Consider the following 72,089-nt stretch of genomic DNA (forward strand, 5'->3'; position numbering starts at 1 on the left):
AGTTGTAGGTAGAGTTTATCCAGTGTCTAGGTGGGAGGCAGAATGGTTGATCTGCAGAAACCCTTGCCAGCCATAATTTGCTATGATTCAGACAGTTCTGACTGTAAAGATTGCTTCACACTGTGTGTGCATAATAGCCTCTTGATCCTGATAACAGTGCTAGATACAAACCTACTGTGTCACTTACAGCTTCACACTTCATAGAAGTTTATTCAGTGAAAACAGCATCTAAAACCTCCATACTGCAAGGAAGTTAGCCCTGTGTTCTGGCAGTAGATAAGTCACACTGGAAAGAATTGTCATATCTGCTGAGTTCTCAGCAGGCAGTACTCTGTCCATACAGCTTCAAAGCAGCACCCTCCGTGCCCATGTGCTGCTACCTCTAAATCTCTCTGGTTAGGATCATTAATACTCCATTCAGAAAGCCATCTTGCCAAATTCTGCTCAATTTACTCAAAAAGAACTTGCCTCTCTTTCTACACATACATGGATCATAGGCCTTTCTTCCTACTTGCAAGTCTGTACATGGAAGACTTTTGGAGCTGCTTACGCACAAATGCTGTTGTATTTCTGCCAGAAGGATGACTAAGAAAACAAAGCCAAACACTATAGTTATCCTCGTGAGCTGGTTTTATGTATCTCAGAATAAAAGAATATTTTAAACTGGTTTCTGCAGAAGAACCAGCCACAGAGTCATATTGCAGTTTTTTTTGCTGGTCATTACTGAATAGTCTGCTAAGCATTGAAGAAGCAGCAAGTTAGAGAAGCCCATCTTACTGTGTTTGTCAGGAGCAGATCAGAAAAAGGCAAGAGGAAAGATCAGGCACCCAAAAGACTTGGGCTGTGAAGAAGTGAGGTTGTTAAACAAAGATGAGAAAACTGAGGGTATATTTATTATTTATTATTATCTGAAATAATCAGGCAGCTGCTGCAAATAATAAAGAAATTAATATTGAGTGAAGATAGAACAAGAAATCGTAGATTTAAAGTGAGGCAAGAAAGATTAATTCTCATTAGAAAAAAATCTCAGAGAGATTGGGAAATAGCTACTTGCAAGTTGTCAAGAACATCCATCAAACATGTGATGTTAGTGCTCATCCCTTCAGGGTGAATGACTTCTCAAAGTTCTTTCCAGCTATTTGCCTGTACTTCTATGATAAGATACAAAACAGATGCAGATTTGACAGGATACATTAGAAACGGAAAGAAAATCCATCTAAAAACTTGTAAAGGTTCCTCTCCCTTGTTGCTCTGTCTCAGGAGACTGAGAGGTCCCTGGGGTAGTGTCTGAATACAAAAAGCAGAAATCAAAACCTTTGCTTATATGGTAAGTGTAATGATACTTGGAAACAGAATCTACTTGCATTACTCTTGGGCTTGTTACAGAGTTGGAAGATGTACAAATATTTTAATAGTAACAGGTAAAATTAGACTTCTCATTATCTGTGATGGCACCAGGAGAGAATGGAGAGCTTCTTCAATCATCAGTATGCATCACTACAAAAGTCCAACAGTTTTAATGACAGCACCCATCAAGACCTTAGCTATTAATTATGGCATTAGTTAGACCTCTAACAAAATGGTAGAATTGAGGTCACATACAGAAAATCCTGATCTTGAAGAGGTATGTTGCACCAGATGCAGTGGTTTGATTTTTGTCCAGATGAGGGTGGGAAAACTTGTTGTTAAGACATTCATGAAGACAGCCAAAGGTGTCCCATTTGTTTCTCAGGTGAGCTCATCCTGAGCTGTCAGACGTGAGCCACCAAAGAAGAGCATGAAGTTGTTACACCACCCGAGCACTGAAGTTCTTTCTTTGTTGCTGCCTGTACACTCAGCAAAAAGCCTGTAATGAATACACCTGGCTTGTTAAAACAAGACCTGCTGGTTTCTGATCTCAGCTTTTTGGACATTCTCCCTTTACTCTTAGCCACTTTTACAGCAAAATGCAAGTGGCCCAACCCAGACATTTTGTAATGCAACCAAATTCTCTACCTGTTATGCAATGCAATAAAAAGATGCTTTTGTAAAAAAAAAAATAAAATTACAATTTTCTAGAGTCATGCTGATCTAAAAAATTTTGAAACTGGAATTTTACAAGTATTCTGGGGCTGCTGGATTGAACTAAGAGGGCTCACAGGGTCACACTGAGCAAAAGGAGAAATAGGCCCCAAATTGCAAAGCAGGAACTGACAAACACAGAAATGCAAGTGCACACCTTAGCAGGGTCTTGTGGTTTTACCCCAGCCAACAACCAGGCACCACACCGCTCACTCACTCATTTCCCCACCAGTAGGATCAGGGAGAGAATTGGAAGAGTAAAAACCAAAGAACTTGTGGGTTGAGCTAAAGACAGTTTAATAGGGAAAGCAAAAGCCACACACACACGCAAAGAAAAACAGGGAATTAATTCACTGCGTCCCATGGGCAGGGAGGTGTTCAGCCATCTCCGGGAGAGCAGGGCCCCATCATGTATAACAGTTACTTGGGAAGACAAACAGCATCATTCCAATTGTCCCCTCCCACTTCATATACTGAGCCCGATGTCACATGGTATGGAATAGCCTTTTGGTGACCTGGCCCAGCTGTGTCTCCTCCCAGACTCCCATGCACCCCCAACTTCCTTGCTAGTATGGCAGTACAAAAAGCAGAAAAGGCCTCAGCTCTGTATAAGCACTGCTCAGCAATAACAAAAACATCTCTGTATTATCAACTCTGTATGCAGCACAAATCCAAAACAAGAGCCTCGTACCAGCCACTGTGAAGAAAATTAACTCTATCCCAACCAAAACCAGAACACAGAGTGACCAATGTGTGTCCCAGCAGGCTCCAGAGACTCTAATTCCAGCTGCCTGGAGCATGTAGTGTCTTGTCTCAGGTCGCCTTCTTTTACAAGGCAGCTGAGAGTGCTAGGAGCAAAGAACAGGGGGCAAAGGCAGGCTCATAGGAATGGCATCCACAAAAGCCAGCACACAGAGAGAGGAGTAATTGAGTGTGGTTGGAGGCAACTCAAAGTAGGCAAGGAAAGTAGGTCAGGGAAAGGCTCATCCATCCAGTCAAAGATCAGTTCTTTTCCTAGAGTCAGATAATTTCTGGCTCATGCCAGAAAACAAGTAGCAAGGAATCTACAATCTCCATATCTGGCATAGTTTGAAATGGGAAACCCAGGCTAAATTACTTTCTACCCCTAACTTGGCACAACAAGGCCTCCTTTTAAGACTAATGACCTAGTTGAAAAGCTGTAGGGCATTGTGGAAGCCAACTGTCTCAGCCTATCTCCCTGATGATGTTCTGCTGTGTATGAACCATATTTTGGAGCCAAAATGGGGAGTTGAAAATTACTGGTTAAGATTTTGGGGCTTCTGCTATTTTCAGGAAAATGTTTCTTCTTAAAAATGCTGCTGAAATCTGTTGCTCTTAGCTACAAACTGTTTAATTCCAGGTGGGTGATACTGAATGTGATGGATGCTCAGTAGTAGTAGTGTGTAAAATGAAGGCAGAGACAGGTGTTTATAGGAGCTGCTTGAGTTTAGACCCTTCAATTTGCAGGACTTTTAAAACTAACCACATCAATAATTTCCAAAGGAAATCGCACTCAAGTTCACTTTTATATGTGTGTTCTCCACCTGGACTAGGCAGCCCTCACTCAGCATGGTGGCAGTTATTCACACTATTCTTAGAGGCCTTTCCCTGTCCAGGTATTTTATAATTCACCCACAGTGAACCAGACCCTTTCTCTAGTGCCTTTCCTTTGATTTTGCTATGTCAGTTTGACAATAACATACATCTTGTTTACCATGAAAAAGCAAACCCTTCTTTTCCTGCCTAAGTCATCAGTCTGACAGCATCATTGGACTTCCTAAAGATCTGCTGCCTTTTTTTAGTGGCTGCAGTACAGCTAACTGTGAGCTTGTTTCAAGCTGCAGAATGTTTCATAAATTTGTGTATTTTCTTTCTTAGTTTTGAAGATTTCTTTTTTTCCAAAACTCTGTCAGAAGAGATTACACTTATAACTTCTGTCTGAACAGTGTTTTTCACCCTCATAGATGCAGGGAAATTGAGAATACTCTGAAGACCCAGAAATAAATGGAAAGAAACCAAACTATATTACTGAGATTGAATTTATTTTAAAGGTATCTCATTTTAGGGGACAGTGACAGAAGCAAGGAGGCAAGCTACTGGTGAATAGTTCGGGGTTTATTTTTTTCCGTTTTCTAAGTGCTCTGTCACAGTTTGTCTCTGAAATTCAAAAATTCCTCTTCCCTTAGATAAAATTAAAAAACTGTAGCTTGGGCCCCGTAGTTTTAGTTTTCATGTAGGAACAGAAGGCCAAGTTTAAAGGCCAAGTGGGAAGTGTCTTCCAAATAATCCACCCAGCTATTTGTGCATACTTATACATGCACAATGTATGAGGGTGAGAAATCCTTTTGAATCTGTCATTATGATCATATCAGAAAGTATTGCTGTATCACTAGTAACTTTAAGGTTTCTTGGATAATGGGTCCATAAGATTACAGGTCCTGTGGGAAGGTTATCTTGTCTGCTCACCATCTTTCTATTACCTGCTCACTGGTTCTGCCCCTGGATCTGGGACCTGTCCTCAGGAGACCTCATTCTGCAGCAGAGGTTGCAATGCCACAGAGTGATGGGTGATGGGAGTGAGATGCCATGCACGGCTCCACACTGCAAGTGTGATCTGGGAAAGCCAGCAGGGGACAAAAGGCCAGAGTCGTGACTACCATGGCAATAATACAGGTGGCCAGTGCTTCCGGTAGTGCTGGCATCAGAGCTATTCAGGATGACCACATTGCCTATTGCCAGGAACCTATCCAGTTCTGGGAGCTAGCATGTAATTTCCTGTGAATGAGCCATTGCCATGTCCAGCCCTAATGCCTGGTGAGAAGCTCTCCAAGTAGAATTGAGCAATCCAGCTCACCAGGAGCTTGCTACAGCCTGCAGAACTCCTGGACAAACTGACAAAACCACAAGTTTTGGGGCTGCTGTTAGAGTTTGGGTGATTTTCGGCAGGGGGCAACCACATGTGGCTTTTGCCTAATGGGCAGTAGCTCACAGGGCTGATGCACCTGCAGTCCTGTGTACATAAAAGACTGAAAATCAAAGACAACCTTTGGAGAACTGGTGTGCTCAGAAGCTAGTCCATTTTTTTCCAAAGGTTAGCTGGTCTGTAAATACTGCTCTTGTCCTTGCAAACCCTACCGCAGTCTTACATGTCTTCGTGGGTTTGGGTCAGCAGAAATTAACAGTCTCCTGATGGTACAAAGAGACTGGGTCTCCTCTTCAGTGGGAGATATCACACAACTGATATTAGCACAGACGTAGTTAGTCAGCCCATCAACACCAAGATCTGATAAGGCATACAATAAATAAATAAATATATATGAAGAAATTTAGTGTAGTCAATACCCAACATTAAAAAAAACCAACAACCAACCTTGAGCTCATTTAGCTAATTTAATATATATGTACACTGAACCAATAAATTAGGTGTTACTTCTTTTCCATTACACATTTTCAGGTTTTGTCGTTTGGTTGTTTGGTTTTTTCCCTAAGTTAGCAAAGCCATAAAGTCAGATTTTAAATGCAAGATTCTGTCTCCCATGGGACTTGAAGAAATTACTGAATGTTGAAAAATGCAGATAAACCCATCAGCTGGCAATACCGATAGTGGAAATATTCTGTGCAGGTACTATGGGGAATGTCATCAAAACTGATGGAATCAGAAAACAGTCACATTTCTTCCAAAAAACATATTCTAAAGAAAGCTATAAGAAAGGTCAGATTTATTGTAGTACTTTGACTGATTTTGTATGCTTTTCAAAAGCAGTTTACAATAACACAGAATAACCCATATTGAGAGATATAAGCTGAATGGCAGAATGCATCAGCACATGGCAGAATTGCACATCTCCTTCTGTGAAGACAAGAAGTGCTTGCTCCTTTGTTGCACACAGCATGATAAATCCCATTTTGCCAGGGAAGATAAATGGTAAGGTACTTTTTAAAATTTTTTTTCTCTCCTTTTTTTTTTAATTCACAGCTGGTCAATCTTAGCAGTGACAAGGCTTCCAGAGCAGTTACACCCACCAAAGGTGAAGCTATCCAGCTACAAATTAGTTTTCATCATCAATTCATGTCAGGGCTTTGGCACATCTTGAATTGCTTTTCTTAGCAAGGCACTTGCTGCATTTGGAAAAAAAAACGTTTCACTTTCACAGAAAGAAAATGCTGTGGCAGCCATTTGCCAGCCTTCCTGGTACATCTGAGGCTTTTATCAGCCAGCCCTGCCTGCACATGTAAGACTCCCGTCAGATACCGGAAGGTGCACGTATTTTTCCATGTAAGTTCTCAAGGGCAAACAGCACGTGCCTTGTGAAGGTGTGGGAAGAGTATTTGGACTGTTGTGCCCTAAGGATGATAAAACCACTGTTTAAATAGTCTCTCCTTGAATAATAAGTTTTCACCACATCACAAAGCTGTTTCCATCACTGAGCAATATTCAGTGGTTTTTATACACGAGATCTATGAGTCACTTGCTCCCCAGTCAAAGATTTATTTTAAAACTTCAAACTCAGAGTACTATTGCGTTTCTTCAATAGGTTTCTGCAGTTCCCTACATCAGACGATCGTCCAGGGTACTGTGTGGGGAGGAAAGCCTTAGGCGAAACATCAGCAGGTTGTCAAATTCTTTTTAATCCTATTCAGCAGAAGTAAACTAAGCCTTAGTGACTTTCATATTTGTGAGACACCTTCATTTTCCTGAGCCTCAGCTCATTGAGAAGATCGGTATTTAAATCCTGCTTTACCTGGTACCGCTTTCTCTCTTAAGTAGTCGTTTAGAACAGGATTTAGGGAAAAGAAGATTAGGGAATGGTAAGGGCACGGAGAGCTGCACACCAGAAAAAACACACTGGTAGCCTGAATAATTAGACAGCATTAGCTGCAGTGGGATGCATATCATTGGGATTAAGCTTCAGTGTTTTCCAGGTCCTTTCACAGGGAGTCATGAAGCAACACATTTTCAGCAGGAAACATTAATCTTAGTCTTTGTAGCTATGCTTGCTTACATCACTCCCTGTTGCTTATATCACACCCTGTTACTTTGGACACAAGCCCTCTGCAGGTTGCACAGTGGATTGAGTAGAGGGCCACCCACCATCTCTCTCCCCAGACATGAGTCTAACACAGCTCCCTAAACATCCAGGGCGGTGGGCTATGTTCAGACACCACATCATGCCAGATTTTATACAATGACAGATTTGGACTATCTAAAAAAGCCTTCAAGGTGACTCCCAAGCAAGCAGTAGTTTTCATCTGTGCTGTGCAATTATAAACAACTCTGGAGTCTGCATGTAACATGCAGGGGGAAAAAAGTACTTAATAAATACAGCCAACCAGCAGTAAGAAATTCCTTTGAGAAAATCTTTGTGTTTCCATGTCAACCTTAGTTTTCCACACAATTACATCAATTTCAGATCTGCAGAAAAGTCTTATGAAAGTAAAGTGTGTTTGTCTTTGCCCTCAAGGATTTTAGTTGTTTAGATTACCAACTAATAAAGGTATTAAAGATATTACATTCCCAATGGAATAAGCCACTCCAAAGACATGAAGGTTTTTGCCAAATTTTAGAATAATATTTGTTCAGTTCCTTTAGTTTCATCCAGCAGAAGTTAAATGTGAATTTATTTTAGAATGCTATATACCAGATGAACTACAGGAAATGAAATAGTTGGAAAACCAATCATGTGATGATGGTAGAGTCACAGAATGAGCTGCTGCTTCTGACATCAAGGAAGGACCTAAGCAATAGAAAGCACAAATGTGGATTTCAGCATACCCCTCTAACCAAAAAATCTATTTTTCCTTAGATTTCCCTATAGGAATCTTACTTAGAGATTAAATCATTCACCTCCTCACTGGCTATTGCAAAAAAGGCAAAACTAACAAGGACTGTGGTACACAATACATGGTATGGCCAGACAACCTGATAGGACTTGCTGAGGCACTGCAAAGTGCTTTGTGATGTGGCCTTCCTGCTCCACAGAAAACAGTGGCATTCACAGAGTCTCCTCGCTCCAGCCCTTGTGTGCTGTAATGGAGAAGCAGGCTCAAAACCCACATAAAAAAGACTTAGCACCAGCAAAAGACAGGGGCAGTTGTTTGGTTAATATTTAAACTTTTGTACAGCTTTCAGCCCTTGACAACAGTATCTCCACTAACTATGTTCAAGAAGTCCTTGAATCCTGCCTGGATAGCTCCCAACTCCCGTGCCTTCTCTGGATATTTGAAACCATGTTTGGCAGGTTTCCCCCCAACTACTCAGACTGAGTAGAGCTCTTCATATTTGTCTTGTTTTCTGTTTGCTGCCAACAGCCAGAAGTGATCTCATTGTTTCTCCACTTCAGCAGATTCCTGAATCTCCTCACCTCCTTTTCGATGGCAATTGCTTTCTCCCCAGTTCCCCGACATTTCACCTCCACTTTGTCTTTCAAAGGCTCCAGAAAGTCTTTTGTCTTTGTAGAATCAACTTCTCAAAACCACAAATTCTTACCTTCTTAACTCTCATTTCTTCCTCTTCTCTTTGCTTTAGCATCACTGTACACCACCCTTAACCCTTCATCTGCCACATCTTAAACCCAGATTTACTAAGTATCCCTATGTCTCCCAAGATGACCTTCACTCTCTCCCTCTGATGTCTCCTACCTATTGCTGATGCCAAGGACCAGGGTACTGAACATCCATTGCCTCAGGGAAGCCACACCAGCATCATTAGCCTCCCTCCAAACTGCAAAGTCACCTTTCTAGACTTGCCCTCTGACACTTTTGATACCAGAGCAGAGCAGTGGGTTGGTTGAGTCTTGGAGCGGCCAAATCTGGTGGAGGAGTGTTCCAGCCTGTGGTAGGGGGTTGGAACAAGATGATCTTTGAGATCACTTCCAACTCAGGCCATTTTGTGATTCTATGGTTCTATTATTCTGTAATTCTATAATTTCACTGAAAATAGCAACCTATTGCAAAAAGAAAGCAAGTGTTAGTATTTATAACTTGAAAACCACCTCTGATCCTAATAAGCTGATGATAAAGCTGAGTAGGAGCCTCCCTTTGTATATTTGGGCATTCCTCCTTGGCTGTATTGGTGGTTAAGGGCCTGATCTAGCACCTGGTCAAGCCAGCAGCTATCTCCCCTTTGACTTGAGCTGGCCTTCAGTGGTGACCCCAAACTACAGACGTTCATGTGAACCTGCAAGGGGGAAGCTCTGGGCTCTCCTGGGCTAGTACAATTCTCTGTCTTGACATTTATGCTGGACATCAGGAAGAATTTCTTCCCTGAAAGGGTTGTCAGGCATTAGAACAGGCTGCCCAGGGAGGTGCTGGAGTCACCATCCCTGGAAGTGTTCAAGAAACAGCTGGACGTTGCACTTAGTACCCAAAGGTTGGACTCAATGGTCTTGGAAGTCTCTTCCAACCTCAGTGATTTTGTGTGATTGTGTGATTCAGTCCTGCTTGTGTTTGGTTCTAGCTGCTCCTTTTATTCGGGCTCAACTATGCTGTTCTACCCCCCTGAATCATCCCTCCTGGGATGAAAACTGGGGCATGAAAGTACTTGTGGGTTGGCTTCTGGGACACTTTTCCCCATCAGTCTTGGCTAAGTGGCACATGTGGCACCTCTCCTAGAGGTGTAACAGAACATTCTTAGGGGACTGCTAGTAAGATTTTCTTGTGATGGTCCCTCCTTCAGACTTGTCTTTTTAAAGCATGACGTTCAGAGATCATTTTGTCTCAGTTTTTATGAATTTTAAAATCATTGATATTTGCATGAAAAATACTTGCAGAACTGTTCTCTGTAAAACATCTTTATCCAGCACCAAGTGAGACAGACAGATATTCAGATTACGATAGCAATGCTCAGGGAAAGACCTCATCAAATAACAGACATAATGGCACTTGCCATAGTGGGAATTATACATTATACATTTTATTATTGCTCGTCTTCCACTTTTGAAAAGCCAGTGCCAGAAAATATTACAAAGCAGCTGTGGTAGGCCAGTCTCTGGAGTAGGTTCCTAACCTCTTTCCACAGAGGACACAGACATACGAACATTGCAAATATTTCTCGTGAGATTGATCAGGTGGTGTTGTTTCAGCTTGCTCAGTCTACTTAGCAGCTCTGGAAAATCCTGGATTTTTCCTTCAGGTTTGTGGTTCATCCTCAATCAGCTTGGGAGAAGTTTTGATTGTGCAGGTGCATGGCCAGGTAGATACAGTTGTGTACTGTATCTCTTTGCATAATGTAGTGCTGATCAGGAGGGACATCTCTGCAGGTGTGAACACCCTCCAGTCTGCAGCAGAGCTGTCATACACAGCATCCTCATCATTTACATGTCTGTGCCTAGAGCTTGCAGTGCATATGACGACTTTGGTTGTTTTCAGCTTTGAACCACTCAGGAAACTGGGATGCAAGTTCAGGGTAAAATTTCATATTTCTTTTAACATCAGACAACCTGGCAATAACTCAGTCGGTATCACTCCCAGGAATTAGCAAGGCACTGCATTTTGCTCTTTCTCAGCACATTTTGAATTCTACAACCACTGTCCTTCTATTCTGAGCACCAAATCTCTGTGAAACTCTGGCTTCTCTGATACAAGATTGCTGAATGTTCGTGATCCTTTCTCATTTCATTATGAAATGGGATGGGTTGATTATAAGCTGCAGGTGAACGCCATACAGAGATAATATGTTCTGAAGATTCACCTTTTTTTGTAGGCAGCATCTCAGGTAACAAGATTCAAGCAGTTGAACTGTTACATGACCTTCATTCTTCAGTTATCTCCAGACTCTAGAAGAGTACTGCTATAGGAGTGAGTCAGTCTGTCTCTCTCTGGTTTGTTTTCAGGCCTGATGCTGGTGGGGTGTTTGAATCTCCTGTTTCAGCTTCCCTCGTCATGAGCAACTTTGGCAGTAAATGGAGCTGGTGGGCAGAAACCCTATAGCTCTAGGTGTTATTATGCACGTGGTTTTCTTCACAGTCAGTACATGAGCCAAAAACAAATAGCCTTATTGGTGTTCAGCTCCCCATTTAGTGCTCAGTTATTAACAATATTTTATACCACTAGGAAAGCTGGGAAGGGGAATGCACTATTGCCATTAGCAATAATTAACATTATGAAGATGGTTTAATGTAGGCCTTCACCCTCACCTCATGAAGTGCATTTGGATGACAACCGCAGGGTTGCTGTCACAGTTCAACATGTATGTAGAATATTCTACAAAGTATTTCTCAGGCAATTGTAAAAGATTGCAGTGACCTGACAATTGTGGAGGAGCGGGAATCAGAGTGGGAATGGTTCCAGGCGTGGAAAAAGATATACAAGAATTGAAAAAGGACTTTATTATATGGACTTTACAATTCTTATGTGGTTTCAAATTGTATGTTACCCCTACAGTTGTAACTGCCCAGGCATGTCCAGGCCTGCCTCGAGTTGTCTGTTCCCTGCTTTCCCTGCTTCTCCCTCTGATTGCCTGAAAAAGCTGCAGTGAGGAGAGAGCTACCATTGGACCTCTCCTCTCCCAGTTCCTCCCCAGTTCCTCCCTCTTCTCCTGAGTCCCTGTTCCTATTCATTCTCTGGTTGTCTGTCTCATGCTCCACCCCATTTTTTGGCCCTTTCCACGCCAGAGCTTATATAAACCCCACACACACTTTCAATAAACTGCCATTGCACCTCCAACCTCAAATCGGACCCTTCGTGCAGTGCCGCAGTCCCACTTCCCTCCCCCACGGGCCGTGGCAGACAATGATGGAAAATGTCTTTCCTGCTTTGCAAATAAGAGCCACTGACTTTAATAAATGATAAATCACATCCTATCCTCAGCAGGAAATTACATACCGAGATGCTAAGAGCTCTTCAAGACCACATGCTGTGAAATGTTTGCATTTCCCATCAGTGACACTTTTCTCTTTACAAGACATTCAATTCCAGAAGAATTTATTCAGGTTTCTGGCAGAGATTATAAAGTTTCATTTTTTTTTCTTTCTTTCTTTGTTTTATTTTTTGAGTGGTTTTATCCTCAAGGAAACCAGGCAGGCTAGCCAAGCCCAGCATGACAATCAGTGCTGAAAGGCGTGTGTTCACCATCAAAACAAAAAGTGCTTTTAAAGCAACACAATCTCCTTCACACTGGGTGAGAAGTTCAATCAAACCACATCACATGACTGTAAAACTGAGGTAAAATGAAAGGTTTCCACTAGATTGCCCATATTTCCAGTAGAGTGAGAAAAGACATGCAGATTATCAGCAAGAACAGTTGCAAAACCCAACTGTTTTGGAAAAAAATATTGAAATGGAAATAAATATTCTATACCCAGAAATAGAAGTGATCAAGGATTTTAACAAAATCATGAGAGTGTGATTCATAGAAGTTGAGGTACACATTAATCTGGCTACACTTTTGTATTTCCTAAATCATTCAACTTCACACAGCAGAGACTGCAAGTGAAACAGATAACTTTAATTTGACTAAAAAATATCTTCTGGAGACATGATGATGATGAAAATAACTGGTACTGACTTGTAAACAAGATACAGAGAAATTCTGTTAGCTTTTATTAATCTCAGTTGCTTAGGGAGTGTATCTAAATTCCATTTTCAGTTTGTCCAGTTTCCGCTTTGAGACACAGGCTGTTGTTATGCTTTAGAATAAGGAGCTATATCAACAAAGCAGTAACTTTTTGCTGTGTGTTTGCAGAGAAGGCAAGATGATTATACTGCATTCAGCTTCTTTCTCAGTCTTTGTTTCTATGAAACTCAAGCTATGTAAGGCCCTTCACTGAGAAAGACACTTTCTATCCCTCATAAAATTTGAGCAGCCTTCTCAATTAATCCAGCAGTCTCAATATCATAAAAGTATCCTACTTTTCTTAACATCCACTAGAACCACATTAACCCTGTTTGTCACACTGTTAGAGTGGTGTTAACATGTGGTGGTCTGGTCAAAATCCTTTACAAATGTATGATTTTCCAGTATCCCATTTTATATACGTACTGCAGCACATTTTGTTTGTTACCAAGTCCAGCTCATGTTGCATTACCAGCCCTTCATCCGTCATAATTTATCATTCTTCCAGGATTTGTGTCTTCCACAGGGTTTATTGGCAAGGATTTTATATCTATTTCCATCTTTAATAAAGGTATTAGATCCAGCCAGTACTGACTGGCGCCCAGCAGTTTTACACAAAACCAGTTAGGTGAATGATCTGCAGCATGAAACCCCGGGATAGCATACAGGCATTTCTGAGTTTTGGATAATCACTCCTTGATTCTGCAAAACCAAAATCTGTGCAGGCAGGAAGTTTAATTTTAAGATATTCATTTATGTTCCCTCTGTAGCGAATGGAAAGATAGATTTAATTCCACATGCATCCTGCCATAAAACATACCCCGTTAATACGTGGTCTGGATCTGCCTCTCTCACTGAACCTTGTCTGTAGCTGGAGCTTAGTGGACTAATTTAGCTGAGTTGACTGATTGTGGAATAGCTGAAATTAAGTGACATTAACCCAAAGTTCTATTCTTCTGTAACTGAAATATCACTTTAATCTCAAGTGGTATCAACAGGAGGCTTGTGGTTATCTTCACACTTCCTCAGAGCATTTTGGCTGTGGAGAGTAGGTCACCAAACAAGGTCCTGAAACGGGACAGCACAAAGTATATAATCAAGAGACAAACAACAGAGGGGGAAATGGTGGCAGAAGCCTATTCTCGGTCTCCAGTCCACTGAGAGAGTGGCTCAGTGTATGCCTTGACATGATCCATCTTCTCTGCATAGTCAGGTCACACTCTGGGAACAAGATCCACTGAAGGGCAAGTTCGAAGTAGATTAACATGATGGACTCTATGAAAATTAGGTGTACATTATGAACAACAGCTTCTGACCTATAGCCAAGTTTAAAATAACTGAAATAATCTTCACTGGAGCTGTTGTGTATCTGTAGTGCTACATCCGCTCTCTCACTCCCCTCTGCAACTGGACAGAGGGGAGAGAAAAAAAAACAGCTAAGGATTCGTGAGTTGAGATAACAGCTGGGAGAGGTCACCTACTGGTTACCGTCATGGGCAAAACAGACTCAAAGTGGGGATGCACTTAAATTTATTACTAACAGGATCAGAGCACCCCTCCTTCCTTCCATGTTCTCCCTCCTCCCCCTCAGCAGTGCAGGGAGATGGGGAATGGGGGTTAGAGTCAGTTGTTGTTTCTGCCACTGCTCAGAGAGAGGAGTCCTTCCCACAGGCAACAGCTCTTCCCAAACTGCTGTCCCATGGGTCGCTTCTCCATGGGGTGCAGTCCTTCATGAATCAGCTTTACTGATGTGGATCACCCACAGGGAAAAACTTGCTCCAGCAAGGGCTCCTCTCTCCACAGGCTGCAGGTCCCCAGCAGGACCCTGCTCCATCTTGGTCCTCCCACAGGGCCACAGCCTCCTTCATGTATCTACCTGCTCCAGCATGGGCTCCTCCATGGGCTGCAGATGGGTCTCTGCACCCCGATGGTCCTCCATGGGCTGCAAGGGCACAGATGCTCCACCATGGTCTGCACCACGGGGTGCAGGGGAACCTCAGCTCCAGCACCTGGAGCACCTCCTGCCCCTCCTTCTGCAGTGACCTTGGTGTCTGCATTGTTGTTCCCATGTTCTCACTCCACTCTTCCCTGTCTGGAATTCTTCCCACACAATACCTTTCTGTTCTTAAATATGTTATCCCAGAGTCATTACAATTACTCCTAATTGGCTCAGCTTTGGCCAGCAGCAGGAAGTCCGTCCTGTAGCCGGCTGGCATTGATTCCACAGGACAGAGGAAGCTTCTAGCAGCTTCTAACAGAAGCCACCCCTGTAGCCCCCCCCCCCCCATTAAAACCCAGTCACAGAAAACCACCACAATATCCTTCCCTTTTGGGTGAAGAAAATTCAAAGGAAACCACAGGTAGTGTATCAATCCCATCAATGTCTGCAGTAGGAGGAGAGTAATTGAGTTCTTGGAACAGACACTGCCCGGAAATCTAGAAGAATCAGGGTGGTTGTTCTGACTGCTTTCCACCTCTTTGACTGCCTGTACAGCTGACTGGGTGGCTGAAGACTGGGGTGCTGTCTTGTTCAGTCATTAGACACTAAGTTTCTTAAATATTGCAGCACTTGCCCAAAACTGTGGAGATGATGTGCTATATTAAACTTCTACTTTCACCAAAGGAAGCAGAAGCATATTTGTTGCCAATTTGAAGCCTATTTTTCAACTCAATAGAAGCACATTATCAGCTTTCGTTAAGAAATAAAAAATAAAGGCAGGAGAGTTTTAAAAACATTCTTCTATGTAGGAATACTTCTTCTTTCCCAAAATTATATAAAATTATTACAATCAGAATTTACAGTCTTTGCAACATAGTTATTATTCAAATTGTTAACCTAAATATTACATTGTTGAGATTATTTCATTCACTGTGCTTTATTAGCTTCCCAATAATTACAAAGAAACAAAGCAGTGGTTACTCAGGGTCAAGATGTCATCTGAATATTAGAATTACAAAGACAAAGAGATGACATTGAAGATCAAGGAAATGATTCATGGCTTTATACATAGAAGACTAAACAGTGACCAGTGTTTCAAGGTATTATTGGACAATTACAATTGATGGTCTACCACTGCTTGGTGGTCATCTAGATTCTAATTCAAGAGAAAAACTCTAGTTACTCAATTGTTCAAGTTCAGTTAATGTAAATGAATAAAAACCTTGAGTGCATCCTACCCTCATCATAGTTGTCATCATGCAGAATGTACTTCATCTTCAGTTTTGACATGAAGATACAGAGCTTCACATAGGAGCACTCTTGCTTATTTTTACAAGATATTAACACAGCTGACAAAAGTATTCCTCTAGCACAGGCAATGACCTTAAAATGAGTGCATTTGTACCCTCTAATTCACCATTGGACCTCTGCCGAGTATAAAGAGGAATCCAAGATGATTTGCTTTGATATAGATACCCATTTTCTAGACATCCACATTTATTCGGGACAGTTTCATCCAAGGTGTCAGCCAAACCACAATAGTCAGAAAATATAAAATAATTTAGCTTGCCTTTACCGACAAAAAAACCCTGTGTTTGACATAGGGTGGGGACACAAGGACATAGTCCAAGTACAGATCGCTTGCTTGGTGGCCACAGAACAGCTGGTGAATTGCCCATACTGCAGCTCAGCAAATTACAACCATATGACTGAATTAAGGTTATCTGCCTTTAGTTGTCACAACTGAGGCTGAAGATCCAACTTCTTGCAAACCAACAACTCCTGGTTTGCAAGTACATGCTACTACTCTGAGACTGGGTCGTGTGGAAACAGATGACTTACAGTGACTTTATTTCAGTGTTTCGAATTACTATCTCAGTGTTTTGAGAAAGGATTACGTGAAGGTCCAAACACTCTTAGGGATTGAGGTTGGAGTTTAATTTGTGATGATGAGAATCTTTCATACATGCTATTTTATTGCAGCAGTATCACAACACAGATCTTCCAGTAAGAATGTTAGACACAAGCAAATAGCTCACTTTTCCCAGACGCCAGAAACTCAACACTGCTTTGAAGTAAATCCCTAGTTAATCCCCAAAAATTGTAGCATTATAAAATGTAAGGAGTAAAGTGTTTTAGAAATAGTTCTTCTGGGGAATGGAAAAATGTGCGATCAATTTGCTTGGTTCCTATACCTGGAAACACTTACCTTCCACCACATACTTGTTTCATTCCTTGGGCCCCAGGAATGTGATTTTCAGGTTTTTCCTGAGAAGGGAAGTTGCTGCTTCCTCACCTACACTAAAAGAATTCTACAGAGTCAGAAAAAGGAATAAAGCTATTTCATTTTAAAGGATATGTTTTACCAAGTTAATAAAAGGCTTAATTTCACCATTCTGTTAAGAAAAATATAAAAATGTCCATGAGCCTTGCCTTGCTCTTTTCCACGTTTATGCGTTCACCAAAGTAGATTCCCCATTTGATGGGCACACAGAGGGAGAAAAAAATACACCAGTACTTGAAAAAGAGATGAGAATAGCTGGGCATGAGGAGAGGCAGCAAAGACAATGGCTCTCAAAATTCAAGGGCTTGAGTTTGGAGAGAAGGAAGTGTAAGCAACTTTAAGAACTATAAGCAACTTTATAGCATTCAAAGTTACTAATATACACAGAGATGAATAAATAGAGCAATGATTGTCTTCTGTTTTGCCTTTGCCTTTTCATAAGCTTGAATGAGAGAAGATTTAGCTCAGTTTTCATCAGCTCCATCGTCTGGAGTCAGTGCCTGCCTTTCCACTCATCTTAATGGCATTAACAAGCCCTAATTTAAGAGAAAGAGAAACACTTTCCTCTCTGAGCAACAGTATTCTTGACAGCACTGGCCCCCTTGTTCACATCATAAAACGGGTCACAGAAGAGCACAGACAGATGTATCTCAAGCTCACGAATGCTCTTTTTTTCCTAAAGAGAAAGGTTTTGTCTGTCTGCTTTGTGGAAAAGAAGCAAGAAAAGGAGAAGAGAGAGAATGTTCTGTACTTTCTGTTCTCCAAAGAGGCTCATTAGTAGTGTAGCTTGACATGCAGCAGAAACTAGGCAAGTTTCGAAGTGTGAGGGACATGCTTTCTGCAGAAACTGTGTTAGGTATTAATTTAACCCAAGTTGCCCGAACACAGACCACTCTCTTGCCTAAAAATAGACTGAGAATTCGGCCATTACGCTAAAACCACAGTCACTGTGACTTTGAATAGTAGTAATCCAAATAGCTCAAACAGATTTAGTTCAAGCTTCAGAATTAATGATTTCTATCATTGTGCAAAATAGCTTTTTGTTTTCAGAGCTATTACTTTTAACAATAGAATCAAATTTGAAGATAAAAGGAAAGGTGAGGCAGAAGGCAGATCAGCTTGCTTCTGAAATGCACAACAGAGAAATCTGAGATCAAAGTATTCTGGTTGCACTTGATGCTCTCCCAGAATGAATAAGAAAGGTGACATTTCAGTATGAAGACTAAATTATGTAGTTGGTAACAGCTCTTGATGGTTATTGCACAAGAGCACTCAGTAAGGTGTTTCCACAGATTATTTGGATCATTCTAGCAATATTCTAATTTGAGACTTTAGCTGGCTGACATCACTGCAGACTCAAGTAACTAAAAGTCATTGTCTCTTCTTAGATGTAAAGCAGATCTTTAACTGAGAATTATCCTGTTGTGTGTGCTTGCAGTCCTGAACTTCATTTATCTCCAAGATATTAAGTTAATTGACCTTTTTAGAATTAAATTATTCTTTTAATATGGAATGTTAATAACTTTGCATTTATCTTAAGAATAGAAATATGGTACAAGTAAAATCATAGAATCATAGAATGGTTAAGGTTGGAAAAGACCTGTAGGATCATCAAGTCCAACCATTAACTCAGCACCACCATGTTAACCACCAAATAATATCCTCAAGTGCCACATCCACACGTTTTTGAACACTTAAGTAGAAAGTAATCAAGATGGTGTTAAATAATTAACTTTAAAATAACATTCTCTTAACCTACAGTATTGATATATTTAGCACACTCTTTTTTTGTCATGTACATCAGAAGGTGAGGGATCTTCCACATTTCATCTTAAGCAGATGTGAATCCTTCTCTTCTAACTTATTCAGATTGATTGTGAATGTAGGCATTTTAATCTAGATTTCACACTAGCCCAATTGTATATGAAAGATTAGACTTATCTTTCAGCCTCAGTCCAATAACTTTGAAACATGATAGGTGCAACTTCCAAAGAACAGTGAACAGCACTTTCAAGCGCCAGTGACAATAGTGGGTTAGGTCTGTCTGCTTTGATCCTAGAACTGACTGCCAGACAGAAAGATTTTTTTGAAAACGGTTACCATGCTCAGGTTCTGTACCAACAAATGTTCAGGAAACACATGGATAATTTGCTGTACCAGTTAGAAAGCAGCCTCCAACATTTTCTGCTTCACAGAGCAGAAGATGTTATGCAGCTAGATTAGATCATATTAGGCACATAGTGTTTTTGCCGTGCCAACAGACTTCGTGAGTTGTTTGGTTATAGAAAGCCCTGCTCACCCAAGGACAGTCAATTTGTTGACCTGGACTATTCAGTCTTAGACTACCTCTATACCATTATATGAAACAACCTCAGCATTGCTCAAACTAGTTCCTTTGGCAGCAAATTCAGCAAATTAATTTCTTTGTATGTTTGTAAGTTTTAACTAGCAACATAACTGGCAGATTAGTTGCAGGGATGCTTTCAATACGCTTGTGTCGTGGTTTAGGAATAGCGTTCCTCAATTCGGTGTTCCCACTGAAACACTCCAAACCATGGGCTACTCCCTCCCCCCCTCCTTCCCCCTCCTGATCGTGGGTTGAGGCAAGAACAAGTTATTGGAAACAGCAGTGAAATAAGAAAACAAATGGTAACAACAACAATATTAATAAAAGGGTGTACAAGAAAGGCCAGCGATTCACACAAGAAATGCTCACCAAGCAGAAATTGGCAATACACAAACCACCACCACACTTCCAGGACATGGAAGGGACCCTTTTCCCCATTCCTGGAAAATGACATAAGGTGGTATAGAATAACCCCTGGGTCCTAGCCATGCCCCTTCCTGGCTACTACAAAAAATAACCCTGTCCTTGCAGGAACCAGGACAATTGTAAGACTTTTTATTATTGCTTTTATAAATTTCTGATTGTACATCTCAAGTGTAATCAAAACAGTTCACATGCAAGTTCTCATATTACATGGAGGAATTTCTCATCAGTGCTCACGTCGATAATTTTATACTATATTTTTAATGGGATGTAGAAGGACACTGTGAAACTCATGAAAAACTATCATGATTTAGGATAAGTGAACAAGACCACTCTTTCCTGCAAATCCACGTAGAATTGTGCCTGTGTGAACTGAATTTCCAAGCACTTTCCTTGATGACTTACAAGATCTGGAAGGATCTTGGCCACGTTAGCAATTACATTTGGCCCATTGGATTAGAGCTCTGTGCTCATCTAGTGGTTCTGTAGATTTAAAAGAACTGGCAGTGAGACTTGAAAACCTTTTCTGCATCGTGTATCGTATTAAAAGCACATGCAACTATTAATAGCAATTCAGCAACATTTGATGACATTCTGTTACTGTTTCAGGGATCAGGAATGGCTTTAACACACCACATTCACCACAGTGAGACTCCTTTCTACAGGCTTGGTTTCACAGCATCTACATCTGCCATCACAGTTACTCATACTGCATTTTTCACTGCTGCAACGTATGGAATTTGCCTGTGTGGAATCTGCCCAGAGATGCAAGCAGCTCTTTCAAGGCACAGAGGTCCACTGTGGCATCAAATGATAACCAAGTGCCATGGATAATGCCACTTTCTCTTTAGATGGTGAGTTCTCACAGACGCCTTGCTCCGTGTGGCCAAGATTTTGTACTTTCCCATGACAGAGTCCAAAAATATCTTGATGATCTGTAACTCTCAAAATCTACCTGAACAGGTACTAAGGTGATCACAGTGATCATTTGAGCCCTTCCCTCCACACAAGAGAACCCAGGTAACAGCAGTTGGAGATTTGAACCAGAACTAATTACCACTCCTTTTTGTCTTGGTATTAACTACCTTGCTAGTTAATGAAGGTGCATTCAGGGGCTTTCAACTGCCCAGTGTCTTTCACAAGCCCATCTTCCCATAGGAAGGAATGTGAATAGGCTGGTATTTTTCACTCAATGACCACCTTGAATATCGCTCTAAAGGTGGCTTGTTTTGAACTAACTTTGAAGACTTCATGTATGTATGAATTCATCATCTTTTCTCCAATCAAGTACTCCCTGCTCATAAATGTCAATCTATGACAGGGATGTCAACAAATGAGATTGAGACATAGTACCAGAAGAATACAGATTTATGCTGTTGCACTGTGTAATAAGGTGTTAGCTGGAACAGTAAATGATAGATAAAAAAAAAAACAAAAACAAAACCAACCAACAGATGCTTAATACTTAAACTGAAGTCTGAGAGGAAGAATTACCAATGCCAAGGTAAATGGGAAACTCTTCATATTCAAAATATGAAGAAGTGTAGGTCCTAAAGAGAAGGATCTCCACTACTGACCATGCTATGGGAAGAAATACCCACGCCAGCTCAGTGAAGGAGAAGAAGGAGCATTCTCTGAAGCCCTCGCCATATGTGGGAACCTCCATGAAGCTTTACCAGCTGTGAACATACCTTTGATCCATGCAGATGCAGACAACTGTCTTATTAATAAAATGTAACCAAAACAGCTGAATGAAACTTCTCTATCTCCCATTCTCTGAATATCAGGAGATGTAGCTACAACAGCCACTTCAGCCTGAGGGAATTTAGGCCTGCCATACACCACCTCCTGCTAGCACACTCAAAAGTATCAGCTTTCCTGCAGAGGAGGCATTTTACTCCTCCCATTGAAGAGGAGGTCTGCCAGCCCTGGAGAAAAGCTGAATATATAACTATCAGACTAATTCCAGGAAAAAGGGATGTGGTTTGTCATAGGCAATAACTGGAAACTGGATGAACAACAGTGCAACACAAATAGTAAATTTTCCTTCTACCAAGCTCATTTCTGTAAAACAGACCTGTGCCAGATGTTCATGAACCAACCAATATCCTTGGCTCAGGCTCTGTGGCCCAGGGATTTGTCCTCAACAGTCGAAAGCAGCACTTCTCCCACTCAGTTCTTCTGCTCTTGATGCTGATTATTGTGCTCATGCCACTTACGTTCATGTCACAGGTCACCTTGAGAGCAATCATACAGCACATACAGGATAACCAGGGGATCATGTCCAGCCGGCATAGGTTTAGAAAAGGCAGGTCCTGCATAACCAATCTGATCTTCTTTTATGACCAAGTGACCCACCTAGTGGACGAGGGAAAGCCTGTGGATGCTGTCTACCTGGATTTCGGTAAAACTTTTGATACTGTCTCCCTGGCACTCTCCTGGAAAAGTTGTCAGCCCACAGTTTGGACAGGTGCACTCATCACTGTGTTAAGAACTGGCTAGATGGCAGGTCCAGAGAGTGGTGGTGATCCAGTTGGTGGAAAATCACTAGTGGCATTCCCCCAGGTTCAGTATTGGGCCTAGTCCTGTTTAATATCTTTATTAATGATCTGGACAGAGGGATCAAGTGCACCCTCAGTAGGTTCACTGATGACACTAAGTTGGATGGGAGTGTTGATCTGCTGGAGGGTTGGGAGGCTCTGCAAAGGGATCTGGACAGGTTGGATCGATGGGCCAAGGCCAAAGCTTTGAGGTTCAACAAGCTGAAGTACTGGTGCCTGCACTTGGAACAAAAGAACCCCATGCAGTGCTACAGGCTTCAGAAAGAGTGGTTGGAAAGTGGTCCAGTAGAAAAGGACTTGAGGGTGCTGTTTGAGAGTTGGCTGAACATGAGCCAGCAGTGTGCCCAGGTGGGCAAGAAGGCCAATGGCATCCTGGCTTGTATCAGGAATAGTGGGGCCAGCAGGACCAGGGCAATGATTCTTCCACTGTACTCAGCACTGGTGAAGCCACACCTCAAGTGCTGTGTCCAGTTCTGGGCACTGAGAGGCTGGACTGTGTACGGAGAAGGGCAATGAGGCTGGTGAAGAGGCTGGAACAAGTCATATGAGAAGCAACTGAGGGAACTTGGGTTGTTTAGCCTGATGAAAATGAGACTCAAGGGAAATTCTCTACAACTACCTGACAGGAGGTTGTAGCCCCAGGGGGAGTGGGGGGGTGGGTGTTGACCTCTTTTCCCAGGCAGCAAGTGACAGGACAAGAGGAAGTGGCCTCAAGGTGCACCAGGGAAGGTTCAGGTTGGACATCAGGAAGAATTTCTTCATGGAAAAGGTTGTTAAACATTGGAATGGACCACCCAGAGAGGTGGTAGAATCATCATCCCTGAAAGTGTTCAAGAAACGACTGGACGTGGCACTTAGTGCTGTGGTCTAGGTGGTGTTTGGTCAAAGGCTGAAGTTAAATGTCTTTTCCAACCTAAATGATTCTGTTCTCTGCTATACAGGCAGGGGAAGAACCTGAGGTGCTACAGCTGCAGGGGTTTTCTTCAAGACTTGGTGGCTGTGCCCAAGGTGTCACAGTCATGTCTTAAATGTAGTGAGCAGTTTGAAGGAGCAATAAGCCAGTCAGTAAATTAAAAATGACAGAAGAGATTTTAAAATACCTCAATACAATTTCAGCAAGTTAGTATTGGCTTACTAGAAGTTCACATTAACAAAACTAATGCAGAAAGTAGTGTTAGAACAATGATATGTACAACCTAAAACCATATCAGATCATAAAAACAATTAAGTTATGTTCCTCTGAAATAATCTGACAATAAGACTAGAATGATATCAGAGAACAAGGAAACCATACCTGCAGGGGTGGAGGAAGAAACTGTCTTAAAAAAAGAGTATGTGTCTAGCCTCATGCCACGCATCTCCAAGAGAGGTCGACAATTTCCCATGCCTGCCAGATGTGATGAGGTCCTCCAGAAGGGAAAGTAAAGGGCATAGAGCATTTTAAATTATTTTTTGGGCTGCATGTCCATTTTAAGATTCAGCTGGATGCTGTTATTGTCACTAGCAGCTTTAGAGACCTTGTGTATGCCAAAACTAAGGTTTGGCTATGGTTAGGGATTTGGTCACCAAGAGCCATAAGGTTGTATGCTGCTACATCTGTTGAATATGCCTGCTGGGAGGGATGGAGCACATATGGTGGCAAACTCCATCCTCCCTGTGCTTTCATCCTGCCCTGTGCTTTCAGTCCCTCCAGAGCATCCTGAGTGGGATCTGGTTTACTACCTGACATTAAGTAACATATTTTATAGGCACTCCCTCATTGGAGATGTGAGTTTTTACATGCCAGACATAAGCAATGTTGGCTAGTTCCTAGCAAGACAACTGTCCAGAGCAGGAAGGGCAGGAGTAATGGACTGCTTTAGAAAACCCTTGCATTTCTTTCCTCGGAGATCCTTTTGATTCCCAACCTACTTTATCTGGTACAAGATGAGGTGAAATGAGATTGGCAGTGACAGTGGAATTCAGTGGCAAGGCTGCAGTGGAGGTAGCTGTAAGAAGCCACTGGACCAGGCAAGGTGAGTGGCTGGGAGGCAGCTGCTGGCTTCTTCTCCCTCCCTCCAGCTGGCAGTGCCCAGGGGCAGCAGTCAGCTGCAGAGCACTGCAGAGAGCCAGAGAGCTACCAGCCTTCACACCCACCAGCTCCTCAGCCACAGATAGAGGGAGAGGGCTGTTTTTGGTTAGGCTTCCAGTCTGAACTCAGGGCATTTCATACTTGGATTTTTTTACTTTCCTCTACCTAGAGCACTTGGTCTTTGATTGTGGTCCAAATGCACCTGTAATAAGAGATAGCTTTCTGGCAAATACAAGATCTCTGAAAAATTTCAGAGCAAGCTGTCAGATTAAAAGCATAGCTAGTTTTAACTGCACAATGAAGAATGAAGACGTGCAGAAACAAGGCTGCAAAAAACATGTATATTTACTCAGAGTGCAGGTTCAGTAGACCTTAAATGCTTTCTATAGGATTCTTTTAGTCCTGTTGAAATATTGTTCTTACACTTTCTTCTTTCTTTTGCTGCCTTAGACACAAGCGAAATCCTGGAAATGTTCTTGCTTCACAAGAGGGCAACTGTTAAGAGAAGGACAACTACTGTTAGGAATAGTTTAAATTTACAAAACATTATATGTTACCAAAGTGCACTAGTCTGTCATTTTTATTTGAAGATTTTTTCCTCAGCTTGCTAAAAGATGTTTAACAAGAAACAAACAAACAGTGGAAGAATTCTAGATGCAGAACCACATGGAAATAGGACAGGCAGTATCATATGAACTACAGTAACAAGGCGGAGTCAGGATGAAGTCCTCTTGGGCAGTCCCAAAGCAGATGTAACCAACAGTCTTAATGCTTTGTTCAGATGGATTCTTCAAGAGATGGTTTCAGCATAATGATCTGGAATAATTCAGAAGAGCATCTGGAGAAGGACTACAAAGGAGTTTTCAGAACATTATAAGCAAGTCTTCAAATTGCTAGAAGAAATCCAAAAGTGCTTTGAGAAATGGATTGCTTTCTTCATTTGCAAGTCTGCTGCAATAATTAAATTTAGAGAAAAGTTAAGAAAGAAAGAAATAAGAAAAGAAAAGCACCTTTTCTTTTTGTGGGGGGGAAGAGGAGGAAAATGTGGGGAAGGAAGAAAAGCAGTATTTATGTACTCTGAGGCAAGTCCAGGGAAATGAAGCCCAAGGACAAGATAAAGTGGGACTCGGAAAAAAGGCTGACTTTCATTCTGTAGTCTTAAGAGGAAAAGTTTTGATGCTAGATGCAAGACTTGTACCATACTTAAAAAAGAGTTGGACAGATTTGAGCATCAGAAACTTCAGACAACAACCTTAAACTTGTTCTTTAGGCAAAGGAAATCAGTAGGTAGTTAGAAACATTAAACATCTGCAGTAACTACTTTATAGCCAGCAAACCAAGAACTTCTCTCATACAAACCTTTATAAGTCATGAAGTTAGATTTATCACTGATCTCCCTGTGACAGTTCCTGAACACAGTATATATGAGGTGGAGTTATGATATTTTGAATATTCTTATACAGAAATGCCCATGTTAATGTTCTGGAAACCTATCACCTGCAAGCCTGTAGGAGCTAGTGTACCTGCATTTCTTCTCATTGGAGTGTAAAAAACCAACAAACCCAATATGCAAATACTCCTCCTTTCTTACTTTTCTGATATTCCTTTGAAGTCACTCTGTGCAATTCATAGCATTGCTTGATGGCATTCACACTACCAATGGCCTTGCTCCAGAATTCAGGGTTTTCCTCAGGAATAGCAGTCCCCTGGCATGAGCCACAGATGTTTGAGAGCATATATTTTTGCCATGCCATCTGCTGAGAAAAGTCAGAATCTCAGCTGTCAACACTACTCTCATGTGAAGGCAGGGGTCCAGAGGCTTACCATTCCCTCCAGGCATATCTGCATTTTTTCTTCCTCTTTAAAGCAAGTTCAGAAAACATAATTATGCATATTTTAATTGCAAGATGATGGTGTCAACCAGCAGGTTTTGTTTTGGGCTTGATCTCACTATGCCTCAGAGTTATGAGATTTTATTTCTGTTCTTAGCATTATCACAAACTTAGCTTAGTGTTTAAGAAACACCTTTTAGATGTTTCAATTTTCACAGTCCTACTTTCAGATATTGGAAATATATTTAAGCACATGGAGACTCACTGGTTGGGTTAAGTTCAGGAGGAAATACAAGAATGTAGAATCACTAAAAGTAAAAAATCAAGTGCTGGGGTGCACCAGCCTAAGGTGTACAAATGTCACAGCTCAGCAGTATAATGGGTTAACAAGTGGTTTGTTGTTGCTGGCAAATCTGACTCCTTCAACAAAGTGACCATCTGCAATAGTACCCTCAGTCCTGACTGAGGTCTGAAGCCACAATCATGAGTGGGGGAGCATCAGTGTGGTGCTGGGACTGAGCACAGGAAAAAGGACCTGCTGTTTTTCCTACTCACCTCCTTCCCCACCACTGAAATACAACTGAAAATCAATTGGCCTTTTGAACTTTCAAACCAACTGAAGTCAGTACTTTGTAAAGTCAGTGCCTCACATCATGGGTACTGAAGCTCTAGTTATACCTTTTCCTGGTGAAGCAGAAGTCTAAGGCAATTCACCTGTCTCAAACAATCAGAAATGAAAGTAGCAAGTGGGTGAGCAGAGATGGGCATTATTTAACCTGCTCCTGTCTGCTCTTCAGCATTAGATTCCCTTTCTTGATGTTACCCTGGGGCCTTAGAAGAGACTCCCACTCAGGTATCCAGCCAGACAAGTATTAAGAAAACTTTTTACTTTGGTCTAAGTTGCAGCAGTACCAGATATTCTGACAGGGTCCCTCCCTCCTGACATGAGGCCTGCTGTGATAGGTATTACTGCATCAAATAATAGGTATTACTGCATCAAGGAAGCTTGCATCAAAGCTGCAGTTCCTTCCCTGCTTAAAGAAAAATCCTCATTTTTAATAGCTTTGGCAAGAATATGTATTTTTTTCTTACTATGAATATTGCCACAGGTGCCACTAATAACCCCACAAAGAGGCTACATTTCTTTTAAGGAAGTTTTCAACAGAAGTCATTCTTAACAAGCTGATAGTCTGCTACGGCATCTGGTGTGGAACTGAGCGTGGATGCATTTTCATCTCTGTCTTTGATTCAAAGAGTAGCAGAACTATGGAGACAAGTGTGTCTCCACTGCTTCTCATTGGTAGCCACCAGTTCAATACCCACAGCAATCAAAGGACTTGTACATTGTTGCCCTTCTGGAACAAGAAGGAACTAAAGAAAGAACTCTTCTTTTAAACAGCATTGCTAATAGTGAAAATTGTTTATGTTTTCACACTGCAGAGTCAGTTGTATTTTTACTTTGATAATTCCATACTTACATAAAGTACCAGGGAAGCTTTCGCACAGCCCTCAGTTAAAAACTGTCCTAAGTGATAGATCTTCACTACAGGAATCTTCTTTCTCACATACTGTAGTGGAAGCAGCGTCATTCCTCCTGCAAGCCCGAAAGAGCCAAAGGGAGGTTACTATTGTGCTTATTTTTGCAAAAAGAAGTTTATCTCAAGTAGATCTCCGCCATGGTCTGACTCACAGAATAAGAGTTAACCCGTAATCACCACCTTCCCATCCACTGGTTTCCCCTGCAAAGCTGCTCCTTTGCTATTCCACTTCACAGAATCACAGAATTCTGTGATCTGTGATCACTTCTACATTTCCTACATTTCCTACATCAGAAATTATCTTCAAAGGTCACAGCACCTCGAAACCACATTGCAGACAGTGTATCGTTGTTTGTAGACTTGAACTGGATCAGTTCGTATCTGGATTAAGAGACAAATTTCCTTTACAGCATTTCCTCACTGTGCTGGACCCTCACCAACTTCTTTTTCTTGGTTTACCTCTTACCTGCTGTGGTGTCTCCAAAATTTCTGCTTAATTTGAAGGAAGTTTCTACTCTTTTGAGGATGCCCTTTCTTTTGGTGGTATTAGATTTCATCAGTGCTGATGACCACAGGGCTGTTTAGCCAGATTGCCCAGCTCTTGCTGGTAAGACACTTCTGCAAGTGACATGAATCACAGGTTTGCTTAAACTTCCAGGCCCAGAAGTCATACTAATTTTTTCGTGACCATTAAAAACTTCAGCCTTTATCAGCAGGGCTGATCTGGGGCCTTTGCCCCAGAGAGCAGGCATGATTTGTATTAGATGACATCATTGCCACAATTTTATCTCTTGTCATTGGAAGTCTTTCCTGAAGGAAAGGAGACTGCTGGTAAGATACTTTCCAAGTGAGAGTCATAAGCCTGCTCCCACGTAGCTGCTTACTTTGAAGTAAACAAGCAAGTCAACCCACAAGCTGGCTTTCTTCTTGCATTTTTTGGTTATAATGTTTGCAAAATATCTACAATTAGCTCAGATTCACCTTAAATATGTGCAAGTAATTGACTGCATACAGAGAGTGCACTTGTCTGCTCCAGACTGATTTGCATGGAAAGGTGCTTCGACCTTCCCAAAAAAGTCTTTCTTCCAACAGCACAAGCATTGCAGAGAGCGGTTAACACCAAAGGAAGGCCAATTCCCCCTGCCAGGCTGTAGTTTTGAACATAAAAGCCCTATTTCCCCTCCAAAGAAATGAATGCTAATTGTAGTAAGCCACACACACAGCAGCTCCCAAAAGGCAGGAAAAGTACGAACAGGAACTGAGTTCTTCCAGATCGCATCCTTTCCATCCAGGGCATTGCAGCAATCCTCACCTGGTACTTTCAGTTCTCATTATTTAATTGCTGGATTTGAGTTTTCATGTCCCTACAAACTGCTCACACACAGTGCAGTGTTTCCCAAGCCAACAGTGCCAAGTAAAAATACCTCAAGATAATGACACAAACTTGAAGGTCCCTCAGAGTTTCCTTTTAAAGAGGACCTGAGCATGTGATACTATGAGAAAAACAACCAGAAAAGGCATCAGTGGCTTCAATAATTAGAATATTGTTTTATTAATTTTGAGATTAGCCCAAAGTCGGTGAATATGCAAAAAAAAAAAAAAATCAAAACCAAATAGGCCAAATCTAAGATTAGCTATTCTAGGAAAAAAAAATAAAAAAGGTAAAAAAGAATAAGTTTTGCCATAGACTGCCATCTTAAAGGCACAAGAGGATAACTAATTATGTACAAACATACTCAGTTCTCACAGCAATCCAGGCTGGGTGGACACTGACCAGGGAGAAGCCCTGCAGAAAAAGTTCTCAGGGTCCTGATGGTCAGTGAGCTGAGCCCTGCCAGCAGAAGGGCCAAAAACATCCTAGGCTGTATGAACAGAAGTACAGCCACTAGGCTGATGGACATGATTATTCCCATCATCTCAGTACTCAATAGATTGTATCCAGAGTACTGCATCAATTTTGGTGTGAGTTCAGCAGAGGGTCTGGAGGATGCTCAGGGCTCTGGAGCACTTGTCCTGTGAAAAGAAACTGTGACACTGAGGTGGTTCATCCTGGTTAAACTTTGGGAGTGCTTACAACAGCTCTCAACACCTGTGGGAAAGAGACCAAGGAGCTGAGTGGGGCTTTTCACAGCAATGAATGGTGGGAGGATGAGAAACTATGAACAAAAGCTGAAAGCAGAGGGGTTCAGAGAGAAGATAAGGAGATCCTCTCCCCCTGAGGACAGATGGTCAGGGGTGCAGGTTGCCCAGGGAAGTTGTACTGTCTCCATCCTTGGAGTTTTCCAAGCCTCAAAAGGGCACAGCCCTGAGCAGCCTGGTGTGAGCTCAGAGGTGACTGTACCTGAGCGGGAGGGTGCACTGCAGTCCTCCTGACCTTCCTTCCCCTCCAAATAAGCCTATGATCTTGCAACCCTTTATAAATAATTTTTATATAACATTATTACTTACAAAGACACCAAGTACACAAATATGTGGACCGCAATATTTGATGCCTAGCAACCAGCAGAGTAATTCCTGGAAATCCACATAAAGAGAATTGCAGGGGCTGGACTCTGCACTTATTAAATGCTTTTTGCCATTGGAATAGCACATTACAGCCAAAGGAAAGTATAAGAAATTGTTTGACTGCTTTCTGATACAGATGAGACAGGGCTTTGGGGATTAGTCAAGATGAACCTCATTATGTCAGGCCTGTACACACTTTGCCTCAAACAGATTTTTACCTGATCAGCACAAACAGAAAACAAATGAAGTGTCCTGGGACTTTTGTAGGTCAATACTGGAGTCTATCTTTATGCCATAACTACTCATAATGCTAGTCATTGGGACATAGGTCTTCAGAAAGCACAGGAGTAAAAGGGAGAGAAATCCTCTGTGTTGTTACTTTTTTTCTCACAGAGCCCCATATCCTCTCTCCATCACATAAACACAGACTAAAGACCTATTGTTCAATTGATTCAGGTGGTGCAATGATAAGGATATCCCAATCAAGGAAGAAATTTTATTGCCTTACCTTCTACAGCCACGAGCACTCTCTGCTCCAAATCCACTTCTTCCTGTAATTCTGTCCTTCTCTGGAGAAAATTTCTGACTGCAGGTGTGCAGAAAGCAAACTAAATTACCCCTACAAGCCTTTTGGATCTTACAGTCTAGGAATTGAGCTGTGTCCATTTGATATAGTAGACTGAAACGAAAGAAAAGAGTATGGGAGAGAACATAACCCTCTGTGGGCTGTGCCTACCTTTTCATTCTGAAAGCCTGTTTAATTATTTGCCCTTATGGTGAAGTGTTCTTAAATGACAAAAATAATTAAATAAAAACAAGAAAGTGATCTTTGTGCTAGTAAGGGCATATGAATAATAACACTATGACCTACTGGCAAAGGAGGGGTAGGGGAGGAAGAAAAACACTGGGTAATGGGACTCCCACTTCATTGGTCATCCCAGAGCATCATGTGGCCACGGCTCCTTTTTAAACATAAGTCCTCATCTCCTGGAGCTCATAATATCCTCCCGCCCTGCATTTCTGTTTGAACTGTGGAAGACATCTTTCTAGCCCGACAAGATGTGCGACCAGTTTGTGGGCACCTGGAAGTTCCTTTCTAGTGAAAACTTTGAGGACTATATGAAAGAACTGGGTGAGAATTGTTATTTTGAATTGTTGTATCTGGGACAGGGAAAGAATATCGATTTTGAACTTTATTCTTTATTTGCTTTTTCTGGCTATGTTGTTTGTCAAGGGAGCTATAGTCTGACTATTTTGATTAGATGGTCTTTAACTGGAGAACTCAGCTGTTGAATTAGTGGTATTAAATTGCTATAAAGTAGAAAAACCTTGATTGAGAGGAATAATTTCAGGTAAACCAAGTCTATGTATGCATGAATTAGCTTTTATCCTTGGACATGCAAATTGGTGTGATGCTGGAAAGCAGCAAGCTTCTCTATGTCTAAAAGCAACACACCCAAACAACTTTACATTGTTACTGGACTGAGACACCAATTAATTGCCATGGCTATTATAGGGAATGAAACTCTGCAGCTGCCTCCGGTGAATATTAACAAAGAAAATTGCATGGATTCATGCAGATACTTGCAAAGATTTGATGTCTAACACTTTCTTTAAAGGTGTAAGCTTCTTGCTTAAATTTAAAATTGGGCTTTAAAAGTCTTTGACATTCTGTTAGTGTGGAAGAAGCATGGGGTAACCTGCACTGATTCAATTAGTACATGGTAAAAAGCTGGGAGTTTTTTGCAGATTAGGGGTAAAATACTCACTGTGACTTATGCAGCACCCAAAAGCTTTCAGAGAGTGAGACTCTTGCACTCTTAATCTTTACTCCAGATTTTACTCAGGACGTAACCATTGCCAGCTATTTCTTAATCATTTCCTTATATTCAGCCTAACCACTGATAAATCTAAACAGTGCTTGCGTTTTTTCCCCCTTGTTTGTTTCATTGCTTTCGAGGCTTAGAAACTGTGGTCTATTTCTACTTATTTATGTTTAGATACATTTAGCATACAAGTTAGAGTACAAGCTATCTCAGTTGTTCTGAACAAGTCCATGTGCAAAAATCCAACATTTAAATCTTTTCTCGGTGTTCACACTATTTTCACAATGACAGAGTAGAGAATTTCCTTACATCAACCCACCAAACTTGGTCTATAGTAGTTCCAAGCTATTGAGGTGTTACAAAGGAACATCTGCAACACAGAATTATTAAAATTCAGAAAGCAATAAGGGGAAAACAGCACTGAAGGTTTTTGATTTATTTATTTTTTTTTTGCAACACATAAGAGAAAAACATTGAGCAGAGATAAAAATTTCTGTCTTATTTATAGGTGTGGGGTTTGCTACCAGGAAGATGGCTGGTGTGGCCAAGCCCAATGTAACTATCAGCATCAGTGGTGATATGATAACCATCAAAACAGAAAGTACTTTCAAAAATACAGAGGTCTCTTTCAAGCTGGGTGAAGAGTTTGATGAGACCACAGCAGATGACAGAAAAACAAAGGTGAGTTCAAAAATGCCACTTTGCAAATACATCTCTGAAATGGGATGTGGGTGCAGGAGGGCAGAGCTGTGATTTTGACATCCAGTGTAGAAATGCTGCCTTCATAGGTAAGATTGTTATGAATGCTTGTACTCAGTGCCATTTGGACATGGAGATAGTCTTCTCTTCAGCCCAGAGCAACCTGATGAAACAGCCACACTTTGTTTTTTTCCTTTGGCAGAATGTCGTAACCCTAGACAATGGCGTACTGAAGCAGGTGCAGAAGTGGGATGGAAAAGAGACCATCATAAAGAGAAAAGTGGTGGATGGAAACCTGGTGGTGGTGCGTTCATTTTTTTTACTTAATCACTGAATTCAGCATGCAGAATTCATGTTTGGCTGATGCATGACTTTGCATTCAAAAGGAAAGGGAAAAGAATCATAAAGGGCTCCGTGCACTTGGTGAGAAGTCTCTCTGAATGAGTCTGTAGTGTGGGTTAGAACTGAAATGCTGTTAAACTTATGGAAAGGTATGGAGTTGCCTGTCTCCATTCATAGCAAGACATAGTTAGGAAAGTGTAGGGAGAAAAAAACCAACATCCCTATGAGGGAAATTTTTATTTTCATATATCAGAATCTCTAAGTCCTGGACAGTATAGAGGAAGCATTAGCAACATCCATGTTAAGTGCATCCACTGTAAGAACTCTCCAGTTCATCTTCAGCAGAGGCTGAACAGCTATCTGTGGGAACCATCTCATGCATCATCAACAACTGTGTCAATAATATGATGTTTGAGCTAAAAAGGAAACCTGTGTCCAAGCTCTGTTGGTTGGTTTTATCTGGTCAGAGACTGTTGTGCTTGACTTGGTGCCAATAAGGCCCACCTACAGTCCAGGGCTTCCCAGCACAGCTCTCCAGTTTTAGGAAATACACTTTGAAGAATCTGGGAGAGGACTAAAACTGTGTTCATTTTTGGCAGCTGAGATTCCTACATGCTGCAAAATGATACACATACATGAAATTCCCAAAGAGTTCTGCCCTTCCCTAGGGAAAAATAATATGTTCATAAATTTAATATTTAAATTTCTTTGGATAGAGACCAGAGGAGAAGAAACAGAAATAGTTTTTAATAACAACTTTATTAAGAAAGACTGAATAAAACAGAGTTTGATCTAACAGAAAAACAGATGAAGACAGAGCCTAACATGCAGAGGCTGACACCAACAGCTGCAAGTCTGAAAGCTCTGTGTGTGTGCATGCATTATGCACACGTGTGAAGAAGACAAGCCACAGCTGCAAAAGATGAAAGGAAAAAAGGCTAATTCCCAGCTCCAGAGTCCAGTCACCCTCCATAGAAACCCTAGGAGCCTTCTTTAGAGATTTTTAAAAGACTAGAACTCTCCTGGAGGTCGCTGAAGTAGTCCTTTAATGTTCTTTCAGTCTTGTGCTTGTATTTAGACTTCTGTTTCTGAAGATCTCAAAATTGAGTTTCACTGTTTTGACAATTGGTATTAGAGGAGGAGAAAAGAAAATTTTTCTTACGCTGATTCCCAATGACAAGTACTTCTCTACCTTCTGACTAACAAACATTTAGTGAGAATTAAAAGCTAATTGAATTTACCTTTCTTTCCAGGAATGCACCATGAATAATGTTTCCTGCAAAAGAGTTTATGAAAAAGCATGAAGAAGTCACCTTCACACAGGATTAATGCTTGAAGCTGGAGAAAAACAACTTAACCAAAGGAGAAAAACTCCACAAATCTGTTTTAAAGAGAACTGTACTTTTTTCAGATGTATCCCAAAGCAGTTACATGCAGCTAGTCTAATTTGTTGTGCCTATTCAATAAAATATTCTGCTTTCTACAACCTGTGCTTGTGCTGGCGTTTGTCAGAAAGGGGCTTTGGGGGGGGGTGGGGGGGTGTAATATGGGAAAGGGTACTGTGCAGGAAAGAATCGTGTGAAAGGCAGTACCACACAGTAAATGTGACCCATCTCACCACAGAAAGAAGATTAGAGTCAATCTAGTGAGTGGCACTTGTGTGACAGTGACAGATGTAGACCTGGACACAGAAACATCTTCTGGTGAGTGCTGCATGTAGGCTACCCACTGCAAGGAGTCTGTGCACAGCCAGGAGAATAAAGTGGCTGCTCTTGGTTTCAAGTAAAAGTTGTTGTTCCTGGGGCAGGGAGAAGGACAACCTATGGATGCTTGTGGATGCTGTGGATGACCAGTGTTGGCTTCCTCTGTGTAGAAATGCAGAAAATTTTAAACCTGGGGACAATCTGAAGTGGCTTGATCTTGTCTTTTCCCCCCTCAAGAGTGAAATTATAGCTGCTGTAGATTTCATCTGTGATTATTTTTTTAATGTGCTTTTCTTTAACATCTCATTTTGTCCTATATTAGACAAAAAGCCTCGAATTAAGAACCATACCTTAAAAAGTACTCCCAGGTTTACTAAAAGCCTTTACAAGTTTGCTAGTGCTACAACCTCCTTTTTTACCTACATGCATTTTCTACTAGCTCATTAGGTTTGATCAGTCTTGGGAACATGAGCCTCTCTAGATGTAAAGCCCTTTGGACACCATGTTTTCAACTCTGCTTATTTTCAAACTACCTTCTTCTAATGCTCATAGGCCTGGTCTCCTATTTCAAAACTTTGCATCCACAGAAGCTATGATTTCTACACCTGGGAGGACTCAAACTGAGAACAAAAAAAAATGAGAGTTCTAGGGAAAACCTGGACAATAAATCTCAAAATATGTGCATTAACCACTAAATAGGGAAATGACCGTATCTCAAGCTTTGCGATTAGGATCTGTGAACTAAATTCCTCATATTCCTGACGTTCCTGAGGTCAGCTCTCAGAGGCCACCATACAGCAGAGACTTCACATACACTTGAACTTTCCTCTGCATGACTCAAACTGTTCCTGAGTTTTTACACTGCTTATACAACTAAAGAGGGAAAAGGGACTTCTATACTCTGCATGAGCTGAGGAGTAGTTTAAGAGCAGTTCCAAAAAGCTATCAGTAAATCCTGAAGGAAATGTTGAAAGAACCATGAACAAACAACTCCTCTGTTTTAACTTTGGTTTCATTGCTCGTGAAGCCTCATCAACCTAAAGAACAGCAGTTGCAGATTAGTCGTAGAAAATCTGCATGGGAGAGATGATTATAAGCAGAAACATTGACTTAAATAGGCTACATATAGACATTAAAAAACAACCCACAACTAAATAAATCCCATTGCCCACAGATTTGGAAATACTGTATTTCAGAGGTCAAATTTCCAGTATTCATATAGCAGCCTTTATTTTCTAGAAATCTTACATTCTCAATACAGCCAACAGTTACAAGTGGAACATTCACAACTTAATATTTCAGAGGTAGGTAATCTCTTCTGAAAGCATCACCATTTATTTTTGTACCTGGTAAGTGAATTCAAACTTTGTGAACGAATCAAGCCACTTAAAACTTCAATTCTTGGAAATTTCAATAAAGTGGCATTCTGTTCATAAATTTTAACAGGGACAGAGGAGGAGATCTTTGCCCCTAAGCATATTTAATCACTACTACAGGTTACTGAGATGACAAGAGAGAAAGGGAACTCACACCCACAGATTTTTAGCAGCTCATGAGAAAGAGCAAGCAAGGCTTATTCTGAGCATTGACCTTTCTGTCACTTTTATGTTTTTCTTTTAACTCTTTGTTTCCACTGGAAAGAACTTGAAGGACTTTTACATCCTGGCCAGTGAAGCACCATATCCACAATGCAGCCTGGACTCATTCCCTTGGCCCCAGATGTCCTGGTCTTGTAGGATGCTCCAGCTAAGGAAACAAGAAACTATTTGCACTCTCCAATGCAGCTTTTGGGAAGAGGCAGGCACCATGTTCGGACTTGATACTTCAGCTCCATAGAGTCAGTGTTAAAACATCCTTGGTGCCCTCACAGCAAGTCCTTCTTTGACCTCTGTTCTTTCCTTTTATTTTGGTTTTCTTCATTGCTGTCCTGGGAATTTAATTTAGACTATTTTTGGCACTGACTTTGCCCAGATCATATTTCCTTTAAAGAAATTGAGATAAATTTACTTTCTATATTTCTTTAAAAAGTACCTTTATTTCTAAGTAATCTCTGAATTTTTAGTTCACTATTTTTATCAAGCTTTACCTTCGTCTCTAGTGCTGCTTCACAATCTCCAAGTTCAATTATTTCAAATCCTGTTTTACTCCAACTGTGAGCAAAAAATGGAATCAAAGTTCCACCTTATCGTATGTACTTACAATTCTTGACACTTTTTTCCCTTTAAACTTGAAGAAAAGGTTGGTTTCCACAACTGTTTCTACTGAGCTAGAATTCCCTACTCTTGTTCTTTCCAAACTGCAAGTCCTTTAAATGAAAGTACTGATTTTTCTTAGTGACAAAGAGATAGATGGTAGCGATGTCAACATTGTTTGAGACTGCTTAAGACTGGGGTTTTGTCTGCATAAATAATTCTCTGTCACTTTTGTTCTTAAGATTACTGGTACTGTAGTGTAACTGTTCTATTCCGACTAATTTGCTCTTATTGAATTTCTTTGGGCCTGATTTTACAACATCCCAATCATCTTTTATTTCCCAAAGGCATCAGCCTTGTCTTGTAAAGTGTCTTTATGTGGGTAAAACAATTAAATGAAAGAACAAAGAATGCCTGAGGAGCAATGGTAGAATATTTTCATATTATTTCTTGAGAAATAATAGATAGTTTCACTTAGGAGGAGCTTTCTCATTTCCAGAGACTGGATAAAAGAGCTAACTATTCTTAACACAAAATGTGATATAATGCAACTCTGTTTTAGAACAGGTCTGTGTGGACAACACCTTCAAATTTACATATTACATTTATTTATGTAGTATAGATATAACATCTGCTTCCTACTTTTTTACCTTGTTTTCGTTTTCAATCGCTCTAGACATTCTCTCACTGCACTGCAGTTTCATTAGACCTGTGCAGCAATGGGAAGTTTTGCTCAGCTTACCCTATTGATGTTATGATTGATGGGATAAAACCGTTTTGCATATACGACCAAAATTTGTGGCTTAAGACCATCTTATTTCCCCATAACCACAATATAATCCAAAGACTACAATAGTTTCATTTCTCAGACCGTATTATTTATCTGTTTCAGTGTGTTCCCTTTCTTGCTTATGATGGCTTTCAAGACAAGACCCAGACCTCATCCTCCTTGGCCCACCAGTAACTCCATTTCACTCTTTCAACCCTAAATACAAGAAATTTGGTCCCACAACCTATAATCCCAGTGTCGCTCCATCCTTACAATGTAGAGCTGAAGAGTGGCCATAATCCAGAAAGAGTAATCATACAAAAAAAGACAAATAGTTAAGTATTGTTTACCCAAGTCAGAAGGAAATCTCTAATCTTTACATGCACCAAGTAATAATTTTCTCCAGGAAGGTGGTTTAGGAAGAGGAAGGACAGAATTACATCTGATGTGGTCTTGCACTAAGTAGTTTCAGATAGTTTGAGGTTTCTTGGATTACAATGCTTTAAATTCCTGACTGTCAAATATACATATGTTTTATGGATTTATTCTTTGTGTTTGATTTTTACTAACCTCAAGACAATAGTTCTAAATGTGGATAAAAAAAAAAAGGTTTCGAATGCTCAAAACTCAGATTATTCAATCTTTCAGTTTTGGCTTGGCAGAAAAGGTTCTGGGGGTCCTAGTGGACCAAGCTGAATATGAACCAGGAACAAGCCCTGGCAGCAATGACAGTGAGCAATATCCTGGGCTGCATTAGGAGTGTTGCAGGTTGAGGGAGATAATCCTTCCCCTCTACTCAGCACTGATTAGGCCACAGCTGGAATGCTGTGTCCAGTTCAGGGCTCCCCAGTACGAGGAAGACATGGACCCAAGAAGCCTGTGGAGTCTCTTCATGGCAGTAGGGAACATTGGGGAAATCTGACAATAGCAGGACACACTTGAATGCAATGCCTTATATGACTGTGCTGACTTAAATCTTCCCTTAACTCTGTGACAGACCAACTATCCATGTGCATAAAGACAAAAAGAGAGCAGTATATTCCCTCCTCCCAGGTCAGCAAATCTGCTTGCCTCTCACCAAAGGACCTTTGAACTAGGAATAAGCACTTTAAAGACCTAGCCCTTTTTCATACATCCATCTGTGAAGTACAAGAGCTGATGTCCACCGATACACTGATCTTCTGGATATGCCCAGCTGCAGAAGAAGGGAGCCAGTGAAGATTGGCTGCCTCTTCTTTTTGTGATGCTGCCTGGGATATGTGTAGGGAAGAACCCACAACTTCGGATCATTTATCTGATGAAGAAAAGTAGTATAATTTAGTTCTGCCTTTAAACAGTAAAACCCACAGACCCTTTCCAGGATGGATCATGAAAGTCAAAGAACCCCATAAAACACTTTGTACATCAACTTCTTAACAGTTCCTTCCCAAAATCCACATGGATTGATTTATCTTACTAGCACAGAAGTGACAATAGTGGTACTAACTCTCTCTACAGCTTCCTGAGGAGGGGAAGTGAAGTGTGAGGTGCTGATCTCTTCTCCCTGATATCCAGTGATAGGATGAATGGGAATAGTTCAAACCTGTGTCAATTGTGGTTCAGATTTGTCATTAGGAAGCATTTCTTTAGTGAGAGAGTAGTCAAACACTGAACAGACTTTCTAGAGAGGTGGTCAAACTCCAGGCCTGTCTGTGTGTAAGAGGCATTTGGACAATATCCTTAACAAAACGCTTTAACTTTTGGTCAGCCCTTGATTGGTTGGGCAGTTGGATGAGATGATCATTACAGATTTCTATCCTATATGGTGATAGCAGGGCAATAATATTGGGAGAACAGTCAGAGCTGGATGTCATAAGGATGCAGTGTTCCTGTACTTGTACTTGCTGCTGGTACCCCTACTGCAGCGTTCCCTGACTGCTCTGTGGGTGCAGTGGTAACGTCCCATCCCCATCCCCACGTGCCTTCAGTGCCTTCAGTGTCCTGATGTATTCAGTGCAGGAAACAGAGGCAGACGTCACCCGGAGCCTTGGTACTGGCACGACTGCCTTAGACAAGGTGCACATTGTCTTGCCTGGGCACTGCCTCTCCTATTGGCCCCTCCTGACTTCCACAGGGACTGGACCTCTTTAAAAGGAGGCCAGCGAGATCTGAGTTGGGCACACAATCTCTCTGGCTCCCACCAAGAGCTGTTGTGGCCACTGCCTCTCTCTGCAGGACCAACACCTCACAAAGGCTGTACAATGTGTAACCGATTTGTGGGAACCTGGAAACTTGTTTCCAGTGAGAATTTTGATGACTATATGAAAGAATTGGGTAAGAAATGTTCTTTCTTTTTTTTTTTTTCTCAGTAGGTTTCCTTTGGGAGTGCTTTGCCCATAGATGTGCCTTCTTCCTGGTCACAAAAACACTTTAATTACTTTTCTAGTGTAATTTAATTTTTCCTTTAGCATCTAAAATGGAAAAGGTAGGTGATGAATTACTGTAATAAATTGACTTCTATTTAACTGAACTGAACTGATATAATTTGTTTTTCTGTCATGAGATGCAGATTTTTTTATGCTCCTCTTGATTGCACTGTTAAACTCGTGCCTTGTGATAATTTACAACATATAATGGAGCTGATATCTCATGACACTTCAGTTTCAGACATCTAAATCCTATGAATGAATCTATCTGTTACTGAAGAACGCCAGGAATGCAATAAATTAGGCATTGTTTTTCATTTTAATGCTGGCTTCATTCCTATATAGCAAGTACACAGACAGTTAGCTATTGCATTGCTATTACTATATAAATGATTCACTAAGACACTGATTCCCTTTATTTGAAATGTTAGACTGAATAACAAAAGAATTACAGTTAATTAGTTAACCAGAGTGAATGTGGGATGAAAGTCTAGCTACAGATATTTTTTCTGAACAATGGAATCGTTTAGTACAGAATAATTACTGCAAATAGTGTTACACTTTGAGGATAACTTTATACCCTTTTATGCAGATCTTTTTTTTTTGAGCACAGCATAGCATTAACAAAGGCACTAACTACAGCTATCCTCCTTCTGCTTTTATAAAACAGTGATACACTGCCAGTGGCCTTCATTCCTACTTGCCTCAGACTTCACAACATGTAGACAATGAACTGGGCTGGAAAGCACTAGGCAATACAAATGGCTTCTGACATGGGATTTCCCTGAAGCTCTTTGCAGCTCTTCACTCTTATACCTTGACATTTTTTTATATTTCATACTTGTACTTCTCACTGAGGTTTAGATGTAAGGATCCTTAAGGGGTGTTAATAGCAACCTAGGAATTGCCCAGTCTTCAGTATGTTTTACTGAACGAGCACCAGTGTATTGACAGTTCAGTGTCCAGTTTCTTCCATGCAGCTGTCAACAAAAGCACAAATTCTTAGGTTTATCAAAAAAATTTTTTGAAAGGATTCTTACAAGATTTTATGAGAAACAGACCAATCGAGAAACAGACCATTCCTCTGAATTTTTCTATCTATTCTGTCTTTACACAAATTCATACAGATTTGTAAACAACTATGTTTCTTCTTAGTTAAATGTGCCCAGGTGTATAACCACATATATCTTGACTTCTTGCTGAAGGTGCACTCTATCAGCTGGGGCTGCCTCAGCCTCTGAACACTGAGGTTCCCATTCCTACTTCCACATTTGAAGAATTAGCGTCTCGTCTAAATCAGGCATTAAAGTATTCAAAAAGAAACTGTTTCTTATTCTTCCACTGAAGATTCATGAGAGGATACTGAATTTCTTGCTTTCTAGAATGTAATAGTTTTGTTTCTGATTTCTAGGAGTGGGCTTGGCTACCCGGAAACTAGGTGGCCTGGCAAGGCCTGATGTGATCATCAGTATGAAAGGAGACATAGTAACCATCAGAACTGAAAGCACATTTAAAAATACAACAATCTCTTTCAAATTGGGCCAGCAGTTTGATGAAACAACAGCAGATGACCGGAAAGTCAAGGTAAGGGGGCTGATGATCTCTGAGTGGTCTGGACATCTCCTAGAAAAACACCAAGAGGAACTTTTCTTACCTCCTTAAAGCACTATAAGTTTTCCAAACTATTCCCAGAAGGCGCTGCAAGAAGAAACAGTATGGTGCTGAATCTAATGTTACTGTGTCATTAGTCATTACCAAGAGAGCATATCTTGCCAAATCTGAAGTGAATTGCTACTCTAACCTGCAGAGCTCAGACTATAGTTTGAAACTCTTCTCTTGGCCTTTGCAGAGTGTCGTAAACTTGGAGAAAGGTTCATTGGTGCAAGTGCAGAAGTGGAATGGCAAAGAGACCACGATAAAGAGAAGACTGGTTGATGGGAAAATGGTAGTGGTAAGTTCATGTTCCCTGTGTGCTGATAAAGGTCAGAAGGATGCAGCCTTCAGGTTGTTTCTGTCTAAAAAGAGTATCAATTTAGGCTTATCAAGAAAGCAGAAAGAGTGAGCCAAGCTTAGAAAACAAGCTGGAAGGAAATAAATGTTGTTCCATACAGCAAGTTGTCTTTAAAGTGACTATAGTTGCAAAGCTGACATAAATTGACGGCATTCTTACTACTCTCAATATTATTATTCTTAAAACAAATGAGGTTTTGAAATAGCAGAAACTTGTGAAATATGAAAAACAGTTTACAAGTTTACTGCTGTCCCTGGAATGGCTCTTTTCCCTAAAATTGGAACAGAGCCTGTCCAACCTTAGAAAACTGTTTTTACACCTTTTCACACATCTATTTCCACTAAAGCCCATCAATTCACACACTTTTGTTTGCTGTTGAACATGAGCATGCTGAGTGAACTAAGCAGGTTCTTGAGGTGTAGCGTGTGAAAGCCATCAGCTCTGTGTCCCTGCAGCAGGGATTGGCAGATCTCGGTAGCCACTCTGAAATACCAACTGCTGTGAGGGAACCATGTCTTTCCCTGGGAAGGGTAATGCTGGCTGTTTCTCATCCTGCATTACATGCTCCTTTCTCTAGCAGCCATGTGGAAGCCATGGATTGGCCAAGCCAGGGTGATAAAACATTTTAGGGACCCTAGTTGTCAGAGTGACTAGTAAAATTAATATTTCATTTTTGAATGAAATAAAGTACTTTGTTCATTAAAGTTTTTAAACAGTGGAGTCGAACTAATTTTCGAGATCTGTTTGAAGTCAGCAGTGTTACACCTTTATATCTTAGCTTGTTCTGACTATGTTTTTTCATAAGCTCTCTTACTTAGAATCATATCATGGTTTGGGTTGGAAGGAACTTTAGAGATCCTCTAGTTCCAACCCACTACCATGAACAGGGACACCTTCCACCAGACCAGGTTGCTCAGACTCCTGTCCAACCTGGCCTTGAACACTTCCAGAGATGGGGCATCCAGAACTTCTCTGAGTAACCTCTTCCAGTGCCTCACCATCCTTCCAAAAAAGAATTTCTTCCTTATATTCAATCTAATCCTACCCTCTTCCATTTTAGGGCCATTCCCCCTTGTCCTGTCACTAATGCCCCTATAAAAAGTCCGTCTCTACCTCTGTTGTAGCCTCCCTTTAGGTAGGGTGATTTGCTTTTGCATCTCGTCATGGCTGCATTTCTGTGCAAGTTTGTTCTAATCATTAAACCATCTTCATAGACCAGAGAGGTAGGGTTCCTCTTCTGTCAGTGTCCTGCTGTCTACCCCTCACCTCATCAGGTTTGTGGAGGAGGCTTCATCATTTGCAGACCAATGAGGTATTTTTTCAACATCCCGTTGCCTTTGTCACAGGCATCCTGTGGCTGTGAGTCACCAGCAGCCACTGAAGGCCATGGGGTGAGAGGGTCAAGAGAAATATTTTGTGACTCAGAAGGCAAAGTTTTTTAGGCCAGAAGCCTGACCTCTGAAATACCCAGGCTACTTCTGCTTCCACACACAAAAGAACCCCCAGCTTTGTAAATTTGAAAGTGTTCGTGGGCCATGCTATAATCATCAGGTGGGGCTAATATTTCTGTCAAGCCAGCAATAATACCAAAGAAGATAAATTTGTTTGTGGAAGATGACCCTAATTTTGCAATCTTTTTGTCATTATATGACGCTTAATGAAGTCTAAAGCTGTTAAAATAGAAACAACTCCATTTGCAATATAGCTTTACTGTTTGCTCTGAAATTCTGTAAATATGTAAAGATGTAAAATGTGGCATCTGGATTTTCGTTGACTTCAGATGTTACTGCACCAGGCATACCTGGTGTCAGTAAAAGCCTTATATTAATCTTTTCCTTTGTGCCTTAGGAATGTGCCATGAAAGGAGTTGTCTGCACTAGAGTCTATGAAAGAGTGTGAAGAAGTTCTTTCTCTGCACTGGACTGGGACTGGCTCTTAAAATTCAGCTTAGTTCGGTGACCGAAACCTCATACACTGTGCTTCTTTATTTTCTTATTTCCTTATTTCCTTGTATTGGGAAAATGTCTACACTATAATTTGATATTTCAGAGCCATAGTGTAACTAATGCAAAATATTGTGGTGATCCAATAAAAGCTTCTCAACACAGAAAATAGAGTGTTTGGCTCCAGATGAATGATTTAACTTTTCTTTCTTGAATGGTACTGTCTTTTCTGTTGATCCTTTCTGTATAAATGGTCAGATGATTTCTGAGTAAAATAATGAAACACAAGTAATCCATAACTGAGAGAGAGCTAACACTGTTTCCTTGATATGTGTAAAAAATATCATCTCATGGGCTCAATATTCCTTTCCTGCAAAGGATTTTATTGCTGAATATCTCCAATAGGGAAATTATCTTCACCAGCAGAATTTTTGACATTTTGTATGATTTATTGTTTTAGCCTTATGATTTTAGCATATCATTGTTTCATACTTATCCCAAAAAGTTTATACTTCTTTCAGTACCATTTTTTTGTATCCTGATATTTATTTGGAAGAAAACAGCTACTAGACGAAAAAAAAATTGGAATATATTCCACTTTTGTCTACCAAAAGAGTAAATAAACCTGTGAAACGGTGTGGAGCAGGTGTGAATGGACTCCAGAAGTCTTAAGGCTAGAGGGCTTCATTTTGAAAAGTGTTCAGCAAACCAGGCTATTTTCAATACATCACTTAAGTGTATGCTTAATATTAAGCACACTCAAATGTTGCATTGGGTAGAGGTTGCTATCAAGCCTGCTGAGTAGCTAAGCTGTTCTTTCCTCCCATTGCACTTACTCTGCCTTTATCTAAGGAAAAGACAATAAAAAACAAAGCTAGGCTTCTGGAAATCTATTTAACAAAAAAAGCACTGTAGGAGCTTATTAATTTTTGCTTCCATTAGCCAGTGTTCACCACAACACTCACGCTAACCACGCAGAGTATTTCATTCCCTGTCATTGCCTCCATGCCATCACACAGGGCTGTCCCTGCCTCCTCTGTGAGGTTAAAGCAACTGTGAGAGGTGTGTGTGTTTGTTTTGGCTCATTAGAAGCTGCAGATCTGATATGAACCTTTGCCTACTGGGTTTACAGGCAGGAACACAAATTCTCAAAGTCAAGACAGATCCTGAACGTCAGAATCTAAATTGGTTTGGCCAAGTAGAGAGTGAAGAGATGGATATCATATGTGAATGTGAGATATAAAGGTCACCTTTCTTCTCTACCCACTACTGGAAAAGCTAGAGCCTGGGCCCAGCTTTGGATACATTTTTATTTAGATGCAAACTAATTGCAGGCAGCTGCCAGAAGGCAAATGGATGAATCCTAGAAAAAAATGAGCTATGAGAGAAGGCTGTGAGATTTCTCGACAGTAGTTTTAAAGAAGAGTTTATCTTGGTCTCTAACGTAGATGGAGGGATAAATCCCCCATATTGAGCCTTACCATTAAAACTCACCTCTGTGACTGTTGGAGTTTCAGTGACTCCAAGTCCTCAGTGATTGTAACAAGGAATGGAGGCAGAATGATACTCCTTGTATCATCTTTTCAAACAGATTTAATAATGTATTTTAAGTGAAGATCATCCACCAGACTTTCATAACAACATACAGTGTGAACTCTTTTACATGTGACCCTCCAGATTATTCTCCTAGTCTTTTAACAGAGAATCAAAGACACGTTTCTTACAGCTCAGAATCTGCCTGAAACTGACTTGTGAATCTGGATTTTTGCTCTGCACCTCCTTCATTCCCTCCCCTTTAAGTGCAACAAGGTCCCAGAGAGGCTGTTGGAGCTGCTTGCCTCAGCCTGGCTCTGGGAAGGTGGAACTTGTCCAGAACCTTTTGAGCAGAGCTTGTCTCCCACCCCTGAGTCATAGGCAAAGGAGAAGCTATAGTTCTGTAAACAAGATCTGTATTTCCTTTGCTTTTGCTGATGTAACTTGTAAATGCTTCTTTGAGCTTAAATGAAAATTTTCCTCTCCAATAAAATATTAGTTTTCAGCTTTTTATTTCCTTGAGCAAAGGAAATAAATATTCATTTCAGTACAAACTGTAGTTTTTCCAGATCTGGAAATGGCAACAGAATAAAAGCAAAGGACTGCTCACCTAGCCTTCATTTATTTAGTTGCTGTCATTTCCTTTCCTGTGACATAACCCACCTCCCTCTTCTTTTCCTTAAGAAAATTTTAGTTGCATTTATTTTTCCAGAGATTTGGCATTAAAATAACGATAGCTTTGGGTTTTTAAGTTCCTAAATAAATGTGGATACGCTGTTAAGGAGCCTAGTATTTGGCACTTTCACTCTATACAAAGGTCACTTAAAAATGTCATGAGAGCTGGAGACTTTCCAAAACAGGAAAAGTACAACAGAACTGATAGTGTTGAAGGCAAAAACAATAAGGCAGGTGGTACAAATCAGAACAGAAATGGAGAGCTTTGCGGTACTGCTGTCTGTAAAGCAATATTAGGGATCTCCGGGAGAATTTGGGGGGAATACAAATTTTGCAGTCTCAAGGTCTTTTTTACGTCTTATTGTAAATGATTTTTCTTTTTTCCCAAACTTTTTACGTGGGTCAGATACTTCTGGAATGAATATCTAGGTTGAGGTACAATGTCTGTGTCTTGAATTGTGCTTTGAAATTGACAAACAAGTCCATTTGCCATTTCCCTGACTTGAGTACTCACTTAACCTAGAAATATCAGTAACCTGACGCTGATGTGTAAACAGCATTATTTAAGGCAATCAACTTGATCTAGCACCCACCCCAAGCAGTGAAATCCTAGCTGATTTCAGAGTACCCCAGTCACACTCCTCTCCCACCAGCCACTCTTTCTACAAGTGCTGTAAGGCTCTGTCACTCCTCATTTCACCTGCATCTCCCAAGGCAGTGGGAAATGCCTGCAGGGGTATTTCTCCTCCAATTGCTACAGCCCAGACATCATTGTCTGCATCTGCCCTCTCTGACATCTGCCAGGGAAGGAGAAACAAGCTACATTCTACATTGGCAAGAGTCTGCCTCAGCCCCAGTGCTCTCATGAGGAGCACTGAAATCAAATAAAAGCTGCATCTGGACTCCATGTACCAAAGCCATTTCTTTGGACTGGGCAAAGTATGCCAAAGCATCTCCTGGTACTGTATAGCTAAACTTGGGATATCATACCCCATACCCAAGTCTTTTCCACATGGAAAGGAGCTGAAAGTAAAGGCAACACCACTGTCTCTCTTTGGGGAAATGGACCAGGGAAGTTCAAAGTTCAGAGTTCATTTGGGGGACAACGGTATTCCTGTAAAGTGAATTCACACACATCCAGGTGTCCAGCATACAGATTTGCTGGTTTTTTTACACAGTAACCTGTTGGGACAGTTTGACTAGACAGCAAACACATGGCTGAGCAGTTCTTGAAATGGCAAAGATTGGGGGCGGGGATTAGGCTGTGTTATTAAAACAATTGTGCTTCATAAAACGTCCTCACCACTTATCACATTTTTTCCAAGAGGCAACTAATTATGCTGATAAACAGTGTGCTGTTTAGAAATTGCTCAACTGTGCCTTTTAAGACATTGCTACCTTCCCTCATTTTCATTTTGGATTAAAGAAGTTCTGTTGTTGTCCAGAATACAAAGGAGTGAAAGGTTAGTACTGAAAGGGTAATCAGTCAGAAACAAATAGGCTGATGCCATGAAAAAATCGCCTTCAGAAATCCTGGAATTTAGATGTAATCAAGGTCTTTGTTAGTGAGGCAATTAGAGCATATCCTCACCATTTCAATGCAAAACATTGTGGTTGGCTATTGGCCATCGTGCTGCAGATGGGAAACACAATAAAATGATATTATTTGGACTAAAGGGCACAACAGCATTGGGAATAATGCAATGCTTAGACACTACAGAGAGGGAAAGCTGTGTTAGACAGCATTCATACAGTACAGTTCATCCAGTCCTTTTTATCTTTCAAGCAGCAAACCAATATTTAAACATACTTTCCTCAAATGTTACTAAAAAATTTTAAAACTAAAATCAGAAGGAATGTAATCATTCAAGGATTAGGAAGGGTAGGGTGAATGGATTACAGCTGAATTTATTTTCAAGTTCTCAATGGAGTATTAATTGAAAGTAATTAAGACTTTTTTGTATTTGCTATAATATGATCACCAGTACCAATCATATTATTTGTGAGGAGTGTAACAGAGGGAAAAGGATTTTCTATTGAATTCCAAAACACACTCCCTGGCACACTCCCTGGTGGATAAGACTTCCTTAGAAGAGGTACCTCTGGCAATAATGGGTCAAAAACACTGCAAGAATTCATCTTGTCTTTCAAGCTTATACACACAATGTCACAGTTAAAATGACATCAGGAGACACCTGTAGTGGAGCTGTGGGACATGCCAGATAATGTACAGCCTATTTCAAATTTGACAGAGCTTGGGGTTGCTTTGGGAAATCCGTGGATATAATTATCAGAAAGGGGATATATTCAGTGTCTCTAGCTATGGTACAGTACTTACACACGCCAATAATAATCTCATTTATCTCTCAGATCCTAGTATGAATTTTCAGAGTTGAAATCTAAAATACATATGCATGTTTTACTTGGAAGCTCTGCACATCTGATACGAAAAAAATCTGCAAGACGGTGAAGGTGGAGCTCTCAGTCCCTGTATATAATCTCCTAGCAGAGGTTCACAGCTTTGTAGGGCATCCTGCCACCTTCTTGTATTTGTGCCATATAGTGTTCAGAGTTTTATAGCCTAGTGACTCCTACAGATTTGTATAGGTAAATCCACTTAAAAGAAATATTAATCCCTTCACAAACCTCCTCTCCTTCTGAACAGTGGAAAAAAAAGGCTACAAAGCAATTTGACACTATAAGACATAACATTCAAGGTCCCTAATTACCTAGTCAACACAAATGTTTTCATTTAACTTAACAAGAGATAGAGTAGTCAGATTATGAAAGGTCAGGTGCCTAAAGATCTGTGCTTTCCAGATAGGATCTGAGCCCTCTGGCGAGGAGCACAGGAACCAAGATTAAGGCTCTCCCTGATTCTTCCTCTTTCTGCGGATTTTGGTGTAATCAAGAAGCATCATAACAGTTTATTCTGGCTCTATTTCCAGTTGGGCAGAGAGCATGTTGTGAAATACAGAGGCAATCACTATGGACTAGGTTAACGACTTTGGAAAAAGTGGAAGGTGTCCCTGCCCATGGCAGGGTGGTTGCAACCAGATGATCTTCAGGGTCCTCTAAAAACCAAACCATTCTATGATTCTATGTTCATAAACATGCCATACATTTAGGCTGGATTAAGCTGCTGCTACAGAGAAGGGGTACAAACTGATGCAAAAACCATACTTCTCCGGTCAATGGTTCAAAGTGGAAGGATGTATCATACGAACTTATGCTGATCCAGTCCTGTTCAATGTCCTCAGTAATAACCACATCGTTATTTATAGAGTGTACAGAGATGAGAGGAAATGCAAGCAATACCAGAGGGCAGGGTTCAAATTCAAATGATCTCAACAAACCCAGGAAATAGTTTGAAGCAGCCAGGGGGACATTTAAGAGGGAAAAAATGAACTAGACAATACTAACAGGAGCACAAATAACAGATGGAGAAGAAGCAAAAACTAGTGCAAACACTGGGACTTCATAGTGGATCACAGCCTGAGTATAAGTGGCAAACATGACCTTACTGAAAAAAAGGCAAACCTCCTATTAGGATGCACAGTCTGGAGGATAGTCAGCAAGCTGTGGTCACCCACATTCTCTGCTTGTCACTAGCAAAACCCCCAGGATTCATTCTCAGTCCTGAATAATGCAGTGCAAAATAAATGGATCAATGGAGAGAGTTCGGAGAAAAGCAATGAGACCTGAAACACATGCCCTAAATGGAAGTGTGAAATTACTAGAGTGAAGGGATTCAGGGAAGGGAGACTGGTCAAGGACACAGAAGACCTGTGTTGACACATCAAATTCTTTGGATAGGTAAGATGTGAAATATATATAGATCTACACACACAGAGACATGCACGCACAGAGAACTATCTATTCATACACATGGCTTTGGTCACATCCAGGACCAGGCTCCTGCTCTCCACCACTGAAACTGTTATGGAGCCGATGCTGCAGAGCATTAATATTCACCTCTTCAGTACCTGCTGTGAGAGTCACTTCTTAGTTTGTCCCTCCTCAGCTTCACAAGTACACGCTCTCCTGGGGCAACAGCTCAGGACACAAAGAGCCAATTCGAACAAGCGTTACAGATTACTCAGAGCACAAACAACACTCCTGATTTTCTTCTACTACTTACGTTTTCTACCAGATTTAGCATATAAAAAAGGAGATTAAGGTTGCTTGTACCTGAAATATATTGACACAAGATACTCCTTTGTCCAAGGTATATAAAAATATGGATGTTAAATAGTTTGAGAGAAAAAAAAAAGGCGACGACACAGAGAGAGATAGAAAATCTGAAATGAGTAAAAAAAAACTTAAATTTCTCATTGTTTTAAAAATGTTGAGGTGCTTGTAAAGTAGAAGACACTCTACCTCCTGAAAAAGCTATGCGTGTCACTCTGTCACTTTTAAGGATCATATGTTGATTAAGCATCATTTTAACAAAGCTTTTCTAGGATCAGTGAAGAATTGCTGTATTGTTCTTTGATACAAGTTTCAGAGTATTCATAGGGGCCTGTGAAAACAGTTGAAGAATGTACCTTTTGATTTAATATAACTGTATTCAAGTTCTTCCCTGAAAACCATATAATAGCACCAGCTCTGAATTCTCAAAGCAGAAATTGCCTGCATGATGCCTCTGAGCACTTTGAGGTAGAAGACATATGTTGGACTAAAGATATTCTCAAGCTCCATGTTAACAACAGCTCTTCCATCTTGGAACCCCCCCGATAGTTACTAGTGGTCAGCATAGGGACATCAATATGATTTATATTTTTTATGCAAGGCTATATTATCAGAATTAATATCTTAAAAAATAGTTAAAGTGAGCAGGAAAATGGCCAAGATTAGTTCTTGCTCCTTAGAAAAATTAAGTTACCTATGCTGTTGTCAAACACGGCTGGATATCTACTGGGAACCCACTGAAGGCAGAGTTCATCTGAACAGTCTGATGGGGGACTATCCCCACCCACTGGGAGAATACATCACTCCTGAAAAATACCCTGCATAGAAGATGGCAATTAGCCCAGCCAAATATGACACTCTGAAAAAAACCCTGCAGTGCTGAAGCTGGGCTGAGTGGCTTGATACCCCCAGTCATGATGTGCACTGTGCCAGGTAGCAGTCACAGACTGTTTGCTTTCTCTGTGTGAGATCCTGCTCAGTACACTGCAGAACTCCACCTCTGATGGCTGTTTTCCAGGTGGTTTCCCTATCCTAACTCAAAAGTAGCTTAATTTTGTTTGCAATTGTAGTGTTTGGAAAATGTGTAGGAATCTGGGGAACTAAAAGGTCCTTGTCTATACGAAACAATATGCTGTTGTACTGTCATAACCTAGCTTGGGCTCCCAAGAGACTGTCATGAATCTGACAAACACTCAAAATACTGGAAGCAAAACTAACTTTGAATCTTTGTTCCTCATTTGTTTCTAAAAATACTGCAATTTTTCTACTTGCAAAAATAGCAACACAAAATGGAAACGAGATTCTCAAGCTTCATTTCAGGTCTTTCATCAGGAAACTACTCAGTACTCCCCCAAACAGTCTTCATTTGAGTTCTCCTTCACTTGGTAAGTCTGTGGAGAGTACTTTCAGTTGATGGGGAAAGGGTGAAATACAGAAATTATGTTAGAGTTGAACAACAGCATGATGTTTATGTCCCAGAGGAAAGGGAGACTTCAGGGACTTGAGTTGAGCATCCCTGTTGTGATCACATCGTGGAACATTCAGATCCAAAGCCGGGCAATGGGAATGTGACCAGCATCACTCCCAGGTGTGGTGCAAGGATGTACCACAGCCAAGAGGAAGGGAATGTTTTTTTCAGTAGCAGAAAATTCTCCAAGCACCATCTGGATTTGAATAGAAGTACTCATTAAAGGAAATAACTTATAAACGATGACACTATCCTTTATAATTTGCATGCCTTTCCACACACATCCTTTTCATAACACATAAACACACTCCTGCAGTTGATGTGCTCCTACTGCTTATGAATCCATTCATAGGCTATAATGTTTTTTAATCTTGCAAATTTTTGAGAAGTCTCTCAAACTGGGAGGAAGAGAGGACATGGTCAAAAGACAGAAAACCTGAGGTATCTCTTTGTCATCTAAATGTAAGGTAGGAAGAGAGCATAAGTTTGCTTTCCTTAGTTAACCCAAGAAATTCTAAATTTTTCCTTAGTTAACCCAAGCAATCCACTAGTTTTCCTCAGTTAACCTAAGAAAACCATCAGCTTAAAATGCAGTAATTAGTGTGATTGACTTCCTGTGAAATGATTGATGGGGAAGAGGTGACCCTGAAGGCATAGCAAGGCTATATAGTTACACATTTTCAGACTTTCCTTCTGGTGCTTCTGTATGACATCTGCCTAGTCGTTGGCCTTACAAAAAGCCTATAAAGTCTCATAAATGTAAACTCAGTAAGAGTTTTGGAAAAGTAAAAAGCCTTAACGGCATATATTGTTAATTTTTATAACCTACAATATTAATTGAAAAAAACTTCCTTTTTAAATTTTTTTTCCTTTTGATATCAGTCCACAAAGCGTAAAACCGTTCTTCACCCCTTCAAGAACTTCACCTACAACTTCTATAGAAAAAATAAACACAGGATGATAATTTAAAAAAACTTTCCTGAAAAGGATGCTTTATCTGACAGGATTATCTTGTTTGCTAGCAATATGAAAGCAGAACCATTTGTTATCGGATCCTCTGTCTTGAAGTGAACTATATTTGTAATCCAACTGCAACAATACAATGAAGCCATGACTAGCGCCCTTTGTGCTATCCTGTACCGACACAGAGAACAGTTTCTGTTCCAAGGAACTTATGGTACAAGGAGATCAAATATGCCTCTAAGAAGGTAGATTTACTGCTGTGTGGCAGCCAAATAGTAATGGAGAAAAAGTTGCTCCTTTTGGAATCAATTTTCATGGGCTGGAGAATATTCACAAAGATCAGCTTGCACACTTGTCTTTGCAAAATTAGTTCTTTCATATTATCAGAACTTATTCCACTGGGGTTTATGTCCACCCCTTGGCTGGCACAAACAAACTACATCATCTAAGTGAGTGAATATCCAAAGAAGTAAAAAGCAAGCACTGGCAGATGCTAATCACAGCACCTGGGAAGTGATGCTCATTTTGAAAAAAAAAAAAAAGCAGAGTAGATTTGGAAGACAACCTGTCCTCTCTCCCACCATCAGCACAACATTTGCTGTTCTGTCATCTTCTCGAGCAAATCTGATCTGATTTCATGCACTCACAGCAAGGCAAACCACTTTTCACTGTGTCATTTTCACAACCAAAGATTCACTTAGGACAGTCTAGTCACATTTGTGCTGGAAACTAGAACAGGACAATTTTTGGTCACCACAAGTAGCTCTGGCAGACAGGTGAAAAGGACCACGTGTCACAATGTAGAGGGGAAAATTGTTTTGTACATCATTTTTAAAGAACCCAGGACCAGAGTACCTTGCACTGACTTGTTTGTAGCTTCAACACACAAAAAGCTCACAGTTTTCCTTTTAGACCTCAGTCAGCATGACAATCTGTCTCTCAAGACACTTAAGGAATTCGCTCTTAATCACGTAAAAATGTTGACATTGATTTCAAAGGGAAGGAAGAAAAGTCTTTCTATGAAAACAAAAGAGTATTTTCTGGTTTTCCATTATTAACCCAAAAAAAGGATGTACTCTGGAGTCTGGCTCTGTAGGTACTGAGCCAAAAAGCACCTCAGAAATCATCGGCCTTCAGTGTGGTCATTGAGTATATATAGTTACCTGTGGCAAACAATAGCAGGAAATCCAGCCCTTGGGCAACGGAAAGCTCTGACATATGAAATCCAACACATGTATCATTTATTTCCATATTAAGCATGAAACCCAAGATGGATGAATGATGGAAGAGTAACTCCATGCAATGTTTATAGCCAGGAAATAAAAGCTGTTAAAGCTGTTTATAAATGTTAAATAAAAACACTTATTTTTTTTGTTCAACATTAAAAGTTTCTTTATAAAAGCTGGTGAAATACATCATGCTGTTTCTATCCTGTGAATGTTCTCCAGACAGAAAAAGAAAAATAATAATGAAAAGTATAATCACATTTGTTTGAAAGTATTACTGTTTAGACTGAAAACTCTCAGAGGAAAAAATCACTAATCAGTCATTTAAAAATTTTCCTACTGAACAACTAAAGACAGAAGAGAATTCTTACAAAGATCCCACTTACGTTCAGCACTAGTTTTACACTTACCAACATACCTCACCTTAAAGTTTCATGCCAAAGTCTCTCCTCTGTCCCAGTAGTAATGTAACCAAGCCCTTTTACTTACTTTTGCACTGTCTTACTGACTATAGGTTATTCCTTGTCTCAGGTTTCTGCAGATGACAAATTTGTGCATCTTTTGCTAAGGAAATCCTTGGGCTAAGGATTTCAGGGATTTCACTTGGATAGTACTTGGTAATTTACATTGTACCTTTTTATGAATTTTCCCCACGTAGCTCTCGGGTAGCAGTTAAAAATATGATCCAACAGATGGGATCGCTTCCTCTGTATATAGACTTGCCTTCATTTTTGTGCAGGGTTCTTTGAGAGTGTGAGTTTTCTAATGGGGTAGCTTAAACATATGGATATATAACAAAGTCCTGTCAGCTTGGGAGGTAATAGAGCAAATAAGGCGATTCCTTATTACCAAATTTTCCTGGAAGAAAGTAGATTTGAATAAAATTGGAGAGGCCACAAACTCCTGATTGTAGCAGACTTGAAGATAAATTTCAGTGGAAGAATGAAAGAAACTTACACTACTAATAATTGAAAAGGTCAAGATGCTTTGATGAAAATAAAAACAACACTTGTAAAAAATCCATTTTCTGTTCCACAACACTCACGTAAGTCTACTGATAGCAGAAGCCACTGCAGGAGTACATATTTTAATGTGTATGGGTAATTATAGGAGGCAGAACAGTTAATAACAGAGCTAAAAAAGTAATATTAGATTTCTGTGTTAGAGACTTTAAAGTTTTTCTTAAAACTGTGTTTTCTCTTTCAAAGACTAGGAGGAGATTTAGAATCATAGAATCACAGAATGGTCTGCATTGGAAGGGGCCTTCAAAGATCACCTGATTTCACTACACTGCCTTGGTCAGGAACACCTTCCACTAGACCAGGTTGCTCAGAGCCCCATCCAACCTGGCCTTGAACACTTCCAGGGATGAGCATCCACAACTTCTCTGGGCAACCTGTTCCAGAGTCTCAACATGCTCATTACCACCCCAGAGGTTGATGCAGCACTCCAGGTGGGGTCTCACCAGAGTGGTGCAGAGGGGCAGAATCCTCCACCTCGACCTGCTGCCCACCCTGCTTTTGATGCAGCCCAGGATACAATTGGCTTTCTGGGCTGGAAGCACACATTGTTGGCTCATGTCCAACCTCTCATCCACCAAGTCCCTCTCAGCAGGGCTGTTCTTGATCAGTTCATATCCCAGCCTATTGATACCAGGAGTGGCCCTAACCCACATGCAATCCTTTGCATTTGGCTTTGTCAAACCTCATGAGTTTCATATGAACTCACTCCTGAACCCTGTCCAGGTTCCTCTGGATTGTATCCCTTTCTTCTAGTCTATCCAGTGTAAAATCCAGACTGTGCTGCAATGAATCTCGAGTAAGATGTCCCACCTGTGTTATTTAGTGGTCTCTTGAACATGGCTACCTGCTGTTAAAATGTCTCTGAATGCTGCCATGTCAGTACAGGAACAAGGGGAATACTTTGTACAAAATTATCAATGGACAAAGACCATTAAAATGTATTAAGGATGAGGTGAGGGTAAAATTCTGTTATATCAGAATTTAATCATCCGTGAACTTTTGACAAGCATTTGCTATCACTTGTAGAGGAGAAAAAGACAATGTGTATGACACATCAATTGGTGGACATGGAGTTGCCACTTGCTATTACTAAAAGCAGGCAATGACGGTGGTAACTTGACAGAGTCCCTGCATAGCTCCACCTTATCCAACTACGGAATATTTTCATCCTCTTTACATGAAAAAATGCACAGTCAGTCTTCATTCATACCCCAACCTTTTCTAAAAACTTAATTTCCTAGTTTGCTTTTGATGATTTTCTTAAGTTATCAACTTATTGTTTTGTTGTGTCTATTGAAAGTTTTATAAACTATTTTAAAAGAGTTCTGAGATGACATGTTGTTGGAGGAAACTGGAATATTGTTCTCCAGCCGGATGTTTTAACACAGCTAGCTGCCTTTTATGTAGTAGAGAGGCAGAAGAGGTTAACTACAGACGTGATGCCACCTTAGCGGAAGAAAGATTTCCTAAAGTGCAAATCTAGCACAGGAATCTCAACTCTCAGAAGTGCTTAACTAGGCCTTATGATTTCATTGTCATCAACCCCAAACATGTGGAGCCCTCTTATTGTTCAAAAACCACAGTACTTCACAGCCCTTTCATTAGAACTTCTGGCCAGCAATAACATTTTCAAGCTTTCTTTTCTAATAGATTACTGGTTATTTTGAGGTTGATTTGGGTTTTTTATGAAATGAGGCTCTCAGGTACTAACATTACACTGGGAGAAGCATTTTTCAAAATAGAGGAACAAAATAATAAACATGGTTAAATTTAATTTAAAAAATAGGTGCAAAGAATGCTGATTGACTCCACAAACACAAAAACTAGGTAAAAGTTACTTTTGCATATATATAAGTACAGGGTTATGTGGCAGCACTGATGGACCATATCAGTCTCACTGAACTGGAAGCTCTATTAAAAAAAGAACTATGAAAGTTAATATTTTGTCTGTTATTTCTAGCCAAGTCTTTCCCAGGCTCCACAGTGTGTATTGAAAGACCACCTATGCATACCAGTATGACAAATCTAGGGGAATTCGCCTTTCTCTGTTTCTCTGTTTCTATTTACTGTGTGTGTTTGTGCATTTTGAAACAATGTGCACTGAGAATGTATTTGAAAGGTCCAGCGATACGCGATTTAGATTCACAAATTCTCACTGAAACAGAACGGTTGGGAAAGGAAGTGAAAGAATTAGATTAAATCACAGAAATCAATAATAGCTTTTGGTTGCAGAAGAACATCTAAAAAGCCATGAGCAAGGTCAGCCTACATGTCTTTTGAACATACTCCACGCATAGTGCTTGTTCCCAAACTCTTTTGCGGCAACAAGACTGAACAACACTGAGGTGTTTGCTATGAAAAGACAAGAATTTGCAAAGTCAGGTGTCCAATAGACATGCCTATGTCACTATTCCTTATCACACCTGCCTGGGATAAAGATTTCCTCAGTGCAGACCCAGGTGAATAGTGACATTGACACACTGATCCTAAAAACAGTCTTTAGAGGCTGCATTAACCTTTTCTGTCAGCATAGGAATTTGGTCTGTATTGCAAGGCGACTCTTGCATTTACGCATGATTTGTTTGTGTGCAATTCTCTTTCTCCAGGTGCCCAGAGAGATGTCACCTGCAGCTAGCAAGGCTGTCTGCAGGACCTCCTGGTTGTATAGTGTCACTGCCCTTTCATTGTGTGGAAGCCATTGGTACCTCCCTTCATCTTCTTTACTATCCCTTTAAGTACCTGGGTCTGTGAACAGAAGCACATCACAAAGCATATTAAAAATCCTCAGAGTGATTCATGTGCTAGTGCAGACCAGCATGTTAAATATTGTGTCTCCATATATTTATTATTTTATAGCTGGTTCTCTGGGAAAGCTCTGAGCTAATTTGCACTCTACAGTGTAATGTATGCTTGAAGGAGAGGTATTGGGTGAAATCAGAAAAAAACCCTTTGGCAGAAAATAAATCTCAAATTATACAATTCATTTCCTATCCAGCAGAGAATAATGTCCCAGAAGATCAAGCAAAACAACTGCATGTATAAGGTGCTGGTTTTCCATTTGTACATGAGAGGAAAATAGTAAATCAGCGATTAAAAAGTCATGTACTTTTCTTGGTATTTCTTGGTATTTTAAATATGTATTAAATAATCATGTGAATGCTTCGGTACTCAGGATTAAGGTTTATGGTAAAAAGTCACATGCATCCTAAGCCAGGGACCTCTGTTGATCATACTTATTCTTTTATTTTAAAGCTGGTTTAGGGAAGACGCAGTTAACTGAGCATGACTTACAAAGCCTTTGAAGTAAATAAAATGTATTACAGCAGATTTCTATTGAATTTGTTTTGGTGATTTTCTACTGAATTTGTTGGTGGCTGATTAGAGAAACTTATATTCATTAAGAACTAGTGCTTTCCAACACTAATGACATGACTCATTACAAGGCAGAAAACTCGGCATGCTGCTGAGAAACGGAAGAAATTTTAATATTCTGAGGAAGTTTATAGCTCAGCATCCCCAGTTACCACCTGTAATCAGAGACGGACACTTCAAGACACTGACCATCAAATGACATCTAAAACATTTGCTTTTCAGCCTCCACTCTGAAGGTACCTGGAACCTGCAATGTACTATCTGCTTTTCACCCTGCCTGTTGCAATAGGGGCAAACAAAATACCTGTAACGTGAAAAAGGTAGTTTGATGGGGGAGGAAGTGGTAGTATTTTGTTTATATATTCTTGAAAGTTTGAAACTACATAGGTGGTCTATAAAAATACTAATGCATAGTTTTATTTTTTCCTTCATGTCTTTTGATGTTGAATGATTGTCAAGGGCAAGAATTTGCTTCTAAAAACAATTGCATGGTAGATGAGCATGAAGAAATGTGTAAGTTGACTAATTAAAAGAACAGCCAAAAGGCCTAATTTCAGTGCTATGTTCCTCATGCATCTATAATCGTCAGTGACAACTCTGAGGAATTTTTTTGAGCTTAAAAACCACTTTCTGAGTCATCACTCTCACTGACTGCATGCCACTGCTATTCTTAGTCATCCGTGCAACAGCCTGATCTAGTCAGAGTGAATACAGTGCAGAGTGGGACAAATTTCCCCATATATATTTTTCTTCAAGCATAACTCATCCCTGGCCTATTATTAGGATACATATGCCTAATGAGACATCTAATCACTGTTGCCACTCCTGGAAAGACATAGAAGACAATGCAAAACCTGGCACTGGAGTAAGTCATATGGGAAGTAGAAGATGGCTCTCAGCTCACTCTGTTTCTGCAGAGACCTTCCAAGAGCTGCTGATGAGAACAAATCATGTGAGTTGGATTCCAGATGGAAGGCTGGAAGTGGAAAGTCTACAGCTTACTTTCTGTACCTGGAGTCATCTTGGCTTCGTAGGAGAGAAATGTATAGGTTATCCATAGAGTGGTTTTAAATGTTAAAAAGAATGGTACTAGCTGCCAAGTCAAGGCCTCAGAATATCTCTTTCCAATTGTAAGGAAAGTGGTCTGAGGCAGTGAGACCTTTGATCTGTAAGGTGACACTGTAATCTGCTGATTATAACTACCACCACAGGTAGAGAGCTACGTCCACAGGCATAGTGCAGCCTCTCTGAATATTTCTGTGGCTGAATTTGGGAGGATGGGTGCTTTAGAGCCAGGTCTCACCAGACAAACATTGAAAAGCTATTTTCTTGGCCTACCTACATCAGGGCATGAGACCATCATTGGAAAAAACTGTAAGGAACATCATCAAAACTGTAATATCAAGCTGGTTAGAGCACCTGCTTTTCTGTGGGAGACACTTGCCTGAGGTCAAACAGTACCTTTCAAAAGAAGATAATTTTCACCCTTTCTCTCAGATATCAACTCTTTCAAAATGTAACGTATTTGGCTTTTGTGATACTAAGAAGTCTGAAATTCATGCATACACTCATCCTTTCAGTACAATTCCTCTTCAGATCTGAAGTCCCCAGCTAAAACAGGCAAATAGTGACAACAGGGGAAAAGTGACACACTTGTTTTCTTTTGTCATAGCTGCCACCTCACTGGTAGGCAGGACATCTCCTTTTAAAGTTAGAAAGCCCTGAACCATCACTTTATGTTTCATTCAACAATCCACAAGGTCGCAGTCTCACCTATTCTCTAGTCCCTAGGAAATTCTGTGCTACTGCATGCTCAGGTGCATGCAGCATGACCAAAAGGTCAGATATGGAACCTGTGTTTTCCCAGGGACAACGAACACCACTAAAGTTAGCACTCAGTGGCACATTGGGTAAATGCAAGCACCCAACCCATCTTCTCAAGAGATCTGTAAATCTGGTACTCCATTCTAAAGTGAGGCAGTGAAACTACCGTGCATATATGTAGGAAATACCCAGTAATGTTTCATGTCTATGGCATTGGCTATTAAATCTCCATTTTTTTTCAAGCTGGATCAATAAGTCTTCATAAACAGAAATTAATCTCTTTGTGACACACTTTTATGGTCTTCCATGAAGACTAGTCAAGAGAAATAAAAACAACTCTCCAAATCTGATGCTTTTGGCAGTGTACTTGTACAGACTCGTGTTGCCACTTTTGAGTTGCAAAACAATTGCTTCAGTCATCAAAGATGCCATGTCTTTGCTAAGAAACTCTCATAATCACAGTTTTTTAATTAAGCTCAAGTGATATTTCAGTGTGTAAAAGGTGTATTTCATCTCCCGTCTTAACCCCACCTGGAGTGTTGTGAAATAATTTTACATTTCAGAGCATAGGGAGCCCCTCTACGTCTCTGTATCTCTCCATACGGCGCTTAGAAGCACTTCACACAGGGGTACATCACGTTGCATTTTACCTGGTCCTGTCACAGGCTGCATGCTGGTCCTTGCTCACAGCTGCTGCAGTGCCCCTGGGACCAGCACCAGACCATGCTCCCTGTTTCTGGCCTGATGGCTGTGGTGTTCCAGAAATCACAGCTGGCCCAGACCTATTCCACACGATATTGCAAGTGCCCATGTCCAGCTCAAACCCAGAGCACCACCAATTGGTATGGCACCCTGGACAGGGAAAGGCAAGGAAATCTAAAGCAAGGATGCTGGGATATTAATGAGTCCACTTTCCCTTTCCAGGCTGTATTTTGCACAGGGTGGGTTGCAAGCGGCAGCTCTGGGAAGCAAAGGAAGCCAGTGAGTCCAGCTCCTGCTTTCTCAAGACTGGGCTGGACGTTAAAGCTGAACATCCTCATAGAAACTCTCAGTAAGTGGGGACAGGACTGAAAGCCATTTCCTGAGTGGTTTGACAGCCTGTCCTAGCAGGGCAGGGCCTCAGTCCTTCCTCTTTTCACAGGGATTTGGATCTGCTGGAGTGAGACTGGCGCCTGTCCCCAAGGAAGCTGCTGTCAGCACCAGGCATGGGCTTTCTGCCCTGAGCCACACCACTGGTGTTGCACTCTTTTGGTAAATGTTCTCCATTATATCCCCATGTGGTTAATTAGCAGCTGCTCAGATATTGTAAAAATGCAAGAAAATCCAAGAAAAATTACTTTTAAATAATAACAGCAAACAGCCTGGTTGGAAACCCACTGAAGTCAGTGGGAAGACTTCTGCTGTCCTCAGTGTGCTGTGGATCAGGCCCAAGGGCTGTTTCGCCTTAGATAGGGAGAGGTTTACATCAGGACTATAATACCTAATCTGTGTAGTAGCCAGATTAATTACACAGTTAAATTTTCATTAATTATCCCAAATTATCTCCCGTGATAGCTAAGATTAAAGTTTACGTCTTACAGTCTTAAGCTCTGAAACAGTGAAGCATGTGCCTAACTTTGAAAATGCAATTAGTTTACCCTAAACTTTCTGCACTTTTTTAGAGAACTGAAAGGGTTTATAATGATCTTGCCACTCTGAGCAATGGTTTTCACTGATATATTAATTACAACATATATCCTGTCACTAACATGCAAACTCATGGTAGATGCCTCACTTATAGTGTCCATGTACTCATATTGGTCTTACTGCTTGAAAGATAGCAAGACTAAATATATTAAGTTTGAGGACAAAAATGGTTGCAGAGAAAGTAAGGAGGAAGAGAACATTAAATAAGCAAACAACATTTAAATAATTTTCTGCCATTTCATTAACAGTCACTAAAAATATAATAAAATTCCTATTGAGAACATTTTTATCCTCTGACATAAAATTTGACTGTTTATAAGAGTATCTCTGTTGTTATTGACTCTGATGGTACTGAACAGAGAACAGAGCTTAAGGGTCTGGCTAAAAATGGGAAGTTCTCTAACAAAGGAGGGAACCAATTTTCTGGGCTACTGATACCCACTGGGTTAAGAATGTAGTCAGTGGTGTAATATTGTTTGGGCAGCTTCCAAACAATGCTGTGCTGTGGGAAGGAAACTATAATGCAGTTGTGTCCCTGTCTGATATTGACTTCTAGGTCAAACAAAGCCAGAGTGATTTGAAATTCACTTGCTTACTGCAGCTACTTTGTGAAGGGGTCTATTGTGGGTGAAAAGGGGAAACAAAAAGCATTTGATCTTTGCAGTCCTCATGACAGAGCTATGAATTTATGGCAATTTTTTTCTTTCCAGACAGAAAAGGAACAAATTACTAACTGATTATAGATCAGCACTTTCACAAATGCTGAACAGCAAATGCTCCCTGGCATCGCTTACTAGGGATGTGAAAAAGAATTATTCAAATCACTTAGAAATTGCTTGACAGCTCTTTTGAGATAAAGATGTGTTAAAATAAATCTGTGTCTAAGCACTGCTTACCTACAGACAAAAAGATGGGAGTTGCTGTACTGGATCAGTTTGAAAGTGCATTTAGGACCTGATCTCCAGCAGTGGATGCAGAGGAAAGGACACAAAAGTAAGCAGGGCATGTACTAAGTGTTTCTTCCCCCTCATACACCCTCCCAGCCTTCAGATATCCTCAGATGAGGCACTGCTGGACCTCACATGCACATTCTTACGTTGAAGAGCCTGGATGCTTCCCTCCTCAAATTATCTAGCTGCTTTTTTAATTGCTTTATACATTGGAGTTCCCCACCATTCTGTGATCTCAAGTTCCACCACATAGCAAATTTGAGTGCCTACACGAAAAATTTGCTTCTTTTTCACTGCTTGACTGTTTCCTCTCTGAAGTTCTTGAATTCTGCAAAAGGTGGAGAGAGGAAAACAACTATTCTCACTTTATCTTTCCCAGACTACAGATGACTTTTTAAGTCTGTATCACATCTGACCTTGATTATTTTTCAAAAGCTAATGATGAAAGCTAAAGCTTGAAAGATCAAACAATTAGTCAATCTTTCTACACCTCATTGTATCCATTTGTAGAATGGGGTTTCAGATGTTAGGTGCATTTCTAACATTTCATTTTCCCCTCCACCCTAGTGTCCAGGAAAGCTCACCTAACAGCATGGTTCAAGCTCTTCCTGATATTTTAGTAAACTTCCTGACATTGCAGTTAATGGAGAGTACAGGATCCTCAGTTGCACTGAATACAGCAGTGTTGTACAGCAAATGCTACTGTTAATTCAGTATTCATGCAACAAACTTCATAAATACATCAGGGACAAATAAACACCTGGCTGAAGAAAGAGCTCATATTTTGCTGTTCATTAAAGTGGTGGGAAAAGATTCACAAAGATCACTCATTAACTTTTTTCAACTTGTATATCTGCAAAACAGAAAGCACAATAGGTCAGAAATGCCTGTGTTAGATGTAGACATACCAGCGACGTGCAATAAAGGAATAAGTGGCCTCTGCTGAGCTTAGTGAGCTGATTCCTGGAAATGTGGTCACTGTCTTCTTGAATCAGAGGCAAAATTCCTAGTTAAATTCCCAGGACATTTTATGAATCTTAATGGGAAAACCATCTTTAGAAGAGGGGGGTGGGTGCAGCTTTTTGAACATCATCTTTAAAATTCCCTGTAGACTTCAGGAAAACTATTTTCACTTATGAAATTCTACTTCCACACAAGTACCTTCTCTAATATGCTACCAGATGGCCTAGCCAGGCTGGCTAAAAGAAACTTCTGCTTCTGTCTCTCTAGAACAGGGAGATGTGAAACAAAATTATTTGCTCTTTAATGAAAAGGGCAAAAGTCTCTTAAAAAAAAAAAATTAAAACATAATCTTGCTGTCATCTTTCAGTTAACTTGTATCTAATATGATTGGTTGCTACATTTATTTAAACTCATAAAAATGCACCAAAAGGCCCTACCCCTTAACTTCAGTGAAATGCAAGCTGGCTGTAATTATTAGAAAATTACATGATTACCTATTCAATGCTGAAACATATCCAGCAGCAAAGGAAATCCCTGCCCAAAGCAGTAGGGAGGTACTTGACTTCTGCCGGAAGACAGGACCATCAAACCTGCTTACGCTTTCCCCTGCTGAGGTCAAGATGCCCGAGAAACAGTTCAGGTCACAGCAATCATGGGCATGCTCAGGTCTGAAGGCAACCATTTCAGGACCTCTGCCTTATTTCAAATTCCCTTGTAAAATCTGGGACTAATTCTACCTAATTTATTTGTTCCTCACATTTATATTTTGGCATATCACTTTAAATGTTTATTTAGGCATTAAATATGGGTCTCTATGTCCTTGTCTTGTAAAAAGAAAATCTTCTGAGCAATTGTCTTGCAGAAGTCTCATTTCCCATATAATATATTGCTCTACCTTTAGCATTTTCTAAAGGATAATGGAAGAAAAGCACCAGTCCAAGACCTGAATCTTTATCCTTTAATGCAAGAAGATAAAATAGGCACATATTGAACGCTTTGAGAAGTGTAACAGTGCCATGCACATTTTTCTGCTTGCTCACAGCAACATCACTGCTCTCCCAGGGGTAATATTTGCCAGGAGTATGAGGATCCTGCAGGACTGTCTATGGCTGGATGGAAGGAGGCATTTGCCAAGATGTACACACTATGCACCCTGACATGTTGAGGTTGCTCCCCAGCAACATCCCGCTGGGGCATTGCAGACCTGCTGCTCCTGGAGCATGCACAGTTGCCAGCAGTTCTGCTTTGAAGTTTCCTCCTGGCCAGAGCATTTGAGGATTTCACCCTTGAAGAGGTTGGGGTTATAATCACTGGGATGCCAATCCTAGATTTCTTTGAAGAATTCAATTAAAAATGCCACACAATAAAAGTGCATGCATAAGAGTCTATTTGGGGTTGACACCACGCATGGGACTAGAGTCTAATTAGGCCTTTATTGCTAACAATATCTGATTATAACACTGTCTTCATTCACAGTGGCTATTTTGCAAGCTCTCTTTGTGTTAGCTGACACAGGGATGCCTACACCACAAAGTGGAACTTGATGAAGAAATCATCAAATCAGCACTAATCAAAAACCGAATTTATGCGTGAGCATTCAAAAGGCAGATTCTGATTTAAAGGACACTGATGGGCTTTTGGGTCAGGTTGAAGGCACCATTGTTGTGTCCGTGGAGAGTTCTGTGTCCAATCCTGTGGTCAGATGAACTAATTGATTTATGAACTTTCATAGGGAATAACATTTGGACTTTAGGTCACTTGACATTACCTGGATTCTAAAAGAGGATGTCTTAGAATCATTCAAAAGGTTTCAAAAAGAGAGAGGGAAACACATAACTTCATAATACTCTGACAGGGCCAAATAGGCATGAAAAAACTGCAACTTTCTTTCAGGGCAAATATTTTCAGCACACTTGATTACCTCAGATAATTTTTTTACTCCCAGTATCATGGAAATTATTTTATGGCTTTCAGTCACACATAGCAAGATATTCTTAAAGGTTTATTTGTGTCATTCCAAATAATCTAACTTTACAGAAAGCAGCAGATACAGCAGTGCATGCTTGAGAGTCAGATTCTTCTCGATACACATTTACATTGAGCCCTGAGCACTTGGCTTCTTGCTGATAACTGGAAAGTTGGTAGTATTTGCCACGTACACCTTGAACTTAGATTGTTGCTGTTGAAACTGAGTAAGAATAGAGATAAACAGTCAGAGTACATAGGAAGGGTAGGTCCTGTCTGACCAGCCTGATCTCCTTTTATGACCAGGTGACCTGCTTGGTGGATGAGGGGAAGGCTGTGGATGTGATCTACCTGGACTTCAGCAAAGCCTTTGACACCATCTCCCACAGCATACTCCTGGAAAAGCTGGCAGCCCATGGCTTGGACAGGGGCACTCTGTGCTGAGTTAGGAACTGGCTGGAGGGCTGGGCCCAGAGAGTGGTGGTGAACGGTGCTGCATCCAGTTGGCGGCCGGTCAGTAGTGGTGTCCTCCAGGGATCAATGTTGGGTCCAGTTCTGTTAAATATCTTTATTGATGATCTGGATGAGGGGATTGAGTCCACCATTAGCAAATTTGCAGATGACACCAAGCTGGGGGGCGTGTTGATCTTCTGGAAGCCAGGAGGGCTCTTCAGAAGGACCTGGACAAGCTGGAGAGATGGTCTGATTCCAACGGGATGAGGTTCAACAAGGCCAAGTGTTGAGTCCTGCACTTTGGCCACAACAACCCCATGCAGCACTGTCCCCCAGGCAGTGGCTGGAGAGCAGCCAAGCAGAAAAGGGACCTGGGAGTTTGGATTGACAGGAAGCTGAACTTGAGCCAGCAGGGAGCCTAGGTGGCCAAGAAGGCCAATGGCATCCTGGCCTGGATCAGGAACAGTGTGGCCAGCAGGACCAGGGAAGTGATTCTTCCCCCATACTCAGCGCTGGTGAGGCCACACCTGGAGTAGTGTCCAGCTCTGGGCCCCTCAGTTCAGGAAGGATATTGAGATGCTGGAGCAGGTCCAGAGAAGAGCAACAAGGCTGGTGAGGAGAGGCTGAGGGAGCTGGGGTTGTTCAGCCTGGAGAAGAGGAGGCTCATGCGAGACCTCATCACTCTCTAAAACTACCTGAAAGGAGGTTGTAGCCAGGTGGGGGGTTGGTCTCTTCTCCCAGGCAACCAGCAGTAGCACAAGAGGGCGCAATCTTAAGCTCTGCCAGGGGAAGTTTAGGTTGGATATTAGGAAGAAATTTTTTACAGAGAGAGTGATTGGACATTGGAATGGGCTGCCCATTAAGGTGGTGGATTCATCGCCCCTGAAAGTTTTTAAGATGAGGGTGGACGTGGCACTTAGTGCCATGGTCTAGTAATAACCATGGTGGTGTTGGATCAAGGGTCGGACTTGATGATCTCGGAGGTCTTTTCCAAACCGGTTGATTCTATGATTCTATGACCCATCAAAAATAAGCAGATGCCTATTTTCACTTATTTGTTTCTGAAATATTATTTAATGCCAAAAGAATAAAGACTGTTTTCAAGCTGGCATCATAGCAAAAGGATCATAAATTAGGAATTCTGTCTGAAGTGTGTCACCTGTGGTGTGGTAGTGCCACTTCTAATGCTTTTTAGCTGGCACCTACCAGATAATATCTACCATTGACCACTGTATTTTAACAAGATAGAAAATTTTAATTTAATATTTTATTTTAAATTTAATAATCTTCTGATAACATGTTTCATGTCACAAGGTGGTTGTGATTTCTTGATGGAAGTAGTTAAGGGTCCAGCTTTTCAGATCCTGCCAATCAATATAACTACACTGAACTTACTTGATCTAGCTCCAAGTATTTATTAGAGTCTTGAGATGTTTTGTAAAACTACAGAGCCTCCTGTGCAGAAGTTGGACTCTGATTTTTTTTAAAAATGCATGGCACATACTCTTCTGATCAGTTCTACTTCTGAAATGCAAAAACCAAAGGGGGGATGAGGTCATATAACTATTCTGTTTCAAAAATATTTCACGCATTTCTATTAGGGCTTTGTTAGAGCAGCATAGACTTACAAAAATACTGTGACTGCTCCCCAGAGACCAACCTATTCCTGGATTCTTTTAATCTATTGTATTCTTAATCTTCAAGCAGCATAAAGATCATGAGGAATGTACTTTACTTACATGTGCTTATAATTTTCTCCATGTGAATACAAACATTGTAGTTACATGGGTATTTCACAGGGCAAAACATTCTTTGTAGATTAGCAAAAAAGAGCCAAAAAGCTGACAATGGAAAATATGATTGTTAGCTGAACTTATACATCATAAATTGATATACTACCCAAAAATTAGCCAGTTTGAAAGCCTTATGTGTGCTTTCTAAACAGTGAAGGCTGTCCTAAATACTAAGACAGGTAGGAAAGTGAAAAGTAAAAAGCATTAACTTTTTCATTCTTTTTGCAATAAAAATCCAGTGCAACGAACAAACAATTTGTTTCCTGTGGACTTAAGTCCTCAGATTTCTTAAATAACATTTCAGGAAAGACTAGTTTTAACCACACTGGAATTCCTGCCAGTCTGAGATGGGCACCTGGATCACTTTGTGTATCAAAGTGCTGGAGCCTTTAATTTGTACTTTAAGAGGTGATCAGCATCTGCTGCACAAGATGTATTTTATTTTCTCACAAGTGCCACCCAAGGAACAAATTTACATTTGCAATAGATACAGAATTGTGTGTTTGTTTTGGGAAAGGCAAGGTTAATGACTGTGCTGTTTTTGGAGTAGAAGTTGGATGTTAGCAAGCATCTTTGTTCAAAGGAAGTCCATCCCACAGTTTTGAAAATGATTATAAGAATGACACTTCTTATCTGAATTGACAAAGGCTAAAGTCCTGTGTCAAGTGTAAAAGACAAATTGTAGTTGTTATCTTAATTTCAGAGGGTTTGGGGGTTTGTGTGTGTGTGTGTGTGTGTGTTTGGTTTTGTTGCTTTTTGGGGGGATTTTTGTTTGGTTTTGTTTTCTAGGGGTTTTTTAACTTATTTGCTAAATTCACCAGTCATTTTCTTGCCTTTAAAATTAGCCGGAATCATACTTTAAAAGATATTGAGGGATTTCATTTTAATTCAGAAAGCTTACTTTTTACTGTGTTGATTTTTAAACATATTGTTCTGATTTTCTTTTGCTTGGTAATGTTTCTCCCCAGCCTTTCTACAAATTGGTTTAACTACTACAAAGTCACTGAGCTCCTGTTAGTGAGTTCCTTCCTTAATCAGTATTGTTGTTGGGTTTACTGTCATTGAGAAAAATTACACCATGATTATATCAAATAGTTAACTGCAAGAAACCCAAATGTTATGTTTAGAAATCCTTTTTAGAGTTTAGCTACATAATTAATCCAGTCCATTATCACTGACCTCTAGTTTTCTAAGCCCTAGAAAGACTGCTTCAGAACTTGTAGATTAGGGAGCCAAACTTTTCTTATATGTGACATATTTTTAGCACAGACAGAGTAGAACCTTATTTCTGAAGTACTTTCAAAAGCATCAAAAAACACCAGATGTGAGCTGAGGTGGACAACCCCGGCCAGAGTGAGTACATGGTAGCAGGATGAGTGGGTAGGCTCTTGAACATACCTCTCACTAGTTATAAATCCGTCTTCTAATTGATGACATCTGCTTGTGCTACAACATGGCAGCAGCAAAACCAAGCAATGCAAGAACAGGCAAATATGAGGAGTATGGGGAAAAGGAAATCAGAGATTGTATCTGTTGATTTTTGTCTAAATATGGAAATTCTTATACAATAGACCATCAAATGTAATTTCCTATGTCTTAGAGGACAAGCTGTACATTTTTTAAAATAGTTCAAAAGGTTTACAAACTTGAGCTTGGGTGTGGAAGTGGGAGGAGGGGGCCAAAGGAGCTGTAGAGAAAAAGAGTGGAGTACAGGATATTCCCCTCCCAAACCTTTTCAAAAAAATCCCTCCATTTGAGATTTCAGTGTATCAGTACCAGACAGTCTCTTCACCTGACAGGACTGGGTCCACTGTGAATTGATGACAGAGATGTCTTTATACGACAAAAGTAAAGAAAAGGCACAATTTTGTACATGGACAACCAAGAGATCACTTACTAGCTCCACATGTGGGAAAAGACATTCAGTACCAGAGGTGCAGCACTTTCCTTGTGCCATTGTGCATCATGTGATGTGAAAAGGAGGAGCCAGTAATATCACAACAGTGTGCTGCCCTTTGTAGTACGTTTTCTTCTCTGCTTGAAACTCCAGATGTGCCTCGGTCTGTCCCATCACAACCTCACCCCTGCCTCACAGAGTAGTTCTCTATGCTCAGCTTCCCACTGAGGGCCGCAGCCCTGACTCTTTATTTACCAGGACTGAATATAGCTAGTGTTGATTCACCTCTTTTGATATCTTATTTCTAAACATTTTTATCAAATGAATTCAGAAAGTTTCCCTTACTCTGCACTTGAGAATCTGCCAGGCTCTGCCTTGTGGTTGCAAAATCTTGAAGAAACCGCTGGGCAGTTTTAGGTCTCTGCTAGGTCAAAGAAGAAAGAAGAAAGATTTCCAAAGAGCTAGGACAACCTTTCTCCCAGTACTTGAAGAGTTGTGCTTCTTTCTTGTCTGGTAATACTTGCTGAGTATGTAGTAACAGACTTGTACAGGCTGCTCTTGCCTAATGTGACTAGGACATTACAGTACTGAGAAAATCAGTGCAACTTTACAGTTATTAAGCGAAGTGTTGTCAGTGACAGGCATATGGATTCCTTCAAAAAACAATCTTGGGAGACTTGGCTGTGTCACATGTATCTCAGTACTCAGGTTTGGAAATGCATTTGTCTCAAACAACTTTTCTGGGTGAACCTGAAATCCCTAAAGGAGGTACAAACTGAAAGGCTTTTTTGTGCAAAGTCAATTACAGTCCTTTCCAGAAGTGAGTGATCGAAGCTGTCAGCTTGAATAATCAGCACGAGTGATTTTCTGTTTCCTTCCAGAATTCAGGCTCATACAGCCTTGTACATCAGTGAGAGGGCTGAAACAAACAACAAAAAATCATATTTATGTATCTGTATAGGTGGAACGTAGTCTTAGCTGAACTAAAGAAGGGATTCTAAGCCTGAACTATTACCTGATTTTTTCACATATACCAGCTAGCTTAATAAAAAATAAAGCTTTCCCTGCAAATCCTGCTTCCTTATATCTATACAGCATGATAGTTATGGAAAAATTCTCACCATCCAGTGGGTCCGTTCCTGTGAAATAACCAAAAGTTTTAAATAGGGACCAGTAGGCATAATAAACATTTTCTATTCATTATGGTAGCTGAAGCTGCCTGTTTTGATTCTAAGTTTTAGACAAATTTAAGCTGTCTGGAATGTCAGGAATCAGGGAAAGAGAAGATGACCAAGTATTTTTTTAAATTTTAATAAGTTAATTTTCTATATTTATAGTAGGGTGGGATTGAGGAAGTACAGATGTAGATAGATAGATAAAACACAAGCTCAGATGTCTTTCTCTATGTCCAGTTGCCCTCAGGAACAAGAATTTACCTGGATTTGAACAGACCATTTCTCTGCCCTCAGCAGCCTTGTGCTGATTTGCAGAAGGTGCATGATGCAGGGGGGAAAGAAATAGTAAGATTTCCCTACCAACAGGCTCTTCTGACTGACTGTAACTTCAAAGTTACAGCAAGCACTCTGAAGGCAGCTGGGATGTTTTCTCAGGACAGAAGGAAGTTCTGAGTAACACTGATGCACAGTGAGATTAGTATATTTGAATTTAACAGCAGTGGTGCAGCATCCCTGCAGGTAAGGACAAATGGATATCAAAGCAGGAATGCTGGAACGAGGGTAAGGGTCAATTTATGCATAAGGATTTCCACTATAGACACTTACATTCCCTGGTGGTTTTTTTTTGGAGCATCTTCAAAGCACTCAGCAGTCTAAAGGAAAGAATTGAGCAAGGGTCCGATGATGCCCATTTTATGCACCAAGCAGTCTTGAGTCAGGGTGACAGAGGTGCCATCAGTTATTCTGGTAACAGCCTGCTCTGAATTCTTTGAATTTCTTTGTTGGCTGAAACCACTTTCACTCTTAGTTTACAGTGATATTGTAGACAAGTAGGAATAGTAACAAACACTTAGCCCATCTGTTCCTCTGAAACCTTCCATGTTCTGTTCTTAAAGATCTCTGCGGAGA

The 72,089-nt window shown here is 40.6% G+C and overlaps 2 protein-coding genes and 1 long non-coding RNA gene across 4 annotated transcripts; 2 read left to right on the forward strand and 1 right to left on the reverse strand.

Moving 5' to 3' along the window:
• Positions 1–24,586: 24,586 nt before the first annotated feature.
• Positions 24,587–31,932, reverse strand: LOC116793238. Of its 2 annotated transcripts, XR_004359416.1 has the most exons (4): positions 31,904–31,932; positions 30,643–30,813; positions 27,570–27,685; positions 24,587–25,210 (listed from the first exon to the last, which is right to left on the reverse strand). It is a non-coding gene; the product is annotated as an uncharacterized LOC116793238 (long non-coding RNA). The 2 variants fall into 2 exon arrangements; XR_004359414.1 differs by lacking the exons at positions 24,587–25,210; positions 27,570–27,685 and adding an exon at positions 29,191–29,718.
• On the forward strand, positions 31,123–34,487 carry LOC116793232 (fatty acid-binding protein, adipocyte). The gene is made up of 4 exons (XM_032700923.1): positions 31,123–31,266; positions 32,469–32,641; positions 32,862–32,963; positions 34,255–34,487. Exons 1-4 carry the CDS (start codon positions 31,194–31,196, stop codon positions 34,303–34,305), a joined length of 399 nt encoding a protein of 132 aa, XP_032556814.1. The 5' UTR covers positions 31,123–31,193; the 3' UTR covers positions 34,306–34,487.
• Positions 34,488–39,825: 5,338 nt separating this feature from the next.
• LOC116788296 (myelin P2 protein-like) lies at positions 39,826–44,193 on the forward strand. Its single transcript, XM_032691017.1, has 4 exons — positions 39,826–39,978; positions 41,482–41,654; positions 41,920–42,021; positions 43,930–44,193. The coding sequence occupies exons 1-4, from the start codon at positions 39,906–39,908 to the stop codon at positions 43,978–43,980; spliced, it is 399 nt and encodes a 132-aa protein (XP_032546908.1). The 5' UTR covers positions 39,826–39,905; the 3' UTR covers positions 43,981–44,193.
• The last annotated feature ends 27,896 nt before the right edge of the window (positions 44,194–72,089 follow it).

This window comes from Chiroxiphia lanceolata, chromosome 1, assembly GCF_009829145.1.
Source record: "Chiroxiphia lanceolata isolate bChiLan1 chromosome 1, bChiLan1.pri, whole genome shotgun sequence".
Classification (NCBI taxonomy): Eukaryota; Metazoa; Chordata; class Aves; order Passeriformes; family Pipridae; genus Chiroxiphia; species Chiroxiphia lanceolata.

What these genes read in the sequence shown, in the direction of transcription:
- LOC116793232 (XM_032700923.1), top strand. Translation starts at nt 31,194, where the DNA reads ATGTGCGACCAGTTTGTGGGCACCTGGAAGTTCCTTTCTAGTGAAAAC. An exon ending in GGACTATATGAAAGAACTGG is followed by an intron (nt 31,267 to 32,468) that starts GTGAGAATTGTT and finishes TCTTATTTATAG; the next exon opens with GTGTGGGGTTTGCTACCAGG. An exon ending in TGGATGGAAACCTGGTGGTG is followed by an intron (nt 32,964 to 34,254) that starts GTGCGTTCATTT and finishes CTTTCTTTCCAG; the next exon opens with GAATGCACCATGAATAATGT.
- LOC116788296 (XM_032691017.1), top strand. Translation starts at nt 39,906, where the DNA reads ATGTGTAACCGATTTGTGGGAACCTGGAAACTTGTTTCCAGTGAGAAT. An exon ending in CAGATGACCGGAAAGTCAAG is followed by an intron (nt 41,655 to 41,919) that starts GTAAGGGGGCTG and finishes TGGCCTTTGCAG; the next exon opens with AGTGTCGTAAACTTGGAGAA. An exon ending in TTGATGGGAAAATGGTAGTG is followed by an intron (nt 42,022 to 43,929) that starts GTAAGTTCATGT and finishes TTTGTGCCTTAG; the next exon opens with GAATGTGCCATGAAAGGAGT.